Consider the following 72,089-nt stretch of genomic DNA (forward strand, 5'->3'; position numbering starts at 1 on the left):
GAAAGGGAGACCGTCTGAACACATTCCCTTACCTATCAGAAAGGGAGACCGTCCGAACACATTCCCTTACTGTATCTATCAGAAAGGGAGACCGTCTGAACACATTCCCTTACCTATCAGAAAGGGAGACCGTCTGAACACATTCCCTTACCTATCAGAAAGGGAGACCGTCCGAACACATTCCCTTACCTATCAGAAAGGGAGACCGTCCGAACACATTCCCTTACTGTACCTATCAGAAAGGGAGACCGTCTGAACACATTCCCTTACCTATCAGAAAGGGAGACCGTCCGAACACATTCCCTTACCTATCAGAAAGGGAGACCGTCCGAACACATTCCCTTACTGTACCTATCAGAAAGGGAGACCGTCTGAACACATTCCCTTACCTATCAGAAAGGGAGACCGTCCGAACACATTCCCTTACTGTATCTATCAGAAAGGGAGACCGTCTGAACACATTCTCTTACCTATCAGAAAGGGAGACCGTCTGAACACATTCCCTTACCTATCAGAAAGGGAGACCGTCCGAACACATTCCCTTACCTATCAGAAAGGGAGACCGTCTGAACACATTCCCTTACCTATCAGAAAGGGAGACCGTCTGAACACATTCCCTTACCTATCAGAAAGGGAGACCGTCTGAACACATTCCCTTACCTATCAGAAAGGGAGACCGTCTGAACACATTCCCTTACTGTATCTATCAGAAAGGGAGACCGTCTGAACACATTCCCTTACCTATCAGAAAGGGAGACCGTCTGAACACATTCCCTTACTGTACCTATCAGAAAGGGAGACCGTCTGAACACATTCCCTTACCTATCAGAAAGGGAGACCGTCCGAACACATTCCCTTACCTATCAGAAAGGGAGACCGTCTGAACACATTCCCTTACCTATCAGAAAGGGAGACCGTCCGAACACATTCCCTTACCTATCAGAAAGGGAGACCGTCTGAACACATTCCCTTACCTATCAGAAAGGGAGACCGTCTGAACACATTCCCTTACCTATCAGAAAGGGAGACCGTCTGAACACATTCCCTTACCTATCAGAAAGGGAGACCGTCCGATCACATTCCCTTACCTATCAGAAAGGGAGACCGTCTGAACACATTCCCTTACCTATCAGAAAGGGAGACCGTCTGAACACATTCCCTTACCTATCAGAAAGGGAGACCGTCTGAACACATTCCCTTACCTATCAGAAAGAGAGACCGTCTGAACACATTCCCTTACTGTACCTATCAGAAAGGGAGACCGTCTGAACACATTCCCTTACCTATCAGAAAGGGAGACCGTCTGAACACATTCCCTTACTGTACCTATCAGAAAGGGAGACCGTCTGAACACATTCCCTTACTGTATCTATCAGAAAGGGAGACCGTCTGAACACATTCCCTTACTGTATCTATCAGAAAGGGAGACCGTCTGAACACATTCCCTTACCTATCAGAAAGGGAGACCGTCCGAACACATTCCCTTACCTATCAGAAAGGGAGACCGTCTGAACACATTCCCTTACCTATCAGAAAGGGAGACCGTCTGAACACATTCCCTTACCTATCAGAAAGGGAGACCGTCTGAACACATTCCCTTACCTATCAGAAAGAGAGACCGTCTGAACACATTCCCTTACTGTACCTATCAGAAAGGGAGACCGTCTGAACACATTCCCTTACCTATCAGAAAGGGAGACCGTCTGAACACATTCCCTTACTGTACCTATCAGAAAGGGAGACCGTCTGAACACATTCCCTTACTGTATCTATCAGAAAGGGAGACCGTCTGAACACATTCCCTTACTGTATCTATCAGAAAGGGAGACCGTCTGAACACATTCCCTTACCTATCAGAAAGGGAGACCGTCCGAACACATTCCCTTACCTATCAGAAAGGGAGACCGTCTGAACACATTCCCTTACCTATCAGAAAGGGAGACCGTCCGAACACATTCCCTTACCTATCAGAAAGGGAGACCGTCTGAACACATTCCCTTACCTATCAGAAAGGGAGACCGTCCGAACACATTCCCTTACCTATCAGAAAGGGAGACCGTCTGAACACATTCCCTTACCTATCAGAAAGGGAGACCGTCTGAACACATTCCCTTACCTATCAGAAAGGGAGACCGTCCGAACACATTCCCTTACCTATCAGAAAGGGAGACCGTCCGAACACATTCCCTTACCTATCAGAAAGGGAGACCGTCTGAACACATTCCCTTACCTATCAGAAAGGGAGACCGTCTGAACACATTCCCTTACCTATCAGAAAGGGAGACCGTCTGAACACATTCCCTTACCTATCAGAAAGGGAGACCGTCTGAACACATTCCCTTACCTATCAGAAAGGGAGACCGTCTGAACACATTCCCTTACCTATCAGAAAGGGAGACCGTCCGAACACATTCCCTTACCTATCAGAAAGGGAGACCGTCTGAACACATTCCCTTACCTATCAGAAAGGGAGACCGTCCGAACACATTCCCTTACTGTATCTATCAGAAAGGGAGACCGTCTGAACACATTCCCTTACTGTATCTATCAGAAAGGGAGACCGTCCGAACACATTCCCTTACCTATCAGAAAGGGAGACCGTCTGAACACATTCCCTTACCTATCAGAAAGGGAGACCGTCCGAACACATTCCCTTACCTATCAGAAAGGGAGACCGTCCGAACACATTCCCTTACCTATCAGAAAGGGAGACCGTCCGAACACATTCCCTTACCTATCAGAAAGGGAGACCGTCCGAACACATTCCCTTACCTATCAGAAAGGGAGACCGTCCGAACACATTCCCTTACCTATCAGAAAGGGAGACCGTCTGAACACATTCCCTTACCTATCAGAAAGGGAGACCGTCTGAACACATTCCCTTACCTATCAGAAAGGGAGACCGTCTGAACACATTCCCTTACCTATCAGAAAGGGAGACCGTCCGAACACATTCCCTTACCTATCAGAAAGGGAGACCGTCCGAACACATTCCCTTACTGTATCTATCAGAAAGGGAGACCGTCCGAACACATTCCCTTACCTATCAGAAAGGGAGACCGTCCGAACACATTCCCTTACCTATCAGAAAGGGAGACCGTCCGAACACATTCCCTTACCTATCAGAAAGGGAGACCGTCCGAACACATTCCCTTACCTATCAGAAAGGGAGACCGTCTGAACACATTCCCTTACCTATCAGAAAGGGAGACCGTCTGAACACATTCCCTTACCTATCAGAAAGGGAGACCGTCTGAACACATTCCCTTACCTATCAGAAAGGGAGACCGTCCGAACACATTCCCTTACCTATCAGAAAGGGAGACCGTCCGAACACATTCCCTTACCTATCAGAAAGGGAGACCGTCCGAACACATTCCCTTACCTATCAGAAAGGGAGACCGTCTGAACACATTCCCTTACCTATCAGAAAGGGAGACCGTCTGAACTCATTCCCTTACTGTACCTATCAGAAAGGGAGACCGTCCGAACACATTCCCTTACCTATCAGAAAGGGAGACCGTCTGAACACATTCCCTTACTGTACCTATCAGAAAGGGAGACCGTCCGAACACATTCCCTTACTGTATCTATCAGAAAGGGAGACCGTCTGAACACATTCCCTTACCTATCAGAAAGGGAGACCGTCTGAACACATTCCCTTACCTATCAGAAAGGGAGACCGTCTGAACACATTCCCTTACTGTACTTATCAGAAACGGAGACCGTCTGAACACATTCCCTTACTGTACCTATCAGAAAGGGAGACCGTCTGAACACATTCCCTTACCTATCAGAAAGGGAGACCGTCTGAACACATTCCCTTACTGTACCTATCAGAAAGAGAGACCGTCTGAACACATTCCCTTACCTATCAGAAAGGGAGACCGTCTGAACACATTCCCTTACCTATCAGAAAGGGAGACCGTCTGAACACATTCCCTTACTGTACCTATCAGAAAGGGAGACCGTCTGAACACATTCCCTTACCTATCAGAAAGGGAGACCGTTTGAATACATTGAACCAGAGGATAATGTTTTGGATCCTGACTTTGGATATCCTCACTCCAGGGGTATAGTCTCGATGCAGCGCCTCCACCTGAGAGTAGTGGGAGGAGCCACTCACAGGAACCACACAACCACCACACAAACTGTATAACATAACAATAACCTTTACTGGCGACACATATCATAACGGTAATAGTAAATGCTAATCAGGTACAGCTACCCACCAATAGTAGTAGATGGAGCAAAGGAGCATAGCAACCAGAAAGAATACTGAATGAAAAAATAATTCACGGGCAACTCCACAATAAAACTGAAGGGTATTTATTGTATGAGCTCACAGGAGGATGAAAAAGACAAACGCACCAACGCTGTGTCCCATCTCCGACTGACGTAACTGGCAGGGTGCGAAAAGTAACTATCTGGCCGCAGGGGATTGCTGTAGCCACATTGGCTATGTCAGACCATGTGTTCTTGCAGCCCCAGTGGCTGCTGGGAGCATATTCCCATAGCCGCCTCGTGCCCCTAGCATACTGCGCATGCGCTAACTGTAATGGCTGCTGCGACTCCTTCTGCGCATGCACGAACCTCCGCGTATGCGCCTGCACTCCCAACATGGCGGCGCTCTTTACCGGGAGCCGCCGGAGCCTCTGGCGTGCCCGTCGCCACTCACACCTTCCCGCTGTGTTCCCTAACTGCAGCGGAGGCAAGGGGAAGACCTGGCTACATATACAGTGGTGTGAAAAAGAAAGTAAACCCTCTTTGAATTCCATGGTTTTACATATCAGGACATAATAACAACCATCTGTTCCTTAGCAGGTCTTAAAATTAGGTAAATACAACCTCAGATGAACAACAACACATGACATATTACACCGTGTCATGATTTAACAAAAATAAAGCCAAAATGGAGAAACCATGTGTGAAAAACTAAGTACAGTATACCTTATGATTCAATAGCTTGTAGAACAACCTTTAGCAGCAATAATTTGAAGTAATCTTTTTCTGTATGACTTTATCAGTCTCTCACATCGTTATGGAGGAATTTTGGCCCACTCTTCTTTACAACGTTGCTTCAGTTCATTGAGGTTTGTGGGCATTTGTTTATGCACAGCTCTCTTAAGGTCCAGCCACAGCATTCAATCGGGTTGAGGTCTGGACTTTGACTGGGCCATTGCAACACCTTGATTCTTTTCTTTTTCAGCCATTCTGTTGTAGATTTGCTGGTGTGCTTGGGATTATTGTCCTGTTGCATGACCGAATTTCGGCCAAGCTTTAGCTGTCGGACAGATGGCCTCACATTTGACTGTAGAATACTTTGGTATACAGAGGAGTTCATGGTCGACTCAATGACTGCAAAAACAAGCCCATATCACCCCCCCTCCACCACCGTGCTTGACAGTAGGTATGAGGTGTTTGTGCTGATATGCTGTGTTTGGTTTTTGCCAAACGTGGCGCTGTGCATTATGGCCAAACATCTCCACATTGGTCTCATCTGTCCAAAGGACATTGTTCCAGAAGTCTAGTGGTTTGTTCAGATGCAACTTTGCAAACCTAAGCCGTGCTGCCATGTTCTTTTTAGAGAGAAGAGGCTTTCTCCTGGCAACCCTTCCAAACAAACCATACTTGTTCAGTCTTTTTCTAATTGTACTGTCATGAACTTTAACATTTAACATGCTAACTGAGGCCTTTAGAGTCTGAGATGTAACTCTTGGGTTTATTGCAATTTCTCTGAGCATTGCAGAGTCTGACCTTGGGGTGAATTTGCTGGGACGTCCACGCCTGGGAAGATTGGCAACTGTCTTGAATGTTTTCCACTTTTGAATAATCTTTCTCACTGTAGAATGATAAACTTTAAAATGTTTGGAAATGGCCTTATAACCCTTCCCAGATTGATGGACAGCAACAATTGCTTCTCTAAGATCATTGCTGATGTCTTTCCTCCTTGGCATTGTGTTAACACACACCTGAATGCTCCAGAGCAGCAAACTGCTAAAACTTCGGCATTTATAGAGGTGGTCACACTTGCTGATGATCAATTAATCAAGGGCATTTGATTAGCAGCACCTGTCTGCTACTTAGCATCCTAATTCCTATGGAAGCAGTAAGGGTGTACTTAGTTTTCACATATGGCTTCTCCATTTTGGCTTTATTTTTGTTAAATAAATCATGACACGGTGTAATATGTCATGTGTTGTTGTTGATCTGAGGTTGTATTTACCTAATTTTTAGACCTGCTAAGGATTGTTATTATGTCCTGATATGTAAAACCATAGAATTCAAAGAGGGTGTACTTTCTTTTTCACACCACTGTATGCTGTATTGATTATTCTGATAGATTGCAATATGCTCTGAAGAATCATTTTCTTTCTGATGAATGCCATGCTCTCACTCTGTTTTCTTTTGCTTTATATCGGCTTATGATTTATTTTTGCATTACATCTGCCTATAACTGTTTGGTAGAATAAGTCAATACATGTTATGTATGCAATTATAACATTACCATTTATTGTTTTACAGATAGATTTTTTTTTCCATTATACATATAACAGGGTATGTCCATCAGTACCTGTTTCTCTCCACACAGTGTATCTGCTATGTAAGTCCTGTTAAGATCCAGGCATTAGCAGGTTAATCTATGGGCCAGTGACCCCCCCCCCCCTTCTGCTTCCCTTGAAAGTGAAGGAAGTTGGTGGTGACTCATGGCCTGTGTACAGCCCCCTTGTAGCAGGGTACTGTCCATGAGCCCGCCCCTTCCAGAGTTTTCTAGGGGAGTAGCCAAAAGTTAGGGATCTTCCTCTCAGCCCTTGAGAGGAGGAAGGAAGTCTTTGACCCCTGCTCCTCAGGGAGTGAGGAGGGAGTGATGGTCCTTGTCCCCTGCTCCCCAGTGAGAGAGGATGGAGCTGTAAGCCTTCCCCATGGCGGGCCTAGAGAGCCATCAGGATCGTAGCCCTATTGATGGAGATGCACCATCTAGAAAGCCTGGGGCTAGTGGAGGATGTGATGGGCTGCAGAAGGATAGCTGCAATAAAGTATGTTCAAAGTTACCTCTGCCTCTGGTGTCAGTTCCTGGGCAGGAGGGATATGTTTGTGCAGTGATGGGGGCAGACACCAACCCTGAAGAACCCAGAGACCTGTTCGAGCCAGTCCTGTTCCTGTCTCCTTACCATCTGGCAGACCACTCAGACCTCCTGCAAACCTACAGGTAGAGCACCATACACATGTGGTAATACGCCTGCTCTCAAACACTGGTCCCTAAGTGAGGTTGGGGGGGGGGGGGTATTGGGGAGAAACCGTGTTACATACACAACAGTTCCCCGTTCATTTAATCTTAAGATTGTAATTGGTCCTTTTTTATTTGGTGTAATAATATTTTTATTATGATATAAACTCATACTGTTATTTATCATGTCAGTAATCATACAGCTTTTTGTTTTTAACATATACCTTTTTAATATTCAGTAATATATTCAGTTTAACAAATTGATATGATAGTCTAGTATATAAATCCAATGCATACCAATATTATTTTCATCATATCTGTGATTATCAATATGTCTATATTTGTATCCAGAATCTATTTACTGATCTTAACTTTATATGTCTGTCTTCGAATGTATTTTTCATATCCAGTAGCGCCTCCACACCGGGGACACTGCTCTTGTGCTCCCTTGTACCATCTTTTGTTTCCCCCTCCCATAGGGGAACATTCATTGGTAAGCACAGGAAATGAAGTCCCTGCTCTGGTAATTGCGCCATATATTGGATCATCCATCAGATGTCCAAAACTCTTTGACAAAGCGCAAGTTAGCGTGAAACGCGTTAGGGTTTCCCCTGCTGTTTTTTTATCTGTTGCCTCATGATTTTTGAGTAATAAATAGTTACATGGTAGATGAGGTTGAAAAAAGACGTACGTCCATCAAGGACAACCTATGCTAAATTTAGACAACAGATACTTTATCCTGTATCTATACTTACTTATTGATCCAGAGGAAGGCAAACAAAAAACCCCAGTGTTATATCATCCAATGATATCGCATGTCTTTCACGTAGCGACCCAGTTTGCCATCTCTAGTTTTTGCTGTGCACCGCTTCTTTACTCCCCCGTGGGAGTGTTTCCTGTATTCACCTTTATACAATGATGGCAAAGAATGGTGGGTAGCTGTGTTTGGTCCTTTCCTCCATGTAGTAAAATAACAAAGCAGGGAGAGGGAGTAGGGGGTATGATACCTTTAATTGGACCAACAAGTAGTTGACATGTTACAAGCTTTCCAACCTCTCCGTGTCCTTCACCTTCAACTAATTACCCCTCCCCCCCCCCCGAGCTACATGCACAGAGGGATTTACCCCATGAATGAGCCGAGGCAAAGAAGAGTAAAAAAGGATTTATTTCAAAGCAGCAGCGTAATGCCAGGACTCACTCTACGCAAGGTGTATCTGTGTCTACATGCACAGGAGAGCTCGCTTCCCTGCAGCTCAGCACTTCTAACATCAACGTGCCACATTTAACCTGCAGCCAGAGCTACTGGAACACAGAACCAGTTTTGTAAGCATAAGACAACAAGCCCTCTCTTTTCTTATCCATACCCAAAAGAGAAAAAAAATACAGCATTTTTTTTTATTTTAACCCCTGCTCTCCATCCACAACTGTAGGGGGGGGGGGGGACTAATTATTTCATGATATCTGTCATGCTTTCAGCGCACGCTCGGGCCTCCTGTGCTGAAGCGGTTAAGCAAGAACTTGTTCGATTTCTACGGTTAGTTGCGTTTCTTCTAAAGACTTTGATAAACTGATAAGTCGCACCGCTCTCCCTCTCGGTATGCTTAGAACAATCTGATTTCCAGTAAAAAACAAAAAAAATAGAAACATTGAGGGCCATGGTGCTTGCCAGTAAAAAGTACTGGTACTGTGCTACATTGCAGAAGAGATCAATTGGGGCAGTGGCGGATTTCTCATTAGGCCCGGGCCTAGGGCGGCAAAGTTTGGGGGCGCCAAATTTTCTGTTTTTTCCGCTATATACGGAGGACCCGCTCTCCCACTGATTGCCGGGGGAAGAGCTTGGGGCCTCTAAAGGTCCCTTACCTTCTCCTTCGCTCCACCCTCCTCCTTCTGCAGCATGACAGCATCAAGTGACGCTGTGACATCACATGGCGACGCATTGCCATGACATCACGTTGTCATGGGAACGTTTCGTCACGTTGAGGTGTTATTTTACGGTGATTCTTTATTAATTATTGTATATGACTTTGTACCACCCTTGTACCATCTCATTTCGACCAGTGGCTGAGCTCGTTGCATATATCTCCCTGGTTCCCCAACCCCACCCTCTATATTCGGAGATCTTCAGGTTCTGGGTGTGGCAACTTACTAACTCAGTGTACCCTTCCGCTTCATCTCTTTACTGGGAATGCCCTAAATAGCTCTAGTCTACCGTAAACGACGGACCGCCAGGCCCTGGTCAACTAAGTGCAGAGGTGACACTGCGCCCGTTGACGGCCATTTTGTGATTTTTTTCTCATGCATCACAGGCGCGGTTTCTTCACTCGCAGGAGTTACTAAATAGAAGAAAGTGTAGGGCAATTAAAACAACGATGTGTTCCAGGTATTACTATACTAAAGCAGCATTGCAAAGATTTATTAATCCGCAGGCAGTGTTTGTAGCCTGAATTCTTATATTAAGGAGACCGTCTGAACACATTCCCTTACCTATCAGAAAGGGAGACCGTCCGAACACATTCCCTTACCTATCAGAAAGGGAGACCGTCCGAACACATTCCCTTACCTATCAGAAAGGGAGACCGTCCGAACACATTCCCTTACCTATCAGAAAGGGAGACCGTCTGAACACATTCCCTTACCTATCAGAAAGGGAGACCGTCCGAACACATTCCCTTACCTATCAGAAAGGGAGACCGTCCGAACACATTCCCTTACCTATCAGAAAGGGAGACCGTCCGAACACATTCCCTTACCTATCAGAAAGGGAGACCGTCCGAACACATTCCCTTACCTATCAGAAAGGGAGACCGTCCGAACACATTCCCTTACCTATCAGAAAGGGAGACCGTCTGAACACATTCCCTTACTGTACCTATCAGAAAGGGAGACCGTCTGAATACATTCCCTTACTGTATGTAAGGAATTCACCACTGGCTTTGACTATAGCCTTGCAGACCTATGCAGTTGCAAGCTTCCTCTGGCAATCAATGGCACAGGTGCTGCCTCTCATTGCAGCTTCTGCCCTGTGCTCTATCATTGGAGGAATACTCACACACCCTCCTCCTGTGATTGGATCTCCGCCCTTTATATCGTGGGTGTTGGCACTGAACCAGTGCCGAGCATACTCCTACCTGGGACGTTACCGTCTCTGCCACAAACCGCCCCAGGCCTCTCTCCTAGTGTTCTACCTTCCTAGTTCCTGAGTATCCAGAGGCCTGTTCCTATCTCCTGTGCTGAAGCGTGGTTAGCCAGCACTGGTACCTGCTGCATTCACTCCTAGCAGTGGTTACCCTTTATTTCCTGCGGCCTGCTGCTATCTCCATGCAGTGGCCTGCCTTGGACTTCTGCGCTTAAGCGTTGGTTTCCCCGACGCTGCCCTGCGGTGTACTTCGGCCAGCCTGCTGTCTTCCCCTGCTGAGACCGGCGTCATGGGCCGAGCCCGCTCCTCGCGCAGAGGCCATTCCCGCGCTCACACTCCTAAGCTGAAGCGGGGAACTCCTGTCTGCCTGTTGCCGATTCCTTTCTACGACTACGACCACCCAGATGTCTTCTATCCTGACCCTGCTTCGGCCATCGATTGTCCTGTCTTCTCCTACCCCGACTTTGGCTTCAATAACGACAATGCTGCCTTCTCCAATCCTGACCCTGCGATGTACGACTACGAACTGCGCACTCCGGATCAGTCTGCGCGGACTAAGGTCGGTGATTATATAACCCCACCTCAGCCCCGCGGTCCGGTCCCGGTTTGTGGCGAGCATCGGCGTAACACTGTACCTATCAGAAAGGGAGACCGTCTGAACACATTCCCTTACTGTACCTATCAGAAAGGGAGACCGTCTGAACACATTCCCTTACTGTACCTATCAGAAAGGGAGACCGTCCGAACACATTCCCTTACCTATCAGAAAGGGAGACCGTCCGAACACATTCCCTTACCTATCAGAAAGGGAGACCGTCTGAACACATTCCCTTACTGTACCTATCAGAAAGGGAGACCGTCTAAACACATTCCCTTACCTATCAGAAAGGGAGACCGTCTAAACACATTCCCTTACCTATCAGAAAGGGAGACCGTCTGAACACATTCCCTTACCTATCAGAAAGGGAGACCGTCCGAACACATTCCCTTACCTATCAGAAAGGGAGACCGTCTGAACACATTCCCTTACCTATCAGAAAGGGAGACCGTCTGAACACATTCCCTTACCTATCAGAAAGGGAGACCGTCTGAACACATTCCCTTACCTATCAGAAAGGGAGACCGTCTGAACACATTCCCTTACTGTACCTATCAGAAAGGGAGACCGTCTGAATACATTCCCTTACTGTATGTAAGGAATTCACCACTGGCTTTGACTATAGCCTTGCAGACCTATGCAGTTGCAAGCTTCCTCTGGCAATCAATGGCACAGGTGCTGCCTCTCATTGCAGCTTCTGCCCTGTGCTCTATCATTGGAGGAATACTCACACACCCTCCTCCTGTGATTGGATCTCCGCCCTTTATATCGTGGGTGTTGGCACTGAACCAGTGCCGAGCATACTCCTACCTGGGACGTTACCGTCTCTGCCACAAACCGCCCCAGGCCTCTCTCCTAGTGTTCTACCTTCCTAGTTCCTGAGTATCCAGAGGCCTGTTCCTATCTCCTGTGCTGAAGCGTGGTTAGCCAGCACTGGTACCTGCTGCATTCACTCCTAGCAGTGGTTACCCTTTATTTCCTGCGGCCTGCTGCTATCTCCATGCAGTGGCCTGCCTTGGACTTCTGCGCTTAAGCGTTGGTTTCCCCGACGCTGCCCTGCGGTGTACTTCGGCCAGCCTGCTGTCTTCCCCTGCTGAGACCGGCGTCATGGGCCGAGCCCGCTCCTCGCGCAGAGGCCATTCCCGCGCTCACACTCCTAAGCTGAAGCGGGGAACTCCTGTCTGCCTGTTGCCGATTCCTTTCTACGACTACGACCACCCAGATGTCTTCTATCCTGACCCTGCTTCGGCCATCGATTGTCCTGTCTTCTCCTACCCCGACTTTGGCTTCAATAACGACAATGCTGCCTTCTCCAATCCTGACCCTGCGATGTACGACTACGAACTGCGCACTCCGGATCAGTCTGCGCGGACTAAGGTCGGTGATTATATAACCCCACCTCAGCCCCGCGGTCCGGTCCCGGTTTGTGGCGAGCATCGGCGTAACACTGTACCTATCAGAAAGGGAGACCGTCTGAACACATTCCCTTACTGTACCTATCAGAAAGGGAGACCGTCTGAACACATTCCCTTACTGTACCTATCAGAAAGGGAGACCGTCCGAACACATTCCCTTACCTATCAGAAAGGGAGACCGTCCGAACACATTCCCTTACCTATCAGAAAGGGAGACCGTCTGAACACATTCCCTTACTGTACCTATCAGAAAGGGAGACCGTCTAAACACATTCCCTTACCTATCAGAAAGGGAGACCGTCTAAACACATTCCCTTACCTATCAGAAAGGGAGACCGTCTGAACACATTCCCTTACCTATCAGAAAGGGAGACCGTCCGAACACATTCCCTTACCTATCAGAAAGGGAGACCGTCTGAACACATTCCCTTACCTATCAGAAAGGGAGACCGTCTGAACACATTCCCTTACCTATCAGAAAGGGAGACCGTCTGAACACATTCCCTTACCTATCAGAAAGGGAGACCGTCTGAACACATTCCCTTACCTATCAGAAAGGGAGACCGTCCGAACACATTCCCTTACCTATCAGAAAGGGAGACCGTCTGAACACATTCCCTTACCTATCAGAAAGGGAGACCGTCCGAACACATTCCCTTACCTATCAGAAAGGGAGACCGTCCGAACACATTCCCTTACCTATCAGAAAGGGAGACCGTCCGAACACATTCCCTTACCTATCAGAAAGGGAGACCGTCCGAACACATTCCCTTACCTATCAGAAAGGGAGACCGTCTGAACACATTCCCTTACCTATCAGAAAGGGAGACCGTCTGAACACATTCCCTTACCTATCAGAAAGGGAGACCGTCTGAACACATTCCCTTACCTATCAGAAAGGGAGACCGTCCGAACACATTCCCTTACCTATCAGAAAGGGAGACCGTCTGAACACATTCCCTTACCTATCAGAAAGGGAGACCGTCCGAACACATTCCCTTACCTATCAGAAAGGGAGACCGTCCGAACACATTCCCTTACCTATCAGAAAGGGAGACCGTCCGAACACATTCCCTTACCTATCAGAAAGGGAGACCGTCTGAACACATTCCCTTACCTATCAGAAAGGGAGACCGTCCGAACACATTCCCTTACTGTACCTATCAGAAAGGGAGACCGTCTGAACACATTCCCTTACCTATCAGAAAGGGAGACCGTCCGAACACATTCCCTTACTGTACCTATCAGAAAGGGAGACCGTCTGAACACATTCCCTTACTGTACCTATCAGAAAGGGAGACCGTCCGAACACATTCCCTTACTGTACCTATCAGAAAGGGAGACCGTCTGAACACATTCCCTTACTGTACCTATCAGAAAGGGAGACCGTCTGAACACATTCCCTTACTGTACCTATCAGAAAGGGAGACCGTCTGAACACATTCCCTTACCTATCAGAAAGGGAGACCGTCCGAACACATTCCCTTACCTATCAGAAAGGGAGACCGTCTGAACACATTCCCTTACCTATCAGAAAGGGAGACCGTCCGAACACATTCCCTTACCTATCAGAAAGGGAGACCGTCCGAACACATTCCCTTACCTATCAGAAAGGGAGACCGTCCGAACACATTCCCTTACCTATCAGAAAGGGAGACCGTCCGAACACATTCCCTTACCTATCAGAAAGGGAGACCGTCTGAACACATTCCCTTACCTATCAGAAAGGGAGACCGTCTGAACACATTCCCTTACTGTACCTATCAGAAAGGGAGACCGTCTGAACACATTCCCTTACCTATCAGAAAGGGAGACCGTCTGAACACATTCCCTTACCTATCAGAAAGGGAGACCGTTTGAATACATTGAACCAGAGGATAATGTTTTGGATCCTGACTTTGGATATCCTCACTCCAGGGGTATAGTCTCGATGCAGCGCCTCCACCTGAGAGTAGTGGGAGGAGCCACTCACAGGAACCACACAACCACCACACAAACTGTATAACATAACAATAACCTTTACTGGCGACACATATCATAACGGTAATAGTAAATGCTAATCAGGTACAGCTACCCACCAATAGTAGTAGATGGAGCAAAGGAGCATAGCAACCAGAAAGAATACTGAATGAAAAAATAATTCACGGGCAACTCCACAATAAAACTGAAGGGTATTTATTGTATGAGCTCACAGGAGGATGAAAAAGACAAACGCACCAACGCTGTGTCCCAGCTCCGACTGACGTAACTGGCAGGGTGCGAAAAGTAACTATCTGGCCGCAGGGGATTGCTGTAGCCACATTGGCTATGTCAGACCATGTGTTCTTGCAGCCCCAGTGGCTGCTGGGAGCATATTCCCATAGCCGCCTCGTGCCCCTAGCATACTGCTCATGCGCTAACTGTAATGGCTGCTGCGACTCCTTCTGCGCATGCACGAACCTCCGCGTATGCGCCTGCACTCCCAACATGGCGGCGCTCTTTACCGGGAGCCGCCGGAGCCTCTGGCGTGCCCGTCGCCACTCACACCTTCCCGCTGTGTTCCCTAACTGCAGCGGAGGCAAGGGGAAGACCTGGCTACATATACAGTGGTGTGAAAAAGAAAGTAAACCCTCTTTGAATTCCATGGTTTTACATATCAGGACATAATAACAACCATCTGTTCCTTAGCAGGTCTTAAAATTAGGTAAATACAACCTCAGATGAACAACAACACATGACATATTACACCGTGTCATGATTTAACAAAAATAAAGCCAAAATGGAGAAACCATGTGTGAAAAACTAAGTACAGTATACCTTATGATTCAATAGCTTGTAGAACAACCTTTAGCAGCAATAATTTGAAGTAATCTTTTTCTGTATGACTTTATCAGTCTCTCACATCGTTATGGAGGAATTTTGGCCCACTCTTCTTTACAACGTTGCTTCAGTTCATTGAGGTTTGTGGGCATTTGTTTATGCACAGCTCTCTTAAGGTCCAGCCACAGCATTCAATCGGGTTGAGGTCTGGACTTTGACTGGGCCATTGCAACACCTTGATTCTTTTCTTTTTCAGCCATTCTGTTGTAGATTTGCTGGTGTGCTTGGGATTATTGTCCTGTTGCATGACCGAATTTCGGCCAAGCTTTAGCTGTCGGACAGATGGCCTCACATTTGACTGTAGAATACTTTGGTATACAGAGGAGTTCATGGTCGACTCAATGACTGCAAAAACAAGCCCATATCACCCCCCCTCCACCACCGTGCTTGACAGTAGGTATGAGGTGTTTGTGCTGATATGCTGTGTTTGGTTTTTGCCAAACGTGGCGCTGTGCATTATGGCCAAACATCTCCACATTGGTCTCATCTGTCCAAAGGACATTGTTCCAGAAGTCTAGTGGTTTGTTCAGATGCAACTTTGCAAACCTAAGCCGTGCTGCCATGTTCTTTTTAGAGAGAAGAGGCTTTCTCCTGGCAACCCTTCCAAACAAACCATACTTGTTCAGTCTTTTTCTAATTGTACTGTCATGAACTTTAACATTTAACATGCTAACTGAGGCCTTTAGAGTCTGAGATGTAACTCTTGGGTTTATTGCAATTTCTCTGAGCATTGCAGAGTCTGACCTTGGGGTGAATTTGCTGGGACGTCCACGCCTGGGAAGATTGGCAACTGTCTTGAATGTTTTCCACTTTTGAATAATCTTTCTCACTGTAGAATGATAAACTTTAAAATGTTTGGAAATGGCCTTATAACCCTTCCCAGATTGATGGACAGCAACAATTGCTTCTCTAAGATCATTGCTGATGTCTTTCCTCCTTGGCATTGTGTTAACACACACCTGAATGCTCCAGAGCAGCAAACTGCTAAAACTTCGGCATTTATAGAGGTGGTCACACTTGCTGATGATCAATTAATCAAGGGCATTTGATTAGCAGCACCTGTCTGCTACTTAGCATCCTAATTCCTATGGAAGCAGTAAGGGTGTACTTAGTTTTCACATATGGCTTCTCCATTTTGGCTTTATTTTTGTTAAATAAATCATGACACGGTGTAATATGTCATGTGTTGTTGTTGATCTGAGGTTGTATTTACCTAATTTTTAGACCTGCTAAGGATTGTTATTATGTCCTGATATGTAAAACCATAGAATTCAAAGAGGGTGTACTTTCTTTTTCACACCACTGTATGCTGTATTGATTATTCTGATAGATTGCAATATGCTCTGAAGAATCATTTTCTTTCTGATGAATGCCATGCTCTCACTCTGTTTTCTTTTGCTTTATATCGGCTTATGATTTATTTTTGCATTACATCTGCCTATAACTGTTTGGTAGAATAAGTCAATACATGTTATGTATGCAATTATAACATTACCATTTATTGTTTTACAGATAGATTTTTTTTTCCATTATACATATAACAGGGTATGTCCATCAGTACCTGTTTCTCTCCACACAGTGTATCTGCTATGTAAGTCCTGTTAAGATCCAGGCATTAGCAGGTTAATCTATGGGCCAGTGACCCTCCCCCCCCCCCCTTCTGCTTCCCTTGAAAGTGAAGGAAGTTGGTGGTGACTCATGGCCTGTGTACAGCCCCCTTGTAGCAGGGTACTGTCCATGAGCCCGCCCCTTCCAGAGTTTTCTAGGGGAGTAGCCAAAAGTTAGGGATCTTCCTCTCAGCCCTTGAGAGGAGGAAGGAAGTCTTTGACCCCTGCTCCTCAGGGAGTGAGGAGGGAGTGATGGTCCTTGTCCCCTGCTCCCCAGTGAGAGAGGATGGAGCTGTAAGCCTTCCCCATGGCGGGCCTAGAGAGCCATCAGGATCGAAGCCCTATTGATGGAGATGCACCATCTAGAAAGCCTGGGGCTAGTGGAGGATGTGATGGGCTGCAGAAGGATAGCTGCAATAAAGTATGTTCAAAGTTACCTCTGCCTCTGGTGTCAGTTCCTGGGCAGGAGGGATATGTTTGTGCAGTGATGGGGGCAGACACCAACCCTGAAGAACCCAGAGACCTGTTCGAGCCAGTCCTGTTCCTGTCTCCTTACCATCTGGCAGACCACTCAGACCTCCTGCAAACCTACAGGTAGAGCACCATACACATGTGGTAATACGCCTGCTCTCAAACACTGGTCCCTAAGTGAGGTTGGGGGGGGGGGGGGTATTGGGGAGAAACCGTGTTACATACACAACAGTTCCCCGTTCATTTAATCTTAAGATTGTAATTGGTCCTTTTTTATTTGGTGTAATAATATTTTTATTATGATATAAACTCATACTGTTATTTATCATGTCAGTAATCATACAGCTTTTTGTTTTTAACATATACCTTTTTAATATTCAGTAATATATTCAGTTTAACAAATTGATATGATAGTCTAGTATATAAATCCAATGCATACCAATATTATTTTCATCATATCTGTGATTATCAATATGTCTATATTTGTATCCAGAATCTATTTACTGATCTTAACTTTATATGTCTGTCTTCGAATGTATTTTTCATATCCAGTAGCGCCTCCACACCGGGGACACTGCTCTTGTGCTCCCTTGTACCATCTTTTGTTTCCCCCTCCCATAGGGGAACATTCATTGGTAAGCACAGGAAATGAAGTCCCTGCTCTGGTAATTGCGCCATATATTGGATCATCCATCAGATGTCCAAAACTCTTTGACAAAGCGCAAGTTAGCGTGAAACGCGTTAGGGTTTCCCCTGCTGTTTTTTTATCTGTTGCCTCATGATTTTTGAGTAATAAATAGTTACATGGTAGATGAGGTTGAAAAAAGACGTACGTCCATCAAGGACAACCTATGCTAAATTTAGACAACAGATACTTTATCCTGTATCTATACTTACTTATTGATCCAGAGGAAGGCAAACAAAAAACCCCAGTGTTATATCATCCAATGATATCTCATGTCTTTCACGTAGCGACCCAGTTTGCCATCTCTAGTTTTTGCTGTGCACCGCTTCTTTACTCCCCCGTGGGAGTGTTTCCTGTATTCACCTTTATACAATGATGGCAAAGAATGGTGGGTAGCTGTGTTTGGTCCTTTCCTCCATGTAGTAAAATAACAAAGCAGGGAGAGGGAGTAGGGGGTATGATACCTTTAATTGGACCAACAAGTAGTTGACATGTTACAAGCTTTCCAACCTCTCCGTGTCCTTCACCTTCAACTAATTACCCCTCCCCCCCCCCCCCCCGAGCTACATGCACAGAGGGATTTACCCCATGAATGAGCCGAGGCAAAGAAGAGTAAAAAAGGATTTATTTCAAAGCAGCAGCGTAATGCCAGGACTCACTCTACGCAAGGTGTATCTGTGTCTACATGCACAGGAGAGCTCGCTTCCCTGCAGCTCAGCACTTTTAACATCAACGTGCCACATTTAACCTGCAGCCAGAGCTACTGGAACACAGAACCAGTTTTGTAAGCATAAGACAACAAGCCCTCTCTTTTCTTATCCATACCCAAAAGAGAAAAAAAATACAGCATTTTTTTTTATTTTAACCCCTGCTCTCCATCCACAACTGTAGGGGGGGGGGGGGGGGGACTAATTATTTCATGATATCTGTCATGCTTTCAGCGCACGCTCGGGCCTCCTGTGCTGAAGCGGTTAAGCAAGAACTTGTTCGATTTCTACGGTTAGTTGCGTTTCTTCTAAAGACTTTGATAAACTGATAAGTCGCACCGCTCTCCCTCTCGGTATGCTTAGAACAATCTGATTTCCAGTAAAAAACAAAAAAAATAGAAACATTGAGGGCCATGGTGCTTGCCAGTAAAAAGTACTTGTACTGTGCTACATTGCAGAAGAGATCAACTGGGGCAGTGGCGGATTTCTCATTAGGCCCGGGCCTAGGGCGGCAAAGTTTGGGGGCGCCAAATTTTCTGTTTTTTCCCCTATATACGGAGGCCCCGCTCTCCCACTGATTGCCGGGGGAAGAGCTTGGGGCCTCTAAAGGTCCCTTACCTTCTCCTTCGCTCCACCCTCCTCCTTCTGCAGCATGACAGCATCAAGTGACGCTGTGACATCACATGGCGACGCATTGCCATGACATCACGTTGTCATGGGAACGTTTCGTCACGTTGAGGTGTTATTTTACGGTGATTCTTTATTAATTATTGTATATAACTTTGTACCACCCTTGTACCATCTCATTTCGACCAGTAGCTGAGCTCGTTGCATATATCTCCCTGGTTCCCCAACCCCACCCTCTATATTCGGAGATCTTCAGGTTCTGGGTGTGGCAACTTACTAACTCAGTGTACCCTTCCGCTTCATCTCTTTACTGGGAATGCCCTAAATAGCTCTAGTCTACCGTAAACGACGGTCCGCCAGGCCCTGGTCAACTAAGTGCAGAGGTGACACTGCGCCCGTTGACGGCCATTTTGTGATTTTTGTCTCATGCATCACAGGCGCGGTTTCTTCACTCGCAGGAGTTACTAAATAGAAGAAAGTGTAGGGCAATTAAAACAACGATGTGTTCCAGGTATTACTATACTAAAGCAGCATTGCAAAGATTTATTAATCCGCAGGCAGTGTTTGTAGCCTGAATTCTTATATTAAGGAGGGTGTGTGGGGTGTGTCCAACAAAACTGAAATAAAATGAACATGCTGCGTACCAAACACACTTCCTCTTTGGGGGGGGGGGGGTCGTCTGCTTTTTTTTTAGCAAAATAATGGCATTTTAATGGAAAAGTGCTCAATTGCATCAGTGATATTCCAGTTAAGTCAGACACTGATGCTAAAAATCAGTCTCCCAGATATTAAACTAATTCTATCCAGGTCTGTCCAGTGGACTTTGTTTTGTGCCTGTTCCTAATAGTAACCCCCTCAGTGCTGGAGGAGCCTGCAAATTATCAGGATGTGGCACCAGAGGGGTTAAAGCAACGATCCTCCCTACCCAGTGGGTGACTGTGTGTGTGTGTGTAATATATATATATCATGTTACCTTAAACGGACGGGACTGTTGATTTCTGATCACTGGGAGTATTCAGGTTCAGAAGAGGTTTGGCTGCCATTTGCCAAGGCTATGGGAATTCAAAATGGCCACCACGGCAAATAACACCCCCCTCAGTGATTGTAAAAAGTGGCTGCAAGATACACAGCGAAGGGATGTCCTGGTAAATTTCTGAATGAGGCTGTTTCCAGTGAGAAGAAATCAGCATTTTGTTCATACCAAATTCAGTCAGTTTCCATTGCATTTCTGTTTGGCTCATTAACTGGGAGTTCGTCTCACGGATCTTTAAATCTCAGTCTTCAATGGAGTCTCACTGATCTAGCTTTGTACTTTTGTATTAAAAATGCCCTTTTTCATGTACCTGATGGATTTAGGTCCCTGGAGGTTAACCTCTGTAAATTGGAAGAAGGTACCGTAGCTTTGTAGTAACCACCAGCAGCAATAACCTTCTCCATAGCGTAGGCTTCTGTTCTGGAGGGGGTAAGGGAAATACGAGGTGGGCAGCAGGTCTGATGTATCCCTGACACTTCTCCGCACAAACACTCTAATGTGCGAGACCAATGTGATGCTAACATTCCTGTGGGAAGAGTCTGGCATGAAATGACGGTGTATGATGTCCGTTCCCGTAATGTGTGAGAGCCGTTTAACAGCCTTCCACCAGAGTCCATAAGTTATCTGGCAAAAGACTAAAATCACAGAGCAGAGGTTGAAAGAGTTAAATGGGGGAAATACATAGGGGGTTATTCATTAAAAAGCGATAGTGTGCCAATCAGCACTGGTCGCATGGAAACTCCCATCGAGGTCAAAAAGCGTTTCCATGCTACAGTGCCCCGATTGGCACGATCACCGTTTAATGAACAACACCCATAGCGTTTCAGTTCAGTGATGGCCGGTCATGAATTTTTAACAACTTCACTCAACCCTTTCAGTTGACAACATGTAGGAGGGCTCCAGTTTAGTTCAATGCATTGATGGTCCATTACATATTTTTAGTACATTTATCATACCGTTTGCCCCAGATCTTACATACATACGAGATTACAGTAAAGTAAGACACTGTGGGAGAGAAAGATGCCTGTTGCCCTGAGCTTTTTGGATTCTGGCCTCTCACTTTGTAACCACCCAACAGGTTGTAGGTTGGAAGGGTGCATTGAGTAGTAAGCCCCCCGGAGGCCACTTAACAATTACATTATGATCCCACCCTCCACCAGTCCTGCGACCTCTCCTTCCCCAGCTCTAGCACTGCAGCTTGCGCACAGTCCGGGAGAACCTTTTCATTTCCTTATCGCTTTTCTGCCACTTCCTGACCCAGGAGATGACCAGCCTGTTGTCTGCCCTGTGGCCCATGACTAGCACGGTGGCCCCTGGCTCCTGGATATCTTGGCAGATGCAGGCATCACCGTCCGTCAGCCAGAGCACTGTCTTCTTGAGCTCCTCCTCTGTCCAGCCTTTGGTCTTGTACAGCGTTCTGCTCTTTACCTCTGGTATCACCATGATGTCTCCATCCATGCTGGAGACAGAGCGAATGATTATCTTCAGAGCTAAGGAGGACAGAATGGGAGAGAGAGAGAATTGACTGGGTCAGTAGCAAACCACATCTAACATGAGCAGTGCAGTTAGCACTTACAAAAAGCTCTGAGACTTAGGACCCTGTTCCATATGCATTGAAGCATCATCCTATGCTGGAGAAGTGTTCAGCTTCACAGCATACAAAATAAAGTGTGCCTCACCCATTAGAAACCAGTCTCTCATTCCCGGCATCCAATGTAACTCAATGGAGGAGCAATCCCACCCAAAATAAGACTGAAGCTTAACACAAGATAAGGAAAAAGTAACAACTGATGATTTGTGTTCCAAATAATGTGAGTTTTAAGGCTTGTTCACTGCATCAGGGAGACTCTGTGGTGGTGGACTGGTGGTGGTTTCCTCTCCCAGAATCCTTTGCTGGTCTCATCTTCACTGTCCATTGGCTTCTCCTTTCCATTTGAGGACAGTGGAGTCCCGAGATTGAAATTAAAGCATAATCTGATTCTAATCGGCCATGTTGGTCTAGCCAAAGGGATTTTCAGAGGGACTTCCTCTCGCTTAGAAAGCTCCAAGGGAGTTTAGATGTTATATAAATAGCAATGGAGATCCAGCTCAAAAGCTCTTCTATAGGTTTACCTTGCAGTCAAATACCTGCAGTGTCAGGTGGGGCACACTATCTTTTTGAAACATTAAAACATTTGGAGCAGCGGAAACCTCTGCGTATCCGCGTTTCGGAAGGTCCGCAATGCGTGATGACGTCACTGTGTCGCAGCAGTGATCATGCACCGAGTTCAAAAAGGACCCTACGTGCTTCCTCACACACTAGTGACTTCATCAGGGAATTTCTCTCACACACACACACAGTATGAATGGTGTATGAATTGAGATTTCCAGTAACGATCTTGGTGACATTTTCCATTGCTGTTAAATTGGTCGATTTCACGGTAGAAGTCTTCCCCTTCATTGTCTGCATGACTTGATGTTGGAACATACACTTGGATTATTTGAAGCCATTATCTGTAAACTGAATGACAATTCTAGTTGCTCTTCCTGATGCGCTCTCATACTCCACTATGTTGTTTCTCTATCATGTATGTGTGTCTTTATTTAAATAGCACCGACAGTGTACTCAGCACATTACAAAGACAATACAGTACCCTACATTGTTAATGATGAAACCTACTCCACGGATTTCCCCCGTTCTGTACCCCTCTAATAGAAATCAGTGTCAATGAGGCCATCATCTTTTCTTCCAACTTCACTAAGGCCAACAATATCCCATTTGATCTTTTCGAGTTCGTCTTGCAGTTCTTGCAGTGCTGCTTCACTGGAGAGAGTCCGGCAGTTGTACAGCAGGTAGCCTCATTTAGGCTTGAATTACAGTTTTTGCTTAACCGCCGGGTATTCTTATGTGTGTGGGTAAAATAAAAAAATATATATTATAAATAACAGAACTAGCAAACCATCAATGTCTATTTTTATTTCTGGTGCTGTTTATTGGTCCCACACACTGAATGCTTTGTGCGATCTGGGTATATGCTGCAATGTGCAGTGTTTATGGTCAGCTCACAGTAATTATTCCACACTCACACTGGAGGAGGTTATAAAGGTTAATTTGGGGGGTTGAATACAGTTTACGGCACCCCTGCCGTGCTTCTCTCCCCTGTGAATGCAGCGTTTGTTCTGGAGACAGATCAGTGCTCCAAACTCACCGAAATCCCGAAAACACACGTCCTGCAGGAATTCCTTCTCGTTGTCCCCGAGGCTCTGGCAGGCATCACACGGGACTTCTGGGGACGGAAAGGACAAGTTTGGTAAAATGCTAAACCCAGACAGGGGACGTGTCAGGCCGGGGTGGAGAAACCAAACATGTGATTGATGTAATATTATCATCTGCAAAAAATGTGTATAGCTGCACCAATCCACTGATCTATAATGTGTGACAAACATGACTTACGAAAGGAAGTATATCATTGAAGTAATTGGGTCATGTGATGTGTAGGGTGACAAGTTTTAAGAGGGTGATACAATACATAGAGCATCTGAAATCAATTAAATACAGAAGAAATGTAAACCTAGTTACTGATTTTTCATCAGGACAGGGACAATGTCATTCACTAATAAAAGCCAGATCCTGCTTCTCTGATATGTATTGTATAAGATTTAGCATGAAGGATCTCAGCACTCACTGTAAGGAATCAGGGACACGTCCTTTGTGACGTGTTCCCTCCTTACCGGTCTTACCTCAGACCTGCGCTCTGGCACCAGCACGTGCGCACAACCCCGCTCTGCTTACAGAGCGCACGCGCAGCTCTCATAGTGTGCCACGGAGCTTAGCTCCGCCCCCTCGGACGTGCCGCGCCTCTCTCACACGTGACGACGCGCACCGCTCCCCAGCTGCGTGGCAAGTACTTGTTAGCCCACTTGTCTCCTGCAGCCAATCCTTGCCTCCGCGCAGGCCGCGCCTCCGCCGCGCCTCCGCCTCCGCTCCGCCCCTCTTGTTACTGGTTCCTGGTTCAATACCCTGCAGTTCCTTTCACATATCGCTGAGCAGAACTCCTTGTAGCCTTGAGCTCCTGCGTCCGCCCGTTGTGCCTTGCTCCCTGTCCTGTGTTCTCTTGCAGTTAACCCGGCTTGACTTTGAACCCCCTCTGGATACTGACCCCGGTTTACCCGCGACTCTGCATATATCTCCAACCCATACCACGGCTATACGGACCACCACGATTCTAACCTCTCCAACCCCAGACCACGGCTATACGGACCACCACGATTCTGACCTCTCCATCCCAAGACCTTGGCAAGTATCAGGACTAACCCACTCTCTCCAACCCAGATCCGGCTATGTTTCACAATCCGCCTGCCAGGCGCGCCCCCGCTGCTGTGGGTGCGTGGTTCTATACTTCCCCACCTCAGTACAGGCGTCCTGTCTTGCTCGTGGGCAGCGCAAGCATTACACTCACACAACCTCCACATCCTATTTTGCTTTCGGAACTTGATTTGAGATGACTGTTTTTAGAGGGTGAACCCACGAAAGTTTATGGAATGATCCCGTCTTAAAGGGACCAAAGTGAATTTATTCCAGTGACATGTTTAAGGGACCTTCTCTGGGTAATCGGTTCCCTTTTACCCAAATCAGACACCTACACTAACCTTGCATTTAATTTTGGGAGTTAGAATTGGGAGGGGTTTGATCTGATTTGTGTCAGGTCACTGTGTGTTCAACAAGTGCTTGTTCAGCCAGAGTCCTCCTCCCCTACCTACCTTTATCTATATGGGGTCTGTGATAAGGAGTGCGATAAGAATACGGAAAACACTACATTGACACAACACTTCCCTCTGCAGAGGCCCCTAAGAAATTCTATTGTGTGGGATTGCACTATTAAAATAGGGTGATCTCACTTAAAGTCTATAAGGGGAGCTGTGTGTACTGTAAGTTGAGATGATGAGAACACAAACCCCCACAATAAAAGGGAGTAGAAACACGTTACAACATTGTGGATTGAAGACCAAAATCCTTAACAAGTGTTCCAGGCCAAGTCTGTGCTAACTGCAGAGGGATGATCAGCAAGTCTACATTAGCCATGTCAGATAATAATAACCCCTGCAGTAAATAAACCAGAGATACGAAGTATTGCTTATCTACTCTTTGCAAAAGCAACAACATGGTAGCAATACTTTCCAGGAATGTACACTTTGCCCTCGGGCATAATGCGGACCTGTCTCCCTGATTCTTTATGAAGAATGTGGAAGTTATTACACAACTGTCAAAACAAAAACTGGGAGAGTCTACACGTCTTACTGCACACATGAAATAATACTGCAGGAGCATTCACATTGCTGAATCCCAAGGACATTACTCTCTTCTCATTCTACTTGACCACATGGCAGCCTTTGATACTATTAACCACGCTCTTCACACTCTCCACTCTGTTGTTGTTGAGGATAAAGCCCTCTCCTGGCTTTCTTCCTACCTCTTTCCTCATCCCTTTAGTTTATCTACTGTTAACTCCTCTTCTACACCTGTTGGTGTACCTCAAAGCTTGGTTCGGGAACCTCTCCGATATCTATACATGCTTCCTGGGAGACCTTGTTAATTCATTTGGGTTCAAGTAGCTATCCACACTGCACCTCACCCCTGCACCTCAGGGCCTCCAACTTTCTCTCGGCAATCTAATCCTGGATGGCAGCTAGATGCTTTAAACTCAATGTGTCAAAGACTGAGCTGCTCAAAATCCCACCTAAACAGAGTCCCATTGTGCCCTTCTCCATCGCAGTCAGTAACACTGCAATCCACCCAGCTCCCCAAGACCATTGTTTAGATGTCATATTTGACTTCTCCATCATCCTCTCCTCCTTTTAATGCTATTGTTAAATCTTGCCGTTTCGCTCTCCATAACATTGCTAAAATGGTCCCAAGGTTCAACAAAGTATCCGGTCGCTCCTCCTTCTCTTACCGTGCACCCCACAACTGGAACAACCTACCGGAGACTCTCACAGCCCCCACCAGTCTAAGTTCTTTCAAAACTAAAGCTGTCTCACATTTTAATCGGGTCTGTAACTGTTACATACAGCTATAATATATATATATTATCTCTTACTGTGCATGCAATGTCCTGTATACAGGCATACGCCGGGTTAAGGACATTCACTTTAAGTACACTCGCGAGTAAGTACATATCGCCCAAAAGGCAAACGGCAGCTCACGCATGCGCCTGTCAGCACGTCCTGAACAGCAATACCGGCTCCCTACCTGTACCGAAGCTGTGCGCAAGCGGTGAGACTATAGAGCCTGTTACAAATTTGTTATTTACATCAGTTATGCACGTATGTGACGATTGCAGTACAGTACATGCATCGATAAGTGGGGGACAAGGTAGTGCTTCACTTTAAGTACATTTTCGCTTTACATACATGCTCATGTCCCATTGCGTACATTAATGCGGGGTATGCCTGTATACAGTATAACCCTGTTCACTTATGTAACTATGTATTAGTAACACACAAAGGGAGCCAAGCACACCAAAAAATGGTAAAGATAGAATTATTGCACAAAGGCCATTTAATGACAATGACAGTCAGTGTCCAACGTTTCGGTGCAGTGAACCTTTATCCTGTAACCATGTATCTGTCATCATAACTCTGTGCCCAGGACATACGTGAGAACGAGAGGTAACTCTCACTGTATCACTTCCTGGTAAACATTGTATAAATAAATACAATTCAAACTTTTCTCTACTATAATATTAGGACACACTCTCGTGCTCTCCCATCTGTTCTACTGCAACCTTCTCCTTTTGGTCCTTCCTGCGTCACAGAGCTCTACCCTTTAAATCTATTCAAAATGATGCAGCAAGGATAACCTCACACTCCTCTCAATCAATCTCTACAAATCGCCTACTGTTTACGTCTTATTAAATTCTGCATTCACTCCAAAATTATTCATCTCTCCTTGAATGCTCTCCCCACCTCCGGGTCCCTACTTTATATATCAGCTGGAATCCCTTGCTATACCCCTGCTCAGGGCTGCAGACAGCTTTTCCATAGCCCAGGACTAGAGTTTTCACTGCCCACCCTCTCTCTCTCACACTTCCAATTCTCCTATCATCCTCTTCCCCCCCGCTCAATCCCATGTCCCCACCTCTCTCTCCCCCAAAACACAAAACCTCCCCCCCCCACACACACAGCCCCCTCTCCCCCCACCCCTCACACACATAACCCCCCTTCCTCCACAACCACCCATTCACCCCCCCCCCCACCCACCCCCACAGTGTTATATCATCCAAAGATATCTCATAAGGGGAAAAATAAATTGCTTCCTGACTCCAAGAATTGGCAATCAGATTACTCCCTGGATCAACATTCTTCCCATATTTACTGATTTGGTATATCCCTGTATACCTTTCCTTTCTAAAAAATATGTCCAACCTTTATTTGATCAAATCTATTGTATCTGCCATCACAGTCTCCATGTGTAATGAATTCCACATTGTAACTGCCCTTACTATAAAGAACCCTTTCCTTTGTTGCTGGTGAAATCTCCTGTCCTCCAACCTTAAGGGATGGCCCCGAGTCCTTTGTACTGCCCGTGGGATGAATAGTTCTTTTGAAAGCTCCCTGTACTTTCCCCGAATATATACCTCTGGTGCTGTGCCACTCAGATGGGCCCGACTTACGGGCGGCATCCTCTGGCATCCCTTTGACATCCTCCCGGCATCTTCCCATAAAACTCCTGTCAATATGTCTGCGTGGCGTCAAATGGCGCTGCGTTGCCCTGACAACGGGACGTCACGTGGCGTGGTGATGTCACATAGCATTTCCGTTGACACAGCATCACGGTGCCATTTGACGCCGAGCAGCCATATTGACAGGAGTTGTAGGGGGAGATGTCAGAAGAACGCTGGGAGACGCCACACACCGCCAGCCAGAGGTTTGCAAGGTAAACCCGTAGCCCGAAGATACGTGGCTAAAACCAGTAATCTCCGGGTCAAACACAGAGTGGTGGCAACCTGCCACACAGGAGGCCGGCTGCAACACGGGAGAGCTGAGGCCCCCTCTACAGGGGGGAGAGCTGCAGCCAAATGCGGATGTCGGAGCCCAATTTCCAGCGCCGGCCAGCCGGGCCCCCACAGCCGCCGGCCAATTGTCCTGGCTCTTTCCCTCTGTTGGTGGCTCTGCCCCTGCTGAGGCCTGTCTTCTCTGTACCCCCGCATCCATACAGCTCTCTCACGTTTACAGCCCTCCCCACATGCTGCACACTCTCTCTCAATGTCCACCCAGCACCTCCTGTCTCTAACTTCAAAACCCATCTGAAAACTCACCTCTTCAATGCAATATTTACTCGCTGATCTTATACACCCTAAATCAGGGGTGCGCCAAGGTGGGGGCGCAAGATTATTCTGGGGGGGCGCGGACTTCTCTTACCTTATCTGCTGCGACACGTCGCCATGGCAACGCAGCGTCATATGACGCCGCGGGGTAATGTGACGCACACGTCGCCATAGCAACAAGCATCAAATAATGCCCACGTGCTCGCCGCCGCCGCTGCCCATGCGCTGGGCTTGCCGACGCATCCACCCGCATCATGGTAATACCGGACACGTGTTCGGTATTACCTCCGATTTTCTACCGGACAGGCATCAGAATTACCGGCCTGTTCGGTTGACAACCGGACACCTGGCAACCCTAATTATGTGGGGTATGGACCCCAGAAGCCTGTTCCTGTGTCCCAAAGTCGTCGCAGATGACTCAGCCCTCTTGTTACCAGCAGGTATGCACCACACTCCCTGTAATGGCCCTTATCTGCGATTGGGGGGGGGGGGGGGTGAAGGAACACCGTTACACTGGAGTGGCCACAACACAACTTTTAGATGGCATAAAAGCTGCTACATTTTACAATTTATAAAGCAAGCTGAAGGGCAGCAACACATCCACATCGCTGCTAGCATGAGGAGGACTATTTAATCTGGCCACGATGTTTGTTTGGACCTCCCTCTGCAAACCCTGCTTCCTGGTCTTATAAATGGCTAGCTTAGCCAATGCCAGGAGCAGAGGAGAAGGAGGAGAGTTTGAGATCCACTGTCCTGTTACCTTGGGCACGACTCGGAAATAGAAAAGAACACGTTAACGGAGCACTCCACCCAAGCTAACCGCCGTTCCCGGGATATGTACTGGCATAGTTACTGGTATTACTTCTGGGGTTTTAAAGGCGATTTAAATGGTCATCCAATAGGAAGCCACAAATCGATAATTTTGCAGTTTCCTATTGGCCTGATATTTGGCAGCCATTTTGTTTCCAGTAAGGAAAACTCTGTAAATTCACCGGTGAGTATCTTGTGAATCAGGGGGTCTCCAGAGCTGGAAATAAGGGCGTTTGGCTCAGGTGAATCCCTGGTTCCTACCCGCAACAAAAAAAAAAGGGGTGCTAAAAAATAAACGAGTAGGGAACTACTCCTTTAACCCTTTGGGTGCTTGTGGATGTGGCTACTACATCCTGGGGTAGGAACTACGTCAGTGGTATAGCTACATCAGGGGTGGCCAACTTCAGTCCTCAAGGGCCACCAACAGTTAAAAGATATCCTTGCTTCAGCACATGTGGCTCAATCAGTGGCTCAGTCAGAATGACAGCCACCTGTGCTGAAGCAGGAATATCCTGAAAAGTTGACCTGTTTGTGGCCTTTGAAGACGGGAGTTGGCCACCCCTGAGCTACGTCATACATCGTGTTACTTGTTCTTGATGGGGTAGATCGCGTTCTGCACTCCAGAACGTGCTCAGGAAGCAGAACAAAAAAAAGGAGGAACAAACTCCCCTGCTCCTTCCTCGGTGACGGAGCGATCATGTGATCGCTATTGCAGGAGGCACTCAAAGAGTTAAAACTTTTTAGGCTGCAATTGTTCTACTGGGATCACGGCCGTCATAAACACTGGTTACCATACACAAGGAGCAGAGCTAGAAACAGAGAGCACAATGCATTGTAACAAAGGGACACAGCGGTTTGGATGTCCAATTATACTGTGCTATATGTATGCTACAATGCAGAGTGAGAACGGCTATTCCGGGGGCGGGGCTATTCCGGGGGCGGGGCTATTCCGGGGGCGGGGCTATTCCAGGGGCGGGGATATTTCGTGAGCGGGGCTATTCCGGGGGCGGGGCTATTCCACGTGCGGGGCTATTCCACGTGCGGGGCTATTCCACGTGCGGGGCTATTCCACGTGCGGGGCTATTCCACGTGCGGGGCTATTCCGTGGGGGAATGGAGTTCCAGAACCCCCTTTTTTTAGATGGTTCAGACACTTTTCTTTCAGGGATCAACAAGAACCTCCATTTAGTGAATGTATTATTATTATTATTATTATTATTGTTATTGTTATTATTTAGTATTATTATTATTATTATTAGGAGTGGGGCTGGGATACTAAGTGGGATACATGCTATTATTATTATTATTATTATTAGTATTAGTATTATTATTATTATTAGGAGTGGGGCTGGGATACTAAGTGGGATACATGCTATTATTATTGTTATTATTATTAGGAGTATTATTATTAGTAGTATTAGTATTATTAGGAGTGGGGCTGGGATACATGTTATTATTATTATTAGTATTATAATTAGGAGTATTATTATTATTAGGAGTATTATTATTATTATTATTAGTATTATTATTATTAGGAGTGGGGCTGGGATACTAAGTGGGATACATGTTATTATTATTATTAGTATTATTATTATTAGTATTATTATTAGGAGTGGGGCTGGGATACTAAGTGGGATACATGCTATTATTATTATTATTATTATTATTATTAGGAGTGGGGCTGGGATACTAAGTGGGATACATGTTATTTTCAACAAAATATTCTGTGTTTAAATCCGCATAAATGAGTTGGAGTTTACATAGAAAACCTTCAGATCCTTAAGGCAGGGAGGCGCTCAACTGCAGTCCTCAAGGGCCACAAACAGGTCAGGTTTTCAGGATATCCCTGCTTCAGCACTGGTGGCTCAATCAGTGACTCAGTCTTTGAGCGACCTGTGCTGAAGGAGGGATATCCGTAAAACCTGACCTGTTGGAGGGTCACCACACTTACTGTGTATAACACCTTGAGATGTGCAAAACATTTAGTCTCACTCATTTGGGACATTTACTGCTGGCAGAAAAAAAAAATATAGCACAGTTATGAAACTTCGCCAAATGCGCAAGTTTCTCGCCTTTTGGCCATTATTCTGCAAACATTCGCAGAAGTGGGGCAGTTTGGCACACACATAAAATAAATACATGATCGAAAACTATGTTTTTGTCCCGAATCACCTTCTCGAACATTAGCGCCCTTAAGACGTACCAGGTACCCCCTGGGCAAACCATAACTTTCTAGCTGGTGATTGGGGCGACCATCTCCTCCTGTATCCAGGGAACAGCCGAGCCATATCCCTCTGGTGCCGCTAATAAAAAGATTAATAAACACGTTGCACTAGAACACTAATAATAATAATATTATTATTATTATTATTATTATTATTATTATTATTATTATATGGTAATAGGAGTACTTGCCTTCCTTCATGAGCTGTGTCTTCTCCTCCATGCCGGCAGGGGGTACACACAGCTCGTTCCCCGGGGGGAAGTGGCTGCAGTTAAACATCTCCGGCCAGGGGAACCCAAATGCAGCCATGACAGGGGTGCAGCCGTCCCGGACCACCTCGCAGAGGGACCTGCAGGGGTACACCGCTTCCTCCAGCTCGCTCAGGCAGACGGGCGCAAAGAGCGAGCAAAGGAACTTCTTGGTGTCGGCGTGGCACTGCTTGGTGAGGAGTGGCACCCAGGAGCCCGCCTGCTGAAGAGCCTCCTTCATGGTGTCGTGGCCCAGTAGGTTGGGTAGGCGCATCTCGCTGTAGCCCACGGCGTGGCACAGGGTCATGCTGCTGGGGATGGATTTGCAGCTGCTCTTGCGGGTGCTGAGCTGCGTCAGGATGAAGGGGAAAGCGTCCGAGGGGCACAGGTAACCCACGATTCCCAGCAGGAGACAGGCAGGTAGGAGGAACCTCATGGTCAACACCAATGTCACCAGATGTGTCAGGAAGAGTTATCGCTATGGGGACATCAAAGGAAACAAAACACACCGTGTGTCATCGATTGGTAAACATTAAAAATAATACGTTTATTTCATATAGCGCTCTTCTCCCAATGGGACGCACAATTACAGTATTATTTCATATAGCGCTCTTCTCCCAATGGGACTCACAATTACAGTATTATTTCATATAGCGCTCTTCTCCCAATGGGACTCACAATTACAGTATTATTTCATATAGCGCTCTTCTCCCAATGGGACTCACAATTACAGTATTATTTCATATAGCGCTCTTCTCCCAATGGGACTCACAATTACAGTATTATTTCATATAGCGCTCTTCTCCCAATGGGACTCACAATTACAGTATTATTTCATATAGCGCTCTTCTCCCAATGGGACGCACAATTACAGTATTATTTCATATAGCGCTCTTCTCCCAATGGGACTCACAATTACAGTATTATTTCATATAGCGCTCTTCTCCCAATGGGACGCACAATTACAGTATTATTTCATATAGCGCTCTTCTCCCAATGGGACTCACAATTACAGTATTATTTCATATAGCGCTCTTCTCCCAATGGGACTCACAATTACAGTATTATTTCATATAGCGCTCTTCTCCCAATGGGACTCACAATTACAGTATTATTTCATATAGCGCCCTTCTCCCAATGGGACTCACAATTACAGTATTATTTCATATAGCGCTCTTCTCTTAATGGGACGCACAATTACAGTATTATTTCATATAGCGCTCTTCTCCCAATGGGACGCACAATTACAGTATTATTTCATATAGCGCTCTTCTCCCAATGGGACTCACAATTACAGTATTATTTCATATAGCGCTCTTCTCCCAATGGGACTCACAATTACAGTATTATTTCATATAGCGCCCTTCTCCCAATGGGACTCACAATTACAGTATTATTTCATATAGCGCTCTTCTCCCAATGGGACGCACAATTACAGTATTATTTCATATAGCGCTCTTCTCCCAATGGGACGCACAATTACAGTATTATTTCATATAGCGCTCTTCTCCCAATGGGACTCACAATTACAGTATTATTTCATATAGCGCTCTTCTCCCAATGGGACTCACAATTACAGTATTATTTCATATAGCGCTCTTCTCCCAATGGGACTCACAATTACAGTATTATTTCATATAGCGCTCTTCTCCCAATGGGACGCACAATTACAGTATTATTTCATATAGCGCTCTTCTCCCAATGGGACTCACAATTACAGTATTATTTCATATAGCGCTCTTCTCCCAATGGGACGCACAATTACAGTATTATTTCATATAGCGCTCTTCTCCCAATGGGACTCACAATTACAGTATTATTTCATATAGCGCTCTTCTCCCAATGGGACGCACAATTACAGTATTATTTCATATAGCGCTCTTCTCCCAATGGGACGCACAATTACAGTATTATTTCATATAGCGCTCTTCTCCCAATGGGACGCACAATTACAGTATTATTTCATATAGCGCTCTTCTCCCAATGGGACGCACAATTACAGTATTATTTCATATAGCGCTCTTCTCCCAATGGGACTCACAATTACAGTATTATTTCATATAGCGCTCTTCTCCCAATGGGACTCACAATTACAGTATTATTTCATATAGCGCTCTTCTCCCAATGGGACGCACAATTACAGTATTATTTCATATAGCGCTCTTCTCCCAATGGGACTCACAATTACAGTATTATTTCATATAGCGCTCTTCTCCCAATGGGACTCACAATTACAGTATTATTTCATATAGCGCTCTTCTCCCAATGGGACTCACAATTACAGTATTATTTCATATAGCGCTCTTCTCCCAATGGGACGCACAATTACAGTATTATTTCATATAGCGCTCTTCTCCCAATGGGACTCACAATTACAGTATTATTTCATATAGCGCTCTTCTCCCAATGGGACTCACAATTACAGTATTATTTCATATAGCGCTCTTCTCCCAATGGGATGCACAATTACAGTATTATTTCATATAGCGCTCTTCTCCCAATGGGACTCACAATTACAGTATTATTTCATATAGCGCTCTTCTCCCAATGGGACGCACAATTACAGTATTATTTCATATAGCGCTCTTCTCCCAATGGGACGCACAATTACAGTATTATTTCATATAGCGCTCTTCTCCCAATGGGACTCACAATTACAGTATTATTTCATATAGCGCTCTTCTCCCAATGGGACTCACAATTACAGTATTATTTCATATAGCGCTCTTCTCCCAATGGGACTCACAATTACAGTATTATTTCATATAGCGCTCTTCTCCCAATGGGACTCACAATTACAGTATAACACTCGGTACGCAGCACATAGGATTGTTACAGACACTTACACTATGGTTTTGGTGCTTGAGGCACAGGGAGATAAAGTGAGTTCCCCAAGGTCACAAGGAGCCGACACCGGGAATAGAACCAGGTTCCTCTGCTTCAAACGCAGTGTCACTGTCAGTGACTTTACTCACAGGGCGCTCCTTCTCCCATTAACACTTTGTCTGCCCATTCTCCTGTCCGCTGTAAAACCTCAGACAGTATTGTATGTATTGTATGTCTTTATTTATAGAGCGCCAAAAGTGTACTCAGCGCTTCACAAAGAATACAGCACAGGGAATTATAATTATACAATAAGTGCAGCAAAATCAGACCATAGGAAAGGAAATCCCTGCCCCGGAGAGCTTACAATCTAAGAGGTTTAATGGGAAACTTAAACCTCTTAGATTGTAAGCTCTTCAGTATAAGATGCTTTGGTTTGTTTCATATTTAGAATAGCAGTGATGAGCGGGGTTAGTCCCAGAAAATGGTAAGATTATTTGCTACAACAGAATTAGAAAAAGTCCTCGGACCCTGTTATATGGAGCACTCCAGTGGGTGAAGAAACAACTAAGTAAAACTATAACTTAATTAAACAAGTTTAAAAAAAAAGAAATCTTACAGTAGGTTGGACCAGTGATTTTCAACCGGGGGTCAGCGAGCACCCCTCAGAGGTTCCGCGAGCACCCCACAGGGGTTCCGTGAGCACCCCTCAAGGGGTCAGCGAGCACCCCTCATGGGTTCCGCGAGCACCCCTCAGGGGTTCCGCGAGCAACCCTCAGGGGTTCCGCGAGCACCCCTCGGGTTCCGCGGCCGCCAGGGGGAAGGGAAGCTGGGATAACTCTCCCAGCTGTTCCGGACCCAGCGGAGCGGTGGCACCCCCACATAGCAGTGACCTGGCAAGAGCAGCCGCCCGTCACTTCTATCTGTCCTCTTCTGCCGTCAACTTCCGGCTGACAGGAGGGAGAAGAAGCTTCAGCGGGGGCTCTCAGCACTGGCTCCCTTAAAGAGCCAGTGTGTGTCTGTGTGTGTTTCTGTGTGTGTGTTTGTGTGTGTTTCTGTGTGTGTGTTTGTGTGGGGGAGAGCGAGTGTGTCTGTGCGGGGGAGCAGGAGAGGGAGAGCGCGTGTGTGTGTCTGTGTGGGGGATGGGGAGAGAGAGTGTGTGTGTGTGGGGGGGGGGGGGGAGAGAGAGTGTGTCTGTGTGTGTATGTGGGTGGGAGGGGGAGAGTGTGTGTCTGTGTGGGAGGGGGAAAGTGTGTATCTGTATGGGGGAGGAGAGAGAGTGTGTCCCTGTCTGTGTGAGGGAGAGTGTGTATGGGGGGGGGGGGGAGAGAGTGGGTCTTTGTGTGTGCATGTGGGTGGGGGGGGGAGGAGAGAGTGTGTGTGTGAGGGAGAGTATGTGTGTGTGTGTCTGTGTGGGGGAGGGGGAGAGAGAGAGTGTGTGTGTCTGTATGGAGGAGGAGGAGAGAGTGTGTCCCTGTGTGTGTGTGAGGGAGAGGGAGTGTGGGGGTGGGTGGGGGGGAAGGGGGAGAGAGAGTAAATGAGAAAGTGTGGAGGAGAGTCAGCGTAAGGGGAGAGTGTGAGGGGGGAAAGACACGAGAGATGAGGGGGGGGGCGAGAGAGATGGGAGGGTGAGGGGGCGAGAGAGACGGGAGGGCGAGGGGGGAGCGAGACACGGGAGAGCGAGAGATGGGAGGGTTGGGGTGAGAGATGGGAGGGTATATACAGTACAATGATACGCACAGGTATATACAGTACAATGATACGCACAGGTATATACAGTACAATGATACCCACAGGTATATACAGTACAATGATACCCACAGGTATATACAGTACAATGATACCCACAGGTATATACAGTACAATGATACGCACAGGTATATACAGTACAATGATACGCACAGGTATATACAGTACAATGATACGCACAGGTATATACAGTACAATGATACCCACAGGTATATACAGTACAATGATACCCACAGGTATATACAGTACAATGATACGCACAGGTATATACAGTACAATGATACGCACAGGTATATACAGTACAATGATACGCACAGGTATATACAGTACAATGATACCCACAGGTATATACAGTACAATGATACCCACAGGTATATACAGTACAATGATACCCACAGGTATATACAGTACAATGATACGCACAGGTATATACAGTACAATGATACGCACAGGTATATACAGTACAATGATACGCACAGGTATATACAGTACAATGATACCCACAGGTATATACAGTACAATGATACCCACAGGTATATACAGTACAATGATACCCACAGGTATATACAGTACAATGATACCCACAGGTATATACAGTACAATGATACCCACAGGTATATACAGTACAATGATACCCACAGGTATATACAGTACAATGATACGCACAGGTATATACAGTACAATGATACGCACAGGTATATACAGTACAATGATACCCACAGGTATATACAGTACAATGATACGCACAGGTATATACAGTACAATGATACGCACAGGTATATACAGTACAATGATACGCACAGGTATATACAGTACAATGATACGCACAGGTATATACAGTACAATGATACCCACAGGTATATACAGTACAATGATACCCACAGGTATATACAGTACAATGATACGCACAGGTATATACAGTACAATGATACCCACAGGTATATACAGTACAATGATACCCACAGGTATATACAGTACAATGATACCCACAGGTATATACAGTACAATGATACGCACAGGTATATACAGTACAATGATACGCACAGGTATATACAGTACAATGATACCCACAGGTATATACAGTACAATGATACGCACAGGTATATACAGTACAATGATACCCACAGGTATATACAGTACAATGATACCCACAGGTATATACAGTACAATGATACCCACAGGTATATACAGTACAATGATACCCACAGGTATATACAGTACAATGATACGCACAGGTATATACAGTACAATGATACGCACAGGTATATACAGTACAATGATACCCACAGGTATATACAGTACAATGATACCCACAGGTATATACAGTACAATGATACCCACAGGTATATACAGTACAATGATACCCACAGGTATATACAGTACAATGATACCCACAGGTATATACAGTACAATGATACGCACAGGTATATACAGTACAATGATACGCACAGGTATATACAGTACAATGATACGCACAGGTATATACAGTACAATGATACCCACAGGTATATACAGTACAATGATACCCACAGGTATATACAGTACAATGATACGCACAGGTATATACAGTACAATGATACCCACAGGTATATACAGTACAATGATACCCACAGGTATATACAGTACAATGATACCCACAGGTATATACAGTACAATGATACGCACAGGTATATACAGTACAATGATACGCACAGGTATATACAGTACAATGATACCCACAGGTATATACAGTACAATGATACGCACAGGTATATACAGTACAATGATACCCACAGGTATATACAGTACAATGATACCCACAGGTATATACAGTACAATGATACCCACAGGTATATACAGTACAATGATACCCACAGGTATATACAGTACAATGATACGCACAGGTATATACAGTACAATGATACGCACAGGTATATACAGTACAATGATACCCACAGGTATATACAGTACAATGATACCCACAGGTATATACAGTACAATGATACCCACAGGTATATACAGTACAATGACACACGTGTGCTGTAATGCTCACTTTCTCATCACTGGGGAGAAGTCATTTAATAGTGAGCACAACAGCCTAACCGCTGACCAATACTGTCCTCTTATTTTTTTGGCTGCGGACATGGTGCCGCAGTCCGTGCGGAGGTGCGCGGAGGCCGAGGAAAAGCGGGTGCTTTCCCTGGCCATACCAGACGGGCCGTGGGGGGCGTTCCAGGTGGCGTCACGGAGCTGGTTGTGTAACACAGTTTAACTGATTTCTCACGCAACGCGCGCCCCCTCCCGCTTCCGCGCACACTCCGCACGGAAGCAAACACTGCCTTAAGGCAGTCTGTTTGCTCAGCGTGCGGACGCACCCACGGGGTCTGAGGTACCATGTCCGAGACCTTATCAAGCTTTCTACACTATCAGCACCAAGTGGCTGTTGCCAGTAGCCACTGCAAACAGTAACCATGTAATACAGCTGCTACGGTAGCAATCCCAAAAAGGTACCATACAACTCAATGGACGTTTAGTGAATAATTACAACATAGCCCCTGTCTGGCTGACAGCAATTACAGACCAGCCACCCGCTGCGGGGGTGTCACACGTCTATCTTTGGATCTGGTGGTTTCTAAGTCAACAATTACACTGACAAGTGGTTTAAACAAAGAATACATTTGTGATTCACTGCTTTGGGCTGCCTCTTACAAAACCACTTTTCACTTACAATATTCCCTTAATATTGTGTTTGGGATCATGAATACGCGAATCCCTGCTGCCGTTCAGTGATAACACTAGAACGAGTGGTGATGTTCAGAGGAGCTGCGTGTGCATTTCCACACATTGTTCTCTGCGTACTAGTGTCGCAGGGCACACACTTTACATACAGTCCTTGCTTAGTAATGAGCCATCTTGAAGCCTTCACTTACAGTATTTTGTTAATAATAATAGCATGTTCTTGTATAGCGCTGCTTGTTGTACGCAGCGCTTTACAGAGACATTTTGCAGGCACAGGTCCCTGCCCCGTGGAGCTTACAATCTATGTTTTTTTGGTGCCTGAGGCACAGGGAGATAAAGTGATTTGCCCAAGATCACAAGGAGCCAACATCAGGAATTGAACCTGGTTCCCCTCAGTGCCAGTCAGTGTCTTTACTCACTGAGCCGCTCCTTATTTCAGGGGAGATCCTGGAAAAAGCCATATATACAACGATATATAAAGTACACACACACAAAGAGATATAGACATATAGAGACACACACACAAATAAAGATGGAGAGAAATGTGCCTTTCAAAGATTATTTCCCACTTACAGACAAGTCAGCTCTCACCGATTTGGGAGGCTCTGTGTTATAGACATAAATGGACTCTCACTGATAAAGGAATTTCCCAGTTTTTGGGCTCCAGAACCTGCAGCTCTTGTGGTATTTTGGTCCTTGGGGAGTGGACATCTCTGCACTTACCTCTCTAAGCTGCGACGTCAATGTTCTCCAGGGATCTTCCGGTATAAAACGCTTTGAACAAGAGTATTTTACTAGCTGTGCCAGAAGAACTTGCCGGGATTAATCCAGGTACCTTTGGAGGCCTTTCGTTTAACGCAGTAACAGCTGAGCTACTCTGGTTTCATAGAAAAATCAGAGAACATGACATCTCGGTGACACAATCAGAGAGACAGCGGTTGCTTCCAAGCTGTGGCCACCACCAGTCTCCAGTCGGACACCCAACTGAAGAGTTTGCCCGGTTCCAGTTCGTGTTCCAGGAGGATGTCTCTTCAGATGAAGAAGCGCTCAACTGGGCTCCCTGCAAAGAGTAGAAGACCTGTCGTTAACGCGCTGGGGAGACCCCAGCTTGAGAACAAGCGCCAATTACTCCTACAACCAATGTTATCTGGCAGTTCCCACTGCCCTAAAAACTACAGCACACCATGAGCTTCACTACCGCCTACTACGCCTCATGTTCAAAAAGGAGTGTCGCTTCCAGATCTTTTCCTTGGAAAAATGCATGCACCACATTAAGTCCTCGCTAAGAAATGTAAAGCTGGGGGATTTTCCAACACAAGTTGCAAAAGGCTCCAAGCTCAGCCACTTTTAAGCCATGCAAAGACCCCTGCGATGTTCACTGGGCAGCAAGAACAAACCTCGTCTGCTTTGCTTTTGTAAGGAGACGCTTATCCCCAGGAAATGACAAGCTGCACCAGGAAAGGTTCCAGCACAGAGATGTGTTGTGTCTTGAATGTACAGCTGCTGGAATGGCAGGTTTACACAGGGGTGATGTAAAAACCCAGCCGGTAATTACTGTAGGTCTTTCTTCCCACAGCACATTGGTTTCTGTGGGGCTCTGAATTGCCTGCAGGCAGCAGCTATAAATTCCCCGGGATTAGTGTCAGAAATATTCATGTTTCAGGCAGGGTGGAAATTAAACGAAACGAACAAAAATCTGAGCGTCCGGTGGGTCAGAGAACGAAAAAAACAAACATTGGGTCGCTAGCCCCTCTTGCGGGAAAAGGGTTAATGTAGTTTTTGATTGTGAGCTTCTTGGATCAGGAATAATACTATTTCATATAGCACTTTTCTCCCAATGGGAGCGCGTCACAATGACAGTATAGCGCGTGGTACACAGCAAGACACAGTCCCTGCCCAGAGGAGCTTACACTCTATGATTTTGGTGCCTGAGGCACAGGGAGATAAAGTGACTTGCCCAAGGTCGCAAGGAGCGGACTCCGGGAAGAACCTGCATGCGTCCCGCCCGACTAGCAATGCTGTGATATAGATTTTCTTGTACCTTTAATTGCGATGGGCTTTCACTCTCTTGCTGTACGATGTGTTGCCGCATACTATAAGCAAGTGATAAGAACAATGAAAGTGCCGAGGCGGCCATAAGAAAATAAAGAATGTATGAGTATGAACTTTCTGTGTATTAAATAAAAAGATGGCTGCCCACATGGAAATGGACCGAACGCCACTCAGTACCCAAGTCCTCACATACAAGTCCTCATATATATTGGTTTATTTTAAAATCAGATGAAGAAAAATTCCTAATCTAGTCTGATCACAGAATTCACCGCGAAATCATCCAACAGCTTTCTGATTAAATCATTATAAAAACATTGTGACGGTTCTCATGTCAGCTGCAAACAGTGTCCGAAAATCAAAACCGTGACCCGCTCAATGACCAACGTCGTGTAGTACACAACTCATACCAAATGTGTTAGGACTAAGTTATGGGTTTTATAGAGAAGTTATTAAGGAGAAATAGCCGTGTTAGTCCAGTGGCGATAGTGCGGGGTATATTAAAGTATGAAACAAATGCATTATGTATCCCCTACTTACAGGGGTCGGGGGTTTATAAAAGCAGACTGGGGACATTTTGTAACCCCCGTGTGCCGATCCCTGAATGTCGCACAGAGCCTCAGGCGCAATAGGAAGTCGGAGAGGGATCCACTGGTAATCCCCCCCTCACATACCTCGGGGACCAGAATGTCTGCTGGCACAGACAAGACAATCAAGAGCTTAAAACCACTCCGCCAACAAATATATGGCATCTTTATTTCTTTCCAACAGGGGAAACATTTCAAAATGAGGCGTTCCGATCAGCGCGTAAACTGGAAAACAAGTGCGGTGTGTACAGGGGGGGGGGGGGGGAAACTCATCAAATCGGGTCAATACAACTGCAAATGTGTCCAGTCCCAGCTCTGCGCAGTAAATGTGGAACAGACAGGCTCTGTGTGTCAGACAAATACACGCAGGGAAAATGCCTGAAGGTCAAAAGTGAAACGTTATAGCGATGTTTGTGTTGGCCCTGGTAATGTTTTCGGAGGCACAGACCGTGAATGACTAGTTTGCCATCTGCTGCTTGGTACCTATCACCTTACTATGGGGGGGCTCAGGACTGCGGCCCATGCAGCTCAGTTTTACATGTGTCAGGCTAGGTAAACATGAGTGGGTTTCCCGCACACAGTAGGGGGGAGAATGCAGTGTGTGTTTTGTTACTGCAATTGGGAAACAGTGTGTTTCACACAGAGTCACTAATGCCAGTCTCTAAGAGAGAGAGAGCAACGGTATAAATGTGTGAATATTTGTAGGATATTGCGATTTAAGATGTAAAATTGTGCAGGATTGTGCTTCTCCACCCCTGGGGAAAAAATAAACCTTCAGCCCAATGGAAGATGAAGAGATGTCCTGTATTTCCAGCTTCTGACCCTCAAAACAGTGTATGTGTGTGAGAGAAACCCCTATTGGGAGACCCCAAAAGGTTACATGGCGTGTAGGGATGTGGCGTGTAGAGATGTGGCGTGTAGGGTTGTGGCGTGTAGGGATGTGGCGTGTAGGGATGTGGCGTGTAGGGATGTGGCGTGTAGGGTTGTGGCGTGTAGGGTTGTGGCGTGTAGGGTTGTGGCGTGTAGGGATGTGGCGTGTAGGGTTGTGGCGTGTAGGGATGTGGCGTGTAGGGATGTGGCGTGTAGGGATGTGGCGTGTAGGGTTGTGGCGTGTAGGGATGTGGCGTGTAGGGTTGTGGCGTGTAGGGATGTGGCGTGTAGGGATGTGGCGTGTAGGGATGTGGCGTGTAGGGATGTGGCGTGTAGGGATGTGGCGTGTAGGGATGTGGCGTGTAGGGATGTGGCGTGTAGGGATGTGGCGTGTAGGGTTGTGGCGTGTAGGGTTGTGGCGTGTAGGGATGTGGCGTGTAGGGTTGTGGCGTGTAGGGATGTGGCGTGTAGGGATGTGGCGTGTAGGGATGTGGCGTGTAGGGTTGTGGCGTGTAGGGATGTGGCGTGTAGGGTTGTGGCGTGTAGGGATGTGGCGTGTAGGGATGTGGCGTGTAGGGATGTGGCGTGTAGGGATGTGGCGTGTAGGGATGTGGCGTGTAGGGATGTGGCGTGTAGGGATGTGGCGTGTAGGGTTGTGGCGTGTAGGGTTGTGGCATGTAGGAATGTGTGTTGTGGCGTGTAGGGATGTGGCGTGTAGGGATGTGGCGTGTAGGGATGTGGCGTGTAGGGTTGTGGCGTGTAGGGATGTGGCGTGTAGGGTTGTGGCGTGTAGGGATGTGGCGTGTAGGGTTGTGGCGTGTAGGAATGTGGCGTGTAGGGTTGTGGCATGTAGGAATGTGTGTTGTGGCGTGTAGGGATGTGGCGTGTAGGGATGTGGCGTGTAGGGATGTGGCGTGTAGGGATGTGGCGTGTAGGGTTGTGGCGTGTAGGGATGTGGCGTGTAGGGATGTGGCGTGTAGGGTTGTGGCGTGTAGGGATGTGGCGTGTAGGGATGTGGCGTGTAGGGATGTGGCGTGTAGGGATGTGGCGTGTAGGGATGTGGCGTGTAGGGATGTGGCGTGTAGGGTTGTGGCGTGTAGGGATGTGGCGTGTAGGGATGTGGCGTGTAGGGATGTGGCGTGTAGGGATGTGGCGTGTAGGGATGTGGCGTGTAGGGATGTGGCGTGTAGGGATGTGGCGTGTAGGGATGTGGCGTGTAGGGATGTGGCGAGTAGGGTTGTGGCGTGTAGGGATGTGGCGTGTAGGGATGTGGCGTGTAGGGATGTGGCGTGTAGGGATGTGGCGTGTAGGGTTGTGGCGTGTAGGGTTGTGGCGTGTAGGGATGTGGCGTGTAGGGATGTGGCGTGTAGGGATGTGGCGTGTAGGGATGTGGCGTGTAGGGATGTGGCGTGTAGGGATGTGGCGTGTAGGGATGTGGCGTGTAGGGTTGTGGCGTGTAGGGATGTGGCGTGTAGGGTTGTGGCGTGTAGGGATGTGGCGTGTAGGGATGTGGCGTGTAGGGTTGTGGCGTGTAGGGTTGTGGCGTGTAGGGATGTGGCGTGTAGGGTTGTGGCGTGTAGGGATGTGGCGTGTAGGGTTGTGGCGTGTAGGGTTGTGGCGTGTAGGGTTGTGGCGTGTAGGGTTGTGGCGTGTAGGGATGTGGCGTGTAGGGTTGTGGCGTGTAGGGTTGTGGCGTGTAGGGATGTGGCGTGTAGGGATGTGGCGTGTAGGGTTGTGGCGTGTAGGGTTGTGGCGTGTAGGGTTGTGGCGTGTAGGGTTGTGGCGTGTAGGGATGTGGCGTGTAGGGATGTGGCGTGTAGGGATGTGGCGTGTAGGGATGTGGCGTGTAGGGATGTGGCGTGTAGGGATGTGGCGTGTAGGGTTGTGGCGTGTAGGGATGTGGCGTGTAGGGATGTGGCGTGTAGGGATGTGGCGTGTAGGGTTGTGGCGTGTAGGGATGTGGCGTGTAGGGTTGTGGCGTGTAGGGATGTGGCGTGTAGGGATGTGGCGTGTAGGGTTGTGGCGTGTAGGGATGTGGCGTGTAGGGATGTGGCGTGTAGGGTTGTGGCGTGTAGGGTTGTGGCGTGTAGGGATGTGGCGTGTAGGGATGTGGCGTGTAGGGATGTGGCGTGTAGGGATGTGGCGTGTAGGGATGTGGCGTGTAGGGATGTGGCGTGTAGGGTTGTGGCGTGTAGGGATGTGGCGTGTAGGGATGTGGCGTGTAGGGATGTGGCGTGTAGGGTTGTGGCGTGTAGGGATGTGGCGTGTAGGGTTGTGGCGTGTAGGGATGTGGCGTGTAGGGTTGTGGCGTGTAGGGTTGTGGCGTGTAGGGTTGTGGCGTGTAGGGTTGTGGCGTGTAGGGATGTGGCGTGTAGGGTTGTGGCGTGTAGGGTTGTGGCGTGTAGGGATGTGGCGTGTAGGGATGTGGCGTGTAGGGTTGTGGCGTGTAGGGATGTGGCGTGTAGGGTTGTGGCGTGTAGGGATGTGGCGTGTAGGGTTGTGGCGTGTAGGGATGTGGCGTGTAGGGATGTGGCGTGTAGGGTTGTGGCGTGTAGGGATGTGGCGTGTAGGGTTGTGGCGTATAGGGTTGTGGCGTGTAGGGATGTGGCGTGTAGGGTTGTGGCGTGTAGGGATGTGGCGTGTAGGGTTGTGGCGTGTAGGGATGTGGCGTGTAGGGTTGTGGCGTGTAGGGATGTGGCGTGTAGGGATGTGGCGTGTAGGGTTGTGGCGTGTAGGGTTGTGGCGTGTAGGGTTGTGGCGTGTAGGGTTGTGGTGTGTAGGGATGTGGCGTGTTCTTGAATGAAACAGTGATGCATTTTCTACTAACCTAGGTTTTCTTTTTTTTGTAGTTTACAACATTGGTGGGTAACATGCGGCCCCCGCAAGGGAGTAGGGGGGGTTCTCCTGTGACCCTCCCGACCACTGGCCACCCCTGCAGCCCGCTCGCCCCAGTGCAGAGGGAGTGGGGATGTTGCCGATGTGGATCGCGTTTTCTCCCCACGCCCTGAGCCGCTTAATGACCGCGCTGATCACAGGTTCCCAGTGTAAGGAGAGGAGCGGGACAGTATTCACCAGCGCGTCGCCGGCATTAAAGAGGCAATCCAAGCAAGGGTCTCCATTTCTAACCCCGGCTTCCGGAAATACTGACCTCCATAGGCGGTGCCGGTAGCTGCTCGGTTAGCAGAGTTCACATTGTGGCAGAGTTTCAAATCTCCTGCCCAATGCGGCCCAATAGGAAGCAGTGACGTCATCAGGTCCGGCTTCCTATTGGCTCACGTGACGCGGGAGCTTTAAATCCCAGCTGTGAGCGATTACCGGCCCCCCATACGGAGGGAGATCTGTACCTCCGGAAGCAGGGGGTCCCTGGAGCTAGAATTAAGGAGTTTTTTTTTAAAACTTGTTCCCTGGAGAATAAATCTTTAACTCCAATGCAAGTCAAAAAAAATAGTCTTTTTTGGGGTTTTGATCCCCAGAGCCAGAGTGTGCGGCTTTTACTGTTCCAGTACGCCCATTTTAACCTCGTGAGTTGTCTGCTGGGGGAGCCGTCACCGCGTCTGCCGAGGACACAGTCACGGAAGGGAGACCGGAGAGCCAGGACAACAGGACGTTTTCCCCTACCTGGAGAGGATTCGAACTCCGGCGCCGGCGGCAGCTTGCCGACCTGTGACGAGCTGTATGCTGCAGTGGTAACATGTACCCCAAACATGCCCTGCTTTAACTATTGGAATTTCTGTACGTGCGTATAACACCGCCCTTTCTATGTCACAATATAATGATACGTTTTACGCTATGAGAGTTGCGCGCGGTCTTTTTATCTTTTCACATATCTCCCGAGACGTTGAGCCACCGACCTTTCTCAGCAGCAGACTCTCTCCTGTTATTGTGTAAGGTTATTTTTACATTGCTTACACAGTCACAGACTTGTCATTTACTTAACCTTCGTGCACTTGTATTATTGTCTTCACTGATATTATACAGTTATTAGTCTTTTATAAATTAAGGATCACTATTTTCAGCACAATTTGGTGCCCAGTGTTATTTTCTGTGCCAGAACTGTCTTTTACATACATGGCAAAGCATTGTATGTATTTCTAATGTCCTGTTTGCGGAACACAAAGATTGTAGATTGATCCGCCTTCTTCCAGATACTGCACAGAACGGGGGATGCAGTTTCCATTATTGGCTATTTCTGGGCACGTCCTTAGACACCTTTGAACCCCGAGGGGATCCCCTCATGGATTTCAGATTGTAAGACATTGCCATTGCATACACCCACACCAATGATTTATAAAGCAACGTTCTGTTGATAATTCTGTATTATTTGCCTCCTGCTGCTGCACACAGAGGTAAGTCACTTGCCATCTCTCCCTAATTATGAGGGAAATGCCCACATCATTTATTGAACAATATATAATTTATCACTGAAAAATGTTCCCCGTATTTTGTTTTGGGTTCAGAGCAGGGGTTCTCAACTCCAGTCCTCAACAACCCCCCCCAACAGGTCAGGTTTTAAGGATCTCCTTGCTTCAGCAAACAGTGCCTGATTGAGCCACCTGTGCTGAAGCAGGGATATCCTAAAACATGACCTGTTGATGGGGTTTCAAGGACTGGAGTTGAGTACCTCCCGCATGAAGAGATCGCCCATATTTTTCTACAATTTCTCCCTGAAAAAGGTTTCCCGTGTTGGTCAGCGCGGTAGGAAACATTTTGCCAGCAGAAGGTGAAGTGCAGACACCTACCTGGGAGCGCGAAGCCTTCACACCTTATCAGTCCAGGTGCAGCCAGTGGGAGAACGTTACTCCTTATCCCGGGCTTCCTCTCGTGGGTTTTCGTGCCAGCGCTCCTGGCACATGCAGCTCTCCTTTTGAATAGGAAATGCCAGGCTGTCGCCTCATGCAGACAGATCGAGCTTCCTCATTTACCCGGGATACTCCCTGATTAACTGTAAAATGGATCAATTTACTCATTTTCTCCCTCGTAAATGTCAAAGTGATCTACATCTCCAGCCCGCCTGATAGGAGCTTTCGCTGGTTGTGTCCCAAGACAGACAGCAATTAAAGAGGCAATCCAAACAGCTTACATTTTTCTTTAAAAAATATATATATATTTTGCTTTAATATCTGCAGCCTTTCATTACCTTTATTGAAAACTAATTACCTAAGCTGCCGATCTAGTCGTTCTCCCGTGAACGATCTGCAAAGATCCTGCTTACCAGGGTTAACTAAATGGCTGCATTTCTGTTTCAAATCAACCCTTCAGTCAGTGTAACACAGCCGCTCCAATGTATTCTTATATTACTAAAAGTAATGTTATCTATTGTTACAGTTTGCAGCTCAAACTGCTGGGAACATTGGCAACAAATTATCACAAACAGGAAAGTGTTACAAAGATCTTGCACTGCTGGGGAGGTGGGCTAAAGCCCGCTATAGAAATCAAAGGATGCTCAGTATATTAAATATCATTCAAAGTGGCATTAAGAGTTGAATTTTAAAATAATAAAAATGGTAAATATTATCTAATACTAGAGAACTGATTTTTTTTTTTTTAAACACACATAGGATATTGCTTGGATTAAAAACTTGCTCTGGATTTTTTTTTTTTAAACTAATGGCCTTTACTGACTAAAGGCCACAAACCCAGGACTGGATACACGTGCTCCTGATCATTTAGAGTCAGGCGTACACCCAGGCCATACAAGAATATGTTATATATAGTGTGATAATTCCGGCCTGTCTTCCTTCAGATCTTACTCCAATACGTGAAAGGCCATCACATAGGAGTGCTAAACCAGAACTGGATTTGTATCGCACTATACATGCAGATTAATATACACATGACATGATACTATAATAATACACATGATGCATAAAGCTTGGGCCCCTGCTGATGCACTTATCAGAACGCCCTCCTACTGTCTCTGTGCGTTCTTCCTACCCACCAATTAGATTGTAAGCTCTTCGGAGCAGGGACTCATCCTAAAAGTTACTTTTATGTCTGAAGCACTTATTCCAATGATCTGTTATTTGTATTATTTGCTATTTATATGATTGTCACGTGTATTACTGCTGTGCAGTGCTATGTACATTAATGGCGCTATATAAATAAAGACATACATACATACATTAAGTGTGCCGGCATTTACATTTTGGGGAAAGGTGGTGAATGAGTCCACAGCAGAGGTGGAGCTCCCGTGATTGCTTGGAAGGTGGGACCTGTTCTGATGAGAAGCTCTTTTTACCAAACCAGGTGGCTTTGAATTGCTGGGTAGTCTGGCTGCACTGCATTGCTGGGTAGTCTGGCTGCACTGCATTGCTGGGTAGTCTGGCTGCACTGCATTGCTGGGAAGTCTGGCTGCACTGCATTGCTGGGTAGTCTGGCTGCACTGCATTGCTGGGTAGTCTGGCTGCACTGCATTGCTGGGTAGTCTGGCTGCACTGCATTGCTGGGAAATCTGGCTGCACTGCATTGCTGGGTAGTCTGGCTGCACTGCATTGCTGGGTAGTCTGGCTGCAATGCATTGCTGGGTAGTCTGGCTGCACTGCATTGCTGGGTAGTCTGGCTGCACTGCATTGCTGGGTAGTCTGGCTGCACTGCATTGCTGGGAAGTCTGGCTGCACTGCATTGCTGGGTAGTCTGGCTGCACTGCATTGCTGGGTAGTCTGGCTGCACTGCATTGCTGGGTAGTCTGGCTGCACTGCATTGCTGGGTAGTCTGGCTGCACTGCATTGCTGGGTAGTCTGGCTGCACTGCATTGCTGAGTAGTCTGGCTGCACTGCATTGCTGGGTAGTCTGGCTGCACTGCATTGCTGGGTAGTCTGGCTGCAATGCATTGCTGGGTAGTCTGGCTGCAATGCATTGCTGGGTAATCTGGCTGCACTGCATTGCTGGGTAGTCTGGCTGCACTGCATTGCTGGGTAGTCTGGCTGCACTGCATTACTGGGTAGTCTGGCTGCACTGCATTGCTGGGTAGTCTGGCTGCACTGCAGCGATACATCCTGAGACGTATTTTGGTGCTAGGTCACGTGTGGCTTTAGGCCTCTGATATAGCAGGAGCGCATGGCGTCGCGCGCCTGCTGCAGAGGCGATCTGGAGGAGGAGACGCAACAGGGAGGCGTGGCCCGTGGCGTCACGTGAGCAGTTCGCCCTCATCGGCTGAACCCCCGCACGTGACCCGGCCATCGTGCGACAAAATAAAAATGGTCGCGCGCTCCACGGCCTGCCTCATAGAGGTACGGCCTTTTGGTCTCGGCGCTCGCGACGTCGCACTAAGTGTGGACGCGGCCTTGTAGATCGGAGAGAAGACTCTGATCCCCGTCGGGAGTCTGACATTCACTTGGGGTTCCCACAAACCTGCAAAAATCTCCCAAACTGTGTCTACGTGTAAAGTTTCGTCCCTCCCCCAGCGAGAAGGAACGACGGACAGCGCCACGTTTAATATATTTCTTATTACATTTGTACAAAAGGAGATACACATTGGCTAAACCAGAAAATACAAGGTGAATAGAAAGGTGTGTGCTGCTGCTATATGGTAACCATGTGAGAGGGTGACCAAAGAGCTTACATTCTAAATAGGTTGCATGGAGCCGATTGGACCAGTTATACACATGTTTTACTTCTACTATTTCCACGCGGCTAGAGATTTCCTGGGATTGTGTGTTTATTAATTATCAAAAATTTCCATGGCAAACAACGGTGTTTGTACAGGCATCCCCCGGTTTAAGGACACTCACTTTAAGTACACTCGCGAGTAAGGACATATCGCCTAATAGGCAAACGGCAGCTCACGCATGCGCCTGTCAGCACGTCCTGAACAGCAATACCGGCTCCCTACCTGTACCGAAGCTGTGCGCAAGCGGGGAGAGTATAGAGCCTGTTACACATGCGTTATTTACATCAGTTATGCACGTATATGACGATTGCAGTACAGTACATGCACCGATAAGTGGGAAAAAGTAGTGCTTCACTTTAAGCACATTTTCGCTTTACATACATGCTCCGGTCCCATTGCGTACGTTAATGCGGGGTATGCCTGTGTTACATACATGCTCCAGTCCCATTGCGTACGTTAATGCGGGGTATGCCTGTGTTACATACATGCTCCAGTCCCATTGCGTACGTTAATGCGGGGTATGCCTGTGTTACATACATGCTCTGGTCCCATTGCGTACGTTAATGTGGGGTATGCCTGTGTTACATACATGCTCCGGTCCCATTGCGTACGTTAATGCGGGGTATGCCTGTGTTACATACATGCTCCGGTCCCATTGCGTACGTTAATGCGGGGTATGCCTGTGTTACATACATGCTCCGGTCCCATTGCGTACGTTAATGCGGGGTATGCCTGTGTTACATACATGCTCCAGTCCCATTGCGTACGTTAATGCGGGGTATGCCTGTGTTACATACATGCTCCGGTCCCATTGCGTACGTTAATGCGGGGTATGCCTGTGTTACATACATGCTCCAGTCCCATTGCGTACGTTAATGCGGGGTATGCCTGTGTTACATACATGCTCCGGTCCCATTGTGTACGTTAATGCGGGGTATGCCTGTACTGTCGTTATGGTAAAACAATGTTTGTCAGTCCTGAAACCTACAGGTAAATTGTCCCTTTATTGTTGTTTTTGTTCTTTGCATAGCAATCCTTAATCAAATAGATTAACATTAATTAGGTGAACAGCGTGAAGTAAAAGGAAATATATTCATTTTTCACAGGGCCCAGATAAGTAAAACAGTTTAAGGGGTGGTTGACTAATTCCACCCCCACGTTGATATAAAGTAGCGCTGATTACATTTTCGCAGCAGTCCCCTGGTTTTTAACGCTTGTATAGTGATGTTAGTCTGTTCCTGGTTGAGCCTTTTAAGAATTGGAAAGTGTTTTTGGTTCTTCCTGTGAATGGGACATTTCTCCCAGTAATTCTGCTCCAGACACTTGATGCTGAGATTCCCACCTCAACATCAAAGCTAAAACCGTTACCTCAAACCCCCAGGGGTGGTGCGTGCACATAATTAGGTCAAGGAATTACAATTTGTAAAATAAAAGGTGGCACTAGATAGTTCTCAAGGGCCACCAACAGGTCAGGTTTTCAGGATATCCCTGCTTCAGCACAGGTGGCTCAATCTCAGCTTCAGCACAGGTGGTTCAATCAGTGGCTCAGTCTTTGACTGAGCCACTGATTGAGCCACCTGTGCTGAAGCAGGGATATGCTGAAAACAGGACCTGTTGTTGGCCCTTGAGGACTGGATTTGGCCACCTCTGCACTAGATTAAGAAAAATAAACAATTGTATTTAGCCGTAGAATTAGATTGCAAGCTCTTCGGAGCAGGGACTCCTTTTCCTAAATGTTACTTTTCTGCCTGAAGCGCCTCTTCCCTTTATGTGTTATTTGTATTATTTGTTATTTATATGATTGTCGCGTGTATTACCGCTGGGAAGCGCTGTGAACATTAATGGCGCTATATAAATAAAGACATACATACATTTTATTCTTTCATAACATGTAACTGCCAGGGGGGCTGCAAAGCAGGTCCCGCGGGACAAAGGGGTCACGTCCGATGCGTTGTTATTTAGACATTGGTCCTGTTTCTCCGGAGGGATACTTTGTACTTATGTATCGTTGTAGTTATGTAGCGTACGCAGCACTTTACAAAATGACAATACAAGGGAAGTAAAGGGATGGGGATAAGTGGAACAGGTAAATAACAACGGGTGGTGCTGCCCCGAAGAGCTTACGATCTAAGTACTTTGAATGAACCCCTATATTTTATAACTGGTGATCTAGCCCATCCCGGGAACACTATCTCCTTATACCCCTCCTCGGGCCCACTATCTCCTTATACCCCTCCCCGGGCCCACTATCTCCTTATATCCCTCCCCGGGCTCACTATCTCCTTATACCCCTCCCCGGGCCCACTATCTCCTTATACCCCTCCCCGAGCCCACTATCTCCTTATACCCCTCCTCGGGCCCACTATCTCCTTATACCCCTCCCCGGCCCCACTATCTCCTTATACCCCTCCCCAGCCCCACTATCTTCTTATACCCCTCCCCGGGCCCACTATCTCCTTATACCCCTCCCCGGGCCCACTATCTCCTTATACCCCTCCCCGAGCCCACTATCTCCTTATACCCCTCCCCGGGCCCACTATCTCCTTATACCCCTCCCCGGGCCCACTATCTCTTTATACCCCTCCCCGGGCCCACTATCAGCTTATACCCCTCCCCGGACCCACTATCAGCTTATACCCCTCCCCGGACCCACTATCTCCTTATACCCCTCCCCGGGCCCACTATCTCTTTATACCCCTCCACGGGCCCACTATCTCCTTATACCCCTCCCCGGCCCCACTATCTCCTTATACCCCTCCCCGGGCCCACTATCAGCTTATACCCCTCCCCGGGCCCACTATCAGCTTATACCCCTCCCCGGGCCCACTATCTCCTTATACCCCTCCCCAGGCCCACTATCTCCTTATACCCCTCCCCAGACACACTATCTCCTTATACCCCTCCCCGGGCCCACTATCAGCTTATACCCCTCCCCGGACCCACTATCAGCTTATACCCCTCCCCGGACCCACTATCTCCTTATACCCCTCCCCGGGCCCACTATCTCTTTATACCCCTCCACGGGCCCACTATCTCCTTATACTCCTCCCCGGCCCCACTATCTCCTTATACCCCTCCCCGGGCCCACTATCAGCTTATACCCCTCCCCGGGCCCACTATCAGCTTATACCCCTCCCCGGGCCCACTATCTCCTTATACCCCTCCCCAGGCCCACTATCTCCTTATACCCCTCCCCAGACACACTATCTCCTTATACCCCTCCCCGGGCCCACTATCCGTGGCATTGTTTTCAGGTCCCGACCTCACCCCCCTGTTGCCAGTGAGACCAGCAACTCCTTACCCCTCGGGCAACGGAGGCGTTAACAGGACATCTTTCAAAAAATGCTTCCTTGCCTTACGCATGGTTACATTTATAATGTATTATTATAGCCATTGCATTGTGAGGTTGTTTACAGCGTGGGTGGGGGAGGGGGGGGGAGAGGTTGTTGTTCCGTTGTGTGGGACTGTTTATGCCCTCGTGGTTTGTTGTGTCTGCTGACTGCTGTGTCAGGCGCTGGAAACCCCAGCTCCCACCACAAAGCTCTGCAAATAGAAGTTACACCAATAGCAGAAATCAGGCCAGACACGCCAAGGACCGACGAGCAACGTAGGGAGAGAATAGTGGCCTGGAACGTGGCTGTCATGGCAGAGGCTCTCTTCCCCTCTGCCAGACAGAATTGTGGCCTGGAACGTGGCTGTCATGGACGCTCTTCCCCTCTGCCAGAGAGAGAGAGAATCGTGGCCTGGAACGTGGCTGTCTTGGACGCTCTTCCCCTCTGCCAGAGTGAGGATTGTGGCCAGGAACGTGGCTGTCATGGCGGAGACACTTCCGCTCTGCCAGAGAGATAATCGTGGCCTGGAACGTGGCTGTCATGGACGCTCTTTCCCTCTGTCAGAGAGTGACAATCGTGGCCTGGAACGTGGCTGTCGTGTGAGAGACACTCTTTCGCTCTGCCAAAAAGAGATAATTGTGGTCTGTAACGTGGCTGTCATGGCGGAGACACTCTTCCGCTCTGCCAGAGAATGGTGGCCTGGAATATGGCTGTCTTGGACACTCTTCCGCTCTGCCAGAGAGAGAGAATTGTGGCCTGTAATGTGGCTGTCATGGACCCTCTTCACCCCGTGCCAGAGAGAGAGAATCGTGGTCTGTAACGTGGCTGTCATGGACACTCTTCCCCTCTGCCAGAGAGAGAGAATCGTGGTCTGTAAAGTGGCTGTCATGGACACTCTTCCCCTCTGCCAGAGAGAGAGAATCGTGGTCTGTAACGTGGCTGTCATGGACACTCTTCCCCTCTGCCAGAAATCGGATTTCCTATTTTAATCACACGATGGCTGCCAAATATCCCTGAAACCAACACGTCTTTTCCCCTACTTTCTTCCTGGTGAATGTTCCCTTATATACAATGTTCCCCATTCTGTGAAGCAGACCCCCCAACCCCTTCCGGGACGGGGGTGAGAGGCGATGGCGTTCATCCATTGCTTATTGACTTTAACCGGGGCTTTGCGCGTGGTTCGCGTTAATTCGCCGCTCCCGCACTTTATTCACTCCGCCTCTTAGCAGGGTGCTCCGCCATACCCCGCGAGTTACAGTGATCGTGAAGAAGGCTGCATCAATAGCCCATGAAGCCTCTCCTAACCATTGCCAAGCAATGCATGGTAGGCCCGTTCTGGCAGCGAAGGGGTTAATATAGTCCACTGGTATCACATTGGATTTTTGGGAAACCCACGCCTTGGTCATCTTGCTTTGCGAGCTGAATACAGAATGGGTGCCCCAGAGATATCACAATTGCTTTTTAGGGTTTGATGCTTAAGAAGCCCTCAGGTCAATGAAGATGGTAAACAATGAGATTACCCTCTCTTCTCTCCCCTCCCCCCTCTCTTCTCTCCCCTCCCCCCTCTCGTTTCTCCCCTACCCACTCTCTTCTCTCCCCTTCCCCCTCATCTCCTCCCCCCTCCTCTTTCGCCCATTTTACTTCCAGCCTCCCTGGGTTGGAGTTTTCACTTTTGGGGTAGACACAAGGGGATTCCTACAGAGAAGTGGGCAGAGGTGCTATATCATGGGCCTCCATTAGGCCGCGCCTATAGTGACGGCGGCGCGACGCGTGACGTCACCCGTCGCCGCAAGTGAAAGTTGTATTTCGCTTTGCGGCAGCGTCGTGGACGACCAGGCTCCTGATTGGTTCAGGGGCTGTCACATGAGGTGACAGCCCCTGAAAAATCAAATAATTACGGCTACCAAAAATCACGTCGCCACCGCGCTTACTATAAGCGCACGTGGTGGCGGCGGCGGCAATGTATTTGTTTTCGGGCGACTATAAGCGCGGCCTTATAATAGGCTGCCATGCCATCTTTCACTGGTTTGGGAAAATGTAAAGGTTTAGCCCCAAATTGAGCGGGGCGAAATGTAAACAATTTATCAGTTGTCAATATTAAACATAATTTCAGAATTACTAAATGCTTCTTGTTAATCCCTAAAACCTTTTTTTTTGTGGGTGACCTGATATCGCATGTAACAAGGGTAGCCGAAGATCAAATGGGGTGTGAGGTTTTAATGCAAATAGGAAAATATTTATTTATTTATTTATAGAATGTTTTACCAGGAAGTAATACATTGACAGACAGACAACAGAGGGTTGTCATAAATGGAACCTTTTCAGATTGGGCTAAAGTTGCGAGTGGAGTACCTCAGGGATCGGTACTGGGACCCCTGCTTTTCAACTTGTTTATTAATGACCTTGAGGTTGGCATCGAGAGCAAAGTCTCCATCTTTGCTGATGATACTAAATTGTGTAAGGTAGTAGAATCAGAGCAGGATGTCATTTCTCTCCAGAAGGACTTGGAGAGGCTGGAAACGTGTGCAGGTAAATGGCAGATGAAGTTTAATACAGATATGTAAGGTTATGCATTTGGGATGCAAGAATAAAAAGGTGAATTACACATTAAATGGGGATAAATTGGGGGAATCCTTGATGGAGAAGGATTTAGGAGTGCTTGTAGACAGCAGGCTTAGCAATAGTGCCCAAAGTCATGCAGTAGCTGCAAAGGCAAACAAGATCTTATCTTGCATCAAACGGGCAATGGATGGAAGGGAAGTAAACATAATTATGCCCTTTACACAGCATTAGTAAGACCACACCTTGAATATGGAGCAGAATGTTGGGCACCAATCCTAAGAAAAGACATTATGGAACTAGAGAGAGTGCAGAGAAGAGCCACCAAATTAATAAAGGTGTAGCCAGGTCACCTTTTTCTCCCTGCGACCCCCACGGGAACCTCCGTGGCCCGGAGCGATGTCGGGTGCTGCCGGAGGCAAGCGGCAGACCCGACGGCCATTTCGGAGGGTGGGGGCCGAGGAGGGAGCAGCGCGTCTTCTCCTGCAGGTTGCCGGGGACGCGATCGGGCCGTTGCTATGGCCGCGGTCGCGTCGCTAAGGTCCCGGCGGCTCGGCAATCCTGGCGGCGCCATTGCTCTGCGCGTTGCGCATGCGCAAGGGATATTAAGAGCCAGAGGCCCCCGAGCAGCTCGCGCATGCGCGGAGGGAACTTCAGGGGCAAGGAAGAATCGCGCGAGAGGTAGGGAGACAGTGAGGCGGCCATTAGCTGTTCGCGCATGCGCAGGAAAGGCGCGCACGCGGTCCCTATGTGCTTTTAGGCTCCATGGGACTACAACTCCCATGGGGCATAGCGAGACAGGCACCAGGTGCCTGATAGGATCCAATAGGGCTGTAGGACTGCCCTGGAGGGAGATAGATACATTTGGCGGGCTGGAGCTGCGTGTCAGTCAGGAAGAAGCAGAGCAAGGAGGCAGACAAAGGAAGGAGGTAGGGTGCAGGAGCCGGGGACTCCTTGCACTAGGCCAGCGGCCCTAAGGTCCCAGTTAGCCCTTATCCCCCAGGTTATTGAGTGTTGCCAGGGATAGTCTCAGGTTAGGGACCCTGTCACTCATGGTAGTTAGAGCTGAGGGATAGTAAGGGACATAGGGGGCTGAGGTTAGTCTGCAGTGCGTTGCGGCAGGCGTTTAGGTGAATTAGTGGCACGAGACAGCTGGGGGGTTCATAGCGGTAACCAGTCTGGGGAGCCATAGCCCAGGGTCCGTGTTGCGAGTGACGAGGCAACTGGGGGGGTTCATAGCGGTAACCAATCCGGGGAGCCATTGCCCAGGGCGGCGTTGCGCGTAGTTCGAGGCAACTGGGGGGGTTCATAGCGGTAACCAATCCGGGGAGCCATGGCCCAGGGCCCGTATTATGAGTAGGGTGGGTACAAGACCTACCTATATAGGATAGGCAACCCCGAATGCCCTAGGAGATTGACCCGTAAGCCACTTAAGGATGCTGTGCTATAGGGACGGCCTATAGTGCAGGGTGTGTCACGTTGCTGTATCGTTAGAGAGGGACTCAGCGGATGCTGCGGTTCCAGTGACGGAGTTCGGACCCACGTTGGGGTCCACGGAGAATATCACCTGGAAAGGATCAGACGGAGGCATCGCGCGTCTGACCCTTTTAGAAGAGTGTTGCGGGCCCGAGCATCGGAGTGCTCGGAAGGTATTTCTACACATGTGCACCAACAGGCCTAATAGATAACTTAGTGACTGCGCAGTCACCCACGATCTCCGTAGGAGTACGGGACATTGGGTGGGGGTTACAGGACACTGGGTGGGAACGTCAGACATTGGGCCTGAGGTGATAAGGTTATGATGTTATGTAATGTCTTATATGTTCATAAGTAAAGTCCTTAGTTATTATATAATCACTGACTGTGTGTGAGGTTTCTGATTGGGTTCCTATGTAGGGTCATTCTACACGTCCATAGAATCCTACACAGGTGGAGGCGCTGAACCAAGAAACGTTCCAGAGGAGTCACCCCAGGCTCTCACTAGCGGAGGCTCAGGCCTCCTGTGAGCCTGCAGGTATACGCACCACACCGGTAACACTACATGTTCTACTCACCCACACTATATATGCGATTGGGTGGGGTGGAATACCCGTTACAAAGGGAATGGACAATATAACTTATGAGGAGAGACTAGCTAAATTAGATTTATTTACATTAGAAAAGAGGTGTCTAAGAGGAGATATGATAACTATATACAAATATATTTGGAGACATTACAAGGAGCTTTCTAATGAACTATTCATCCCACGGGCAGTACAAAGGACTCGGGGCCATCCCTTAAGTTTGGAGGAAAGGAAATTTCACCAGCAACAAAGGAAAGGGTTCTTTACAGCAAGGGCAGTTAAAATGTGGAATTCATTACCCATGGAGACTGTGATGGCAGATACAATAGATTTGTTCAAAAAAAGGTTGGACGACTTTTTAGATGGGAAAGGTATACTGGATATACCAAATAAGTATACATGGAAAGGATGTTGGTCCAAGGATTAATCCGATTGCCAATTCTTGGAGTCAGGAAGGAATTTATTTTTCCCCTTATGAGATATAATTGGATGATATGACACTGGGGTTTTTTGTTTGCCTTCCTCTGGATCAATAAGTAAGTATAGATATAGGATAAAGTATCTGTTGTCTAAATTTAGCATAAGTTGAACTTGATGGACGGAAGTCTTTTTTCAACCTCATCTACTATGTAACTATATGAGAGTTACCGCTCGTTTTCATGTATGTCCTGGGCACAGAGTTCTGATGACAGACACATGGTTACATTAGGTGAGCCGGGTTATACATTGTATATAGGCAGATTAGATGGGCCAATTGGTTTTATCTGCCGTCAGATTGTATGGGCCAGAACCACAGAGCACAGTTAAATTCCGGACTCATAACATCATGTTATAAATATCAGCAGCAGGCGTTATGTTCCCTGACGTTAACGCAAATTCACTAAGCAAAAGCGCCAGCCATTGCTGATCTCATCAGCACAGACTTAATGCCATGTGACGTTAGCGCTGCCTCGCGTTAGCTTCAAATAACACGGCCGGTGTTACCCAAAGGCGGCGTAACGCCCATGCAGACCCTGAATAGGTGTGATTGCCTAGTTACCACTTCCTCCTCCCCCAAAGGAACAACTTGCTAATGACATGGACCTAAACGTTTTATCACACAAGTTTAAAGGTCCACACAGTCCAAGAAATGGAGGAGGAGGTGGAGTTGCCACCAGTACTGGTACCTGTGTGAGGCAGTTTAGGGTTGCGGTAATCTGCCCTATGCCATCTAGCATAGCATTGCTGTGCTGGCGCATGATGTGGGTGGTGATGCATGGCTGTGCTGGCGCATGATGTGGGTGGTGATGCATGGCTGTGCTGGCGCATGATGTGGGTGGTGATGCATGGCTGTGCTGGCGCATGATGTGGGTGGTGATGCATTGCTGTGCTGGTGCATGATGTGGGTGGTGATGCATTGCTGTGCTGGCGCATGATGTGGGTGGTGATGCATTGCTGTGCTGGCGCATGATGTGGGTGGTGATGCATTGCTGTGCTGGTGCATGATGTAGGTGGTGATGCATTGTTCTGCTGGCGCATGATGTGGGTGGTGATGCATTGCTGTGCTGGTGCATGATGTGGGTGGTGATGCACTGCTGAGCTGGCGCATGATGTGGGTGGTGATGCATTGCTGTGCTGGCGCATGATGTGGGTGGTGATGCATTGCTGTGCTGGCGCATGATGTGGGTGGTGATGCACTGCTGAGCTGGCGCATGATGTGGGTGGTGATGCATTGCTGTGCTGGCGCATGATGTGGGTGGTGATGCATTGCTGTGCTGGCGCATGATGTGGGTGGTGATGCACTGCTGAGCTGGCGCATGATGTGGGTGGTGATGCATTGCTGAGCTGGCGCATGATGTGGGTGGTGATGCATTGCTGGGCTGGCGCATGATGTTGGTGGTGATGAACTGCTGAGCTGGCGCATGATGTGGGTGGTGATGCATTGCTGTGCTGGCGCATGATGTGGGTGGTCATGCATTGCTGGGCTGGCGCATGATGTTGGTGGTGATGAACTGCTGAGCTGGCGCATGATGTGGGTGGTGATGCATTGCTGTGCTGGTACATGATGTGGGTGGTGATGCATTGCCGTGCTGGCGCATGATGTGGGTGGTGATGCATTGCTGTGCTGGCGCATGATGTGGGTGGTGATGCACTGCTGTTCTGGTGCATGATGTGGGTGGTGATGCATTGCTGTGCTGGCGCATGATGTGGGTGGTGATGCATTGCTGTGCTGGCGCATGATGTGGGTGATGATGCATGGCTGTGCTGGCGCATGATGTGGGTGGTGATGCATTGCTGTGCTGGCGCATGATGTGGGTGGTGATGCACTGCTGTTCTGGTGCATGATGTGGGTGGTGATGCATTGCTGTGCTGGCGCATGATGTGGGTGGTGATGCATTGCTCTGCTGGCGCATGATGTGGGTGATGATGCATTGCTGTTCTGGCGCATGGTGTGGGTGGTGATGGATGGCTGTGCTGGCGCATGATGTGGGTGATGATGCATTGCTGTGCTGGCGCATGATGTGGGTGGTGATGCATTGCTCTGCTGGCGCATGATGTGGGTGGTGATGCATGGCTGTGCTGGCGCATGGTGTGGGTGGTGATGGATGGCTGTGCTGGCGCATGATGTGGGTGATGATGCATTGCTGTGCTGGTGCATGATGTGGGTGGTGATGCATTGCTGTGCTGGCACATGATGTGGGTAATGATGCATGGCTGTGCTGGCGCATGATGTGGGTGGTGATGCATGGCTGTGCTGGCGCATGATGTGGGTGGTGATGCATGGCTGTGCTGGCGCATGATGTGGGTGGTGATGCATTGCTGTGCTGGCGCATGATGTGGGTGGTGATGCATGGCTGTGCTGGCGCATGATGTGGGTAATGATGCATGGCTGTGCTGGCGCATGATGTGGGTGGTGATGCATGGCTGTGCTGGCACATGATGTGGGTGGTGATGCATGGCTGTGCTGGCGCATGATGTGGGTGGTGATGCATGGCTGTGCTGGCGCATGATGTGGGTGGTGATGCATGGCTGTGCTGGCGCATGATGTGGGTGGTGATGCATGGCTGTGCTGGCGCATGATGTGGGTGGTGATGCATGGCTGTGCTGGCGCATGATGTGGGTGATGATGCATTGCTGTGCTGGCGCATGATGTGGGTGGTGATGCATTGCTGTGCTGGCGCATGATGTGGGTGGTGATGCATTGCTGTGCTGGCGCATGATGTGGGTGGTGATGCATGGCTGTGCTGGCGCATGATGTGGGTGGTGATGCATGGCTGTGCTGGCGCATGATGTGGGTGATGATGCATTGCTGTGCTGGCGCATGATGTGGGTGGTGATGCATTGCTGTGCTGGCGCATGATGTGGGTGGTGATGCACTGCTGTGCTGGTGCATGATGTGGGTGATGATGCATGGCTGTGCTGGCGCATGGTGTGGGTGTTGATGCATTGCTGTGCTGGCGCATGATGTGGGTGGTGATGCATGGCTGTGCTGGTGCATGATGTGGGTGGTGATGCATGGCTGTGCTGGCGCATGATGTGGGTGGTGATGCATGGCTGTGCTTGCGCATGATGTGGGTAATGATGCATGGCTGTGCTGGCGCATGATGTGGGTGGTGATGCATGGCTGTGCTGGCGCATGATGTGGGTGGTGATGCATTGCTGTGCAGGCGCATGATGTGGGTGGTGATGCATGGCTGTGCTGGTGCATGATGTGGGTGGTGATGCATGGCTGTGCTGGCGCATGATGTGGGTGGTGATGCATGGCTGTGCTGGCGCATGATGTGGGTGATGATGCATTGCTGTGCTGGCGCATGATGTGGGTGGTGATGCATTGCTGTGCTGGCGCATGATGTGGGTGGTGATGCATTGCTGTGCTGGCGCATGATGTGGGTGGTGATGCATGGCTGTGCTGGCGCATGATGTGGGTGGTGATGCATGGCTGTGCTGGCGCATGATGTGGGTGATGATGCATTGCTGTGCTGGCGCATGATGTGGGTGGTGATGCATGGCTGTGCTGGCACATGATGTGGGTGATGATGCATGGCTGTGCTGGCGCATGATGTGGGTGGTGATGCATGGCTGTGCTGGCGCATGATGTGGGTGGTGATGCATTGCTGTGCTGGCGCATGATGTGGGTGGTGATGCATGGCTGTGCTGGCGCATGATGTGGGTAATGATGCATGGCTGTGCTGGCGCATGATGTGGGTGGTGATGCATGGCTGTGCTGGCGCATGATGTGGGTGGTGATGCATGGCTGTGCTGGTGCATGATGTGGGTGGTGATGCATGGCTGTGCTGGCGCATGGTGTGGGTGGTGATGCATTGCTGTCGGCGTGCTGTTGGCTTGATACGGCGAGAGGTCTGTTCCATTTGCCGTGATGTTTGCAAGAGGTCTGTTCCATCAATCCGGCTGAGCTGGGCAGTTCTGCTCCTGAATCCGGACCTCTGCATATTAAGCAGCTCCTGCTGATGCGCCACTATGGTGCTCTTAGCCAGGGGTGCTGGAGTATGGCGTACAGTAGCTGCCAGAGGAGCAGGAGAAGGAACCTCGGGAGCAGCAGCACTGGCAGCAAGTTGTGTGGCTTGGGCAGCAGCATGGGCAGCTGGTGGAGTGGCTGGGGCAGTTGGAGAAGCCACATGTACCTCCTCTTCAGAAACCTCTGTGAGGAAGAGAGTTATATTCTCCCCGTCTTCCTCCAGGGGCTCTGCAGCCTCGGGCACTGGCTCTGCAGCCTCAGACATAGGCTCTGCAGCCTCGGGCACAGGCTCTGCAGCCTCGGGCACTGGCTCTGCAGCCTCGAGCACTGGCTCTGCAGCCTCGAGCACTGGCTCTGCAGCCTCAGGCACTTGCTCTGCAGCCTCTGGTATTGGCTCTGCAGCCTCTGGCACTGGCTCTGCAGCCTCGAGCACTGGCTCTGCAGCCTCGAGCACTGGCTCTGCAGCCTCAGGCACTGGCTCTGCAGCCTCAGGCACTGGCTCTGCAGCCTCTGGCACTGGCTCTGCAGCCTCAGGCACTGGCTCTGCAGCCTCTGGCACTGGCTCTGCAGCCTCTGGCACTGGCTCTGCAGCCTCTGGCACTGGCTCTGCAGCCTCTGGCACTGGCTCTGCAGCCTCTGTCACTGGCTCTGCAGCCTCAGGCACTGGCTCTGCAACCTCAGGCAATGGCTCTGCAGCCTTGGGCACTGGCTCTGCAACTGCTGGTGCTGGATCTGCAGCCTCTGGCATAGGCTCTGCAGCCTCTGACACCTGCTCTGCAGCCTCTGGCACTGGCTCTGCAGCCTCTGGCACAGACTCTGCAACCTCTTGCACTGGCTCTGCAGCCTCTGGCACTGGCTCTGCAGCCTCTGGCACTGGCTCTGCAGCCTCTGGCACTGGCTCTGCAGCCTCTGGCACTGGCTCTGCAGTCTCTGGCACTGGCTCTGCAGCCTCTGGCACTGGCTCTGCAGCCTCTGGCACTGGCTCTGCAGCCTCTGGCACATGCTCTGCAGCCTCTGGCACTGGCTCTGCAGCCTCTGGCACAGGCTCTGCAGCCTCTGGTATTGGCTCTGCAGTCTCTGGCACTGGCTCTGCAGCCTCTGGCACTAGCTCTGCAGCCTCTGGCACTAGCTCTGCAGCCTCTGTCATTGGCTCTGCAGCCTCTGGTATTGGCTCTGCAGCCTCTGGCACTGGCTCTGCAGCCTCTGGCACTGGCTCTGCAGCATCTGGCACAGGCTCTGCAGTCTCTGGCACTGGCTCTGCAGCCTCTGGCACTAGCTCTGCAGCCTCTGGCACTAGCTCTGCAGCCTCTGGCACTAGCTCTGCAGCCTCTGGCACTGGCTCTGCAGCCTCTGGCACTGGCTCTGCAGCCTCTGGCACTGGCTCTGCAGCATCTGGCACAGGCTCTGCAGCCTCTGGCACTGGCTCTGCAGCCTCTGGCACTGGCTCTGCAGCATCTGGCACTGGCTCTTCAGCCTCTGGCACTGGCTCTGCAGCATCTGGCACAGGCTGGCTGATGATCCTGAAAAACAAATTGTAACCCCCTGTGTGATGCACACAACACACACACTTCCCCCCGTCAGGTTCCTCTCCAGTGTGCTATGGACATATGACTTTGGATGGACATCGGATCAGCCAATAACCATGGCAGAGGTGAGACTAAGGAGAGAGGAGCCTTTGAGAGGAGTTGGCAGGGCACGTGTGAAGGAGATCCGCAGGAGCCTGAACGGCTTCAGGTTTGATCGAGTGTGACCTGGGGCCAATTTATGCCGGATCAGCGCCTGATGACCGGTGTTGGTGCACTTGATGACATGGTACCTGCCGAGCACTCCAGTACTCGGATCTGCAACTACTTCGTAAAGGATCCGTCGAGTTCCGGCCCGACATCCAGGATCCACCGTCCGCGGAGACCCCACCAAGATGGCCTCTGCAGCCGCAACGAAGAGCAGCGCCCAACCTCCTGCACGGGTACGCAGCGTCAATGGAGTCCCTATCTGACTCCGTGAACTAACGTGACACTCGCTATACTATAGGCCGTCCCTACAGCACAGCAACCTTGAATGGCTTTAGGCAACCTTGGATGGCTTTAGGGGAAACTCCTAGGGCCTGCGGGGTAGCCTATCCTATGCAGGTGGGTCACTGACCCCCTGCACCCACACTACCTCTCCCTTCACCTTCCGGATCCCCTCTGATTAACTCAGCCTAACCTCTGCAGCCAACACACTGCACACACACTCAACCTGCAGCAACCCACTGCACTCACTCGCTGTGCCTACTTGTCAGCGCTCACAGCACTACCAGCCGTGACACTGACAAGACTGCACACTCACACACCTAAGGGCAGAGTCCCTAAACTATGGGCCCTCCCTCAGTACCTACCCCCTACCCTGGTGGGGATTGGGGCCTGCCTGGGATATGGGGAACTACCTTACCTGGTGTAGGAGCCACTTGCTCCCTACACCCTTCCTCCCAATTCCTGCTCCCAGCTTCAACTGCCAACGTGGTCCCCGCAACATTGTAGCCTTCCTCCACAGGAGAAGCTGCAAAACCCTATTTGCTGGCTGGCTGCACGTGATGTGGGTGAAAGGGCAATCCCCAGAGGCTGCTGGGAATTGTAGTCCACCCAGGACCTCTTTAGCATTGGGACCGCGTGCGCTACCCTTACGGCGCCTGCGCGACCAATGCGCATGCTCGCGCAACCTGTCATGGCGGCCCCCGCTAGCCGGGTACGCCGCAGAGACTCCGGGGACGCGGAGCGCTCCCTGCTCCGGCCCCCACCTTTGCGTTGTGCCGGCGGGTCCGTCGCTGCCTCCGGCGGCACCCGCGATCGCTCGGCACGCTACAGAGGGGGTCTCTGGAGGCAAAATAAGACCGGGGCTACAAATATAAAGACTTTTATGTGGTTCTTCGTACCATGGTGTTGTGTGCTATTGTCTGACCTTTGTCCACATGCTCAGCTAGTGAAAACACACGGCCAAAAACTGGAACAACCTACCGGAGACTCTCACATCCACCACCAGTCTAAGTTCTTTCAAATCTAAGGCTGTCTCACATTTTAATCTGGTCTGTAACTGTTTCATTCGCCCATAACATATATTATCTTTAACTGTGCATGCAATGTCTTGTATATAATGTATACCCTGCTCATTTATGTAACTGTATTGTAAACATGTATTATTTGTTTTACTCTGTGCCCAGGACATACTTGAAAACGAGAGGTAACTCTCATTGTATTACTTCCTGGTAAAATATTTTATAAATAAATAAATAAATAACGGGGAGAAGACCTCAAGGCCCCCACCTCAGCAGTAGAGGTTAGACTGAGGTAATTGAGAGGTTACACACATCACATGTTCACAGCTGTGCCGTTCGTAACAAATGGTGGCATAGCGGTGGGATAACAATTTTTATTAGAGCTGTTAGTATTTAGTTAGTTTATCCCACAGGAATAAACGAAACACTAACCGTGAATGACCTGTTTGAGTCTTGTGAGAGATCACACCTCTGTAACCCGAAGACATTGCTCAGTGCTGGTTTTAGAAAACATACAAGCAGGCGTTTATGTTCCCTTCTCTTATTTTTCTTTCTCTATCTTTTTAGAGCTCAGTGCAAGGAAAGAAATACTCCTACTCTGGAAAAAAAATACAGAGGAGCTGAGGCAAGCCTTGCCAGGAGGACCAGAGCAGTGGTGCTGAGGAAGGCTTAGCCCTGGAAATTGCCCACGGGTAAAAGGACCCAGCACTTCTCACCCTCCCAGTGCCCTGGATGTGTACATGCAAACTGCTCTCAAGCACCTGGCAACAGTAGATCCCGCAAAGTGGCTGCAGCCAGGGTTTCCACCACTCCGGGTTTGACCTCCGCGGAGACTATGGGTTTTGGCCACGTATCTCCGGGCTACGGGTTTACCTTAAACCTCCGGGTGGCGGCGTTCGGTGGCAGCATCTCCCGGCATATCCCCCTGCAACTCCTGTCAATATGGCTGCGCGGCGTCTAATGGCGCCGCGTTGCCATGTCAACGGGAACTCTACGTGACGTCACAGCATCACGTGACGCCCGTTGCCATGATAACGAGACGCTAAGTGACATCACGCGGTGCCGCGTTGCCAGCACAACGTGACGTCACATGACGACTCGGCGCCATAAGACAACCCGTTGTCATGGCAACTTGACGCCACGTAGCATTCCGTTGTCATGGAAACGTGACGCCATTTGACGCCACGCAGCCACATCTCGAGTTGCAGGGGGGAGATGCCGGGAGGATGTCAGAAGGCTGCTGGAAGACGCCGCCGCTGAAAGTAAGAGCTACATTTGACAATGTTATCTTCAGGTTAGCCTTCAGTAGAAGGTGGCAACCCCGGCTGCACCGCATCAGCAAGATCCAAGATCGTGAGGCTGAGTGAGAAACACAAGCTGCGAGATGTGCAGCAGAACGGGAAGGTACGAGACACGCTGCGGAACTGCGGCAGCTGGAACGCCAAGCTCTAGAGGGCATCGCCAGCACCAAGCATCAGAGTCCAGCCCACCCAAACCCTGCATGGAGCATTTCCCAAGCCTGGGAAAAGATGGGGACCTGGACGCTTTCCAGCAGGCGTTTGCATCGTGATCAGTTGGCAAGCTTTCTTACGCCCAGGTTGAAGGAAAAAGCGCTGGACGTCTTTTCTGAACTTTACATGCATCTCAACCAAGATTATGAGGCCATCAATGCTGCACCATTTTAATATTACTCCTTTAAATGTGCCGGCAGAATATCAGGGCCCTGCAGCGGTGCTACCGCCGGCTTTCTGAGCTGGTGGGGAGCCTGACTTCTTTGTGCAAGCAGTGGGTTGGGGGATTGGAAATTTGAAGCTTTGAAGGGTTACTCGATCTCATAGTCCTTGAGCAATTTTTAACCCTGTGCCCACCTGAAGTGAAAGAGTGGGTGAAGGACCGAGGTCCTAAGTCTGCCACAGAGGCTGGCAAAACTCTTACATTGCTAACAGGACCTCAGCAGTTAACAAGGGGATCCCAGGATGGAAGGGGGATAAAGCCAGAGAAACCACATGACCTCCTCCTGTTACGGGCAGCAGGATTGTTAAAATGAAGGTTAAGACCGGTCCTGCTGTCCCTTTCATCAGGGTCACGATCCCGTGACCCGAGGGTTATCGTAAAGTACTGGCATTGCCTGTGTATGTATTTCCCAAAATCATGTAAAAATGTAACTCTTTGAAATTGACTAGCCTGGTCAATGATACCAGTTCTAAATTCCAGAAAGTTTGGCAACCATTGTTAGCTCAATCAGATATTCCGGGAGTGAGGTTGACCACAGTTTTGCTATGCTAGATGTAGATGCGTTCTCCTCTGATGTACAATCCAAGGCTGGCTAATAGAGGGCTATTTCTGTAGTCTTCATCAAAATGGAGGAGGCTGTGACCGTGCGGGGACAGCAAAGGTTGGGCCAATCAAGCAGAAGAAAGTAACCAGGCCCGTCCCCCCCCCCTCTTCCCCACCTACCTTTCCCAGATGTGTACCCCTGATTTTGTTTAATCCCAGAATTTGTAATGTAATGATATGTATGTATATTATGTTTAAATAAAAAAAAAATACTTACATTTTATTGTAACTCTTTATGATATCTGAAAGTAGTGGTACTGTTCTGGGCTGTGTATGTTTGTGCTTTAACAGATGTGCGGGCTGTAGTACCATCTTGCTGGAAATAGGAGACCATGTCAGAGACACTTTCACCATCAGAGCCATGCCCCCCAGGCTGGACATCTGTTTTCCAGGGCTGGGGAGGAAATGCCCATTTTTGGGCACATAAGCACATAAGCAATGGCGGACTTACATTTCTGTTTGCGAAGGTACCCGGGCGCTATCTCTGTTTGTTATTTCTGATGTGCAGAAGTATAAAAAGAGTGGTGTAATACTGCCTGTAAATGGTTTTCGGGTGGTATCCTCTCGTGACTCGAAACCCCAGCAGGATCTATCCAGGACCCTTATAGTTAATGAATACAAAAGAGATGGGGGAGCACAATAGTCGGAAACAGGCAGTGTTATAGAATTGATAGTTACTCTTTTCTAAGGTGAAGCAGTTGTAACCTGAATGGGTGTGGTGGCTCAGGTGTCTAATATCTAATTGGGAGGGTGGACACACATGAGTGTATGTGTGTTGGTGTAAAAGTGGAATAAAGGTATATAAGACTTACACGGCCTTGTGTAAGCCCAGTCGCATCAGAGTTTCTTTAGGAGTCCCGTGTACTTCTGATGAGGCTTTTCTTCTTGCGATGCTGGTTCTTCTTCTTGTTTTGTAGTCCACTTGCTTCGTTGGTTCACAGTGCCGCTCCAGGGGAAATTTCCTCTCGTGTAAACAAAAAGGAGGATAGGGTTAGCACATATAATTGTATACACGTAAATGAGGGGGGGGGGGGATGGTGTGTTTATACACCAACAGGAATTGTATTCTATATAATATAGTTTAGCACTCACACGGGCTAGTGTGAGTGTTGTCCTATCTTGGTATCTTGTTCAAAAGAAATTGCCCAATCAATATCAGGTGATGAAAGGGTAGGGTATGAAGGTATTAATAATAAATATATTACAATACTCACACGGGCCAGTGTGAGTACACACTTCTAACGGTATCTTGTTCTTTTGTTCCAATTGTCACCGATGGTGAAGATGGGGTTTAACAAATAAAAGACACTAATGTCTGGGGGGTAAAAACTATCTTTAATAAAAACATGAAAAATAAAAACAAAAACAAACTCAGAATACAAACGATTCTGTGGAAGGTGAATGCAAGGGGTAGGCAGTGTGGTGTGTAGTTGTAGGGGGTCTCTCTTTTCCGCGTCCGGATGGAGAGCTGCAACTTCACCTCTGCCTCCTCTGTAATGTGCTTTTAAAATGTTCCAGATGAAGAGCAACGCGTTTCGTCCAGGTACTGGACTTCCTCAGGCTCTGTGTATGGACTTACATTTCTGCCACCTGTAGGCTGCTCTCTGCCCTAGTGTATTGATGTCACAGCATCAAGTGAAGCCACATTGTCGGGTCGCCATGACGATGCGACGCTACAGGAGGGGCCGCTCCAGAAAAGGTATGGCTCGCTCACACACACATTTTCTCCCCCAAAAATTGCAACCGCCCCAAAAATTGCTGCTATAGCCTACTCAGCCTAATGAGGACTCTGCCACTGCACGCTGGCCCCTGTTTCTGGGTCCTTTGCCAGGACTTTGGAAGGTGGAGTAAAAGGCCAGGGTCCAGGAGAAATTGTGTGAGAGGGGCACCCGTTGGTTTTGCACACAGCCCAAAAGCAGAGCTGTTTTCAGGGCCCCCAAGTCGGCTCCAATCAATCCGCCCTCGTTGAACTCCTGCTCGGATTATCTCGGGTGGTAATGGCGGCTGTAGTCGCTGCTCTGATTGCTTGATTTTTGCTTCTCCCGCTTGCTCTGACATCACGGTCGGCAAATGGCCTAACCTGTAGCTGCACCCCCTCGCTTGTGATTGGCCCGCTCGTCCTTCCCGCCGCGCTCTGGTTGGTTGAGTGCCATTCCTTCATGGTTTTGAATGAAAGCGGGAAATCTACAAATGCTACTTGCTCAGGAGTTCCAGGTATAACGGTGCTCGTATCAGATCAGGAAGCAGAACCGCAGGGCTAAGGTAGGGGTATATATTCACCTACCAGAGCCAGGAGACAAAGTCCTGTTTAGCGTTAACATAGCTGGGATGCAGGTAGAGGATAAAGGCAGGAGGCAGGAACTTTGCTCAGCCACGTTCTGTAGGAAGCGCAGCCTTAAACAGACGGTTGCCAGGAACCAAGATGGCCGAAAATAGCCACGTAAGGGCAAGTTCAAGAAAAATCCTGGACCGGAGCACAAAACAAGGCACGGATCAAACAGAATCCTTACACCTGGGAGTCCGTGAGAGTCTTGGATGAGTCCTGGTGACTTGTATCCAGTCGCTAAGGCAGGGGTGCGCAAACTTTTCTGTTTGCGCCCCCCATATCAGCTCTCCCCCCTGCTCCCACCCCCCTTCCCTTACCGGCTCTAAGTTTGCGGCGTCATATGATGTCACGTAGTGTTGGCATGGCAACGCATTGCCATTTAATCTGCGTTTTCATGACGACACGTCGCCGAAGTGGCAGCTCAGAACAGATAAGGGAGATTTACAGAGGCCTCACGCCTCCCCCGGCATTTAATTTAAATGCCTGGGGAAAGAGCGCGGGGCCTCTGTAACCACCGCGCCCCCCTTCGCTAAGGTACCCAGGTGAAGCCTGGAGTGGCGGGAAGGATCCTGGGACTGCAGACACTGTGCCACAGTGGTAGGAGCCTGATTGTGGTGCTAAATCATGAGGATGAGTCCAATCAGGGAGAGACCCCATGGAACGACCCAGGCACTGCAGCCAAGAAGGCTGTTAGCTACATCTCTTCTTTGGATATCTGCGAGGGATCATCCACAGTCGGTGGATAGAGACCCCAATCTTCAAAGGTAAGTAGCCAGTGAGCTATTATCTATCCTGGGCTGGTCAGCCAGGAGGCTACCAGCCACATGCGCCTTTGTGTCCTTGCAAGAGACCCTCTTTGTTTTGGCCATCCACAGTTGGTGGATAGAGGCCCTTGGCTTTAAAGGCAAAGAGTAGTCAGGAGGCTACCAGCCCTTCCCGTCACTTTATTGAACTGCTGGGCAGGTATCACCAGGACTCTGGGTATCCCAAGGTCTGAGGGTATTTCATGGACTGTTTGTTAGGCTCAACTTCAGCCCTCACAAAGGACTAAAAGAGCACAGGATCTGTGTCTGGCGTGTCGTAACATGTGTCTCAGACAGCCCCTAGGAGCTAGTGTAGGGTTGAGCCTAACCTCAACGGCTCTGGTGGCAGCGGATACCTTAAGGGACGACACCTACTGAGGTATCATTTGGAGGAAAGGTTGGCACACTGGGACAGGGGGATATTCATCTGTGTTTTGCCTGCAACAAGCTGGGGCATATCCGCACTGCTTGCCCAGAAAAGAAGAAGCCAGCAACTGCCGCTGGAGGGGATAGATCCTCACGAGCATGCCCAGGTGCCTATGTGGTCTCTGGGATGCAGGTGTAACAGGTGCTCACCACAAACAGGACGAGACCGCGAGGCTGAGGTGGGGATGTCAGAATACACCGACCTACAACCGCGTCCAGATTGCAGAGTTGTGGTCGTGTAGCCGGGTCAGGGTAGGTAGAGGTCAGAGTGGTCGTAATACTCGCCGTGGTCTGAGGTTGGAGAAGTCGGATGGTCGCGGTACTCGCCGTGGTCTGGGATTGGAGAAGTCGGATGATCGTTGTGCGTAGCCGGGGTCCAGGGATATAGAAGGTGGGAG

The 72,089-nt window shown here is 48.5% G+C and overlaps 1 protein-coding gene across 4 annotated transcripts; it reads right to left on the reverse strand.

Moving 5' to 3' along the window:
* Positions 1-18,593: 18,593 nt before the first annotated feature.
* Positions 18,594-47,643, reverse strand: LOC142490469 (secreted frizzled-related protein 2-like). 4 transcript variants are annotated; one of them, XM_075592802.1, is made up of 5 exons: positions 47,489-47,643; positions 39,967-40,303; positions 31,897-32,431; positions 23,555-23,632; positions 18,594-21,856 (listed from the first exon to the last, which is right to left on the reverse strand). In XM_075592802.1, the coding sequence occupies exons 3-5, from the start codon at positions 32,387-32,389 to the stop codon at positions 21,552-21,554; spliced, it is 876 nt and encodes a 291-aa protein (XP_075448917.1). In that variant the 5' UTR covers positions 32,390-32,431; positions 39,967-40,303; positions 47,489-47,643; the 3' UTR covers positions 18,594-21,551. The 4 variants fall into 4 exon arrangements, with proteins under 4 accessions (XP_075448917.1, XP_075448916.1, XP_075448918.1 ...); XM_075592801.1 differs by lacking the exon at positions 47,489-47,643 and adding an exon at positions 40,641-40,824; XM_075592803.1 differs by lacking the exon at positions 39,967-40,303 and having other exon boundaries at positions 47,489-47,641.
* Between the last annotated feature and the right edge of the window lie 24,446 nt (positions 47,644-72,089).

Source organism: Ascaphus truei, chromosome 3 (genome assembly GCF_040206685.1).
Source record: "Ascaphus truei isolate aAscTru1 chromosome 3, aAscTru1.hap1, whole genome shotgun sequence".
Classification (NCBI taxonomy): Eukaryota; Metazoa; Chordata; class Amphibia; order Anura; family Ascaphidae; genus Ascaphus; species Ascaphus truei.

Bases quoted from the DNA above. Each gene is read 5' to 3' on its own strand.
- LOC142490469 (XM_075592802.1), bottom strand. From the start codon at position 32,389: ATGAGGTTCCTCCTACCTGCCTGTCTCCTGCTGGGAATCGTGGGTTAC. The intron at 23,633-31,896 runs GCAAGTACTCCT...TTCCGTCCCCAG, and splicing joins GACACAGCTCATGAAGGAAG to AAGTCCCGTGTGATGCCTGC. The intron at 21,857-23,554 runs GTGAGTTTGGAG...TGTCCTCCTTAG, and splicing joins CGTGTGTTTTCGGGATTTCG to CTCTGAAGATAATCATTCGC.